Here is a 72,089-nt window from a genome sequence, read left to right on the forward strand (position 1 = left end):
TTGTGGTGATCAGTTAGTGAATGACCACAGAGCCTTTCATGATCTTGTAATAAAAGGCATAAATCAACATTATGATCCAGTCTTAAAGCTACAATATCTCATAAGACTATCTAATGGGCATATTTATTAGCTACCTAAAGGAGTTGACAGCATTCGTGAATGTTTTAGCCATGTTTCAGCACCCAGGCCTATATAATCATATCCCAACAACTCACCACAATTAAGCAAATGGATAGTCTCTCACTTTAAAAATTGGTCTATTAGTAGCTCCTAATATTTATTACACAAATATATGCATTACCAGATCCTACAACTAATAAAGATGGTTTTAATGTTTCCAACTACATTTTCAATATTCACCAAGGTAATCAATTTGTCCAATTTTAAGCAGCACAGCTCCATAAATGAGATACTTGGCATGGAACCTGATTTAAAATGCATTCTTTTCTCAAGTGATTGAACAGTTGTAATGAAAATTTATAATTTGTAATATAGAAGGAAGTGAATTGAATTTCTCTATCAAAATTACTCACAGATCAAAATCTTTTGTGCTCTAACACATAAAAACTGGCAGACAAATGCAATTACATTAGATATGCTGTCATCCAGAATGCCTGAAGAATGCTATTTATCCAATCTTATCAATTTAAACTTAGTCTACGGCCATAGCTGAGTACAAATACCAGGCCATGACCATCACATTAATACCAGCAGGCTATCCCAAATGCCATTTCTGGAAATCAATGAAGAGATTTTTATTGAGTCCAGGCTATTTCACTTGAAGATAATTGTCAGAATCAATCTGTGTCTAACTTAGATTTCTAACTTAATTTGTAACCTGATTTATACCTACAAGGCTTGCAGATTAGACAACTGATTAAGAAGCATTGATTTATCCTCAGAAAAACAGACTTTCCAAATAAATCACATTACTTTCCATAAAAATTAACACAAGCTATTTCCAAAACATAAAAATTATTCAGTAGAAGTAATAAAGGAGAGCTTTTGTGAAAAGCAATTTTGATGATGATATTCTTATGACAATTTTGTGACATTTACAAAATCTTCACCTTATCAGAATACACAGGTTGTAAATTTAAACTAAAAGACTTCGCTATTATATGTAGGGTTCAGATTATACAAAGAAAGACATTACTCATGGAATTACATGCAAGTTTATCTTTGAAATTCTCTCTAACGTAAATAAAGTTAATTGTCTTCTAAAAGACAAAATTTATGGCTCATTTCACCTACCAAGACTGTGTATAGTCATTATAAACTTGATTATAAGCTGATCTTTCTTGAACTAAAGACTCTCATGTGTTCTACCCCAGAATATGGGAACCAATTTCTATACTCAACTTAAAAACTAGGAGCCTGGACTTGGAAGCTATGGAATAAAAAAAATCTTGAAGACCTCAGATCATAGGTTTCTTATTAACTTTGATTTAGCACTGTACATTTGAAATTGAATATAATTTTGTAATTAGCCACAAGTTGATTTTATTTGCTTTTATCATATAAAGGTATCACTAGAATTAATACGATTTTTTAAAAAATTATAGTGAAAGTGGCATTCTACATTAGTACGAAATTATAAACACGGAATAGCTACAACTCTTTAAAAATACTATTTTGAAGTCTCAGTTCAGTGAGGTGACCTCTGTCCCTTCCCCACCACTAACACTCACAGCAGCAGATTAGTGGCAGGCATCCTTCCAGCCCTCTGCCTGCTAACTGCATGCTTTAGACTCACACTATTCATCATTTGTGATGTTTATCCCACCCCCTTGTTTAACGACACCTCTCCTATGGTTTCTGTTTCTTCCCTAGAACCAGCACGCAGAGTGCTTCATCTCACACATCTCCCCATTATCCTCACTGCCATGGTTCCTTTTCCTGTACTTATATTCTACATATTTATCAATCCAACCATCCAGCACTCCTAGAATAAATCAAACGCACTGTCTCTGAATGATGGGCCTAGACCCACTGCCGTCACGTGACATTGGTTACGTCACCACAGCAGACATTTCAAACATCTCTTCAAGACCCCATCTCTCTGTAACCCACCCTGCTCTCAAGATAAAACTTTGGCTGCCATTGCACAGAGACACTGAGGCTGCTGCTGCTACTGCTGCTAAGTCACTTCAGTTGTGTCTGACTCTGTGCTGACTCTGGCAGCCCACCAGGCTCCGCAGTCCCTGGGATTCTCCAGGCAAGAACACTGGAGTGGGTTGCCATTTCCTTCTCCAATGCATGAAAGTGAAAAGCAAAAGTGAAGTCACTCAGTCGTGTCTGACTCTAGCAACCCCATGGACTGCAGCCTACCAGGCTCCTCCATCCATGGGATTTTCCAGGCAAGAGTACTGGAGTGGGGTGCCATTGCCTTCTCTGGACACTGAGGCTAGCAAACATGAAACCCCTCAGGTGCTGGCCCACCTTCTCTCCTTTCTACAAATCTCTGAGAGAAAGCTGGCCTTGACACTGTTCAAGGTTAATTACACTGTACACACTCTTGAGCTGATCCCTTCCTATCTGCTCAACTCTGCTGCATAGGCTATTCTACCCCTTAGCGCCCTCCCTGCTTCTTGCTATGTCTCCACAAACACAATCAAGTAGAAACGTCCTGTTTAAACCCTTTCCCACCTACCATGAACCACCCACATCTCTTGACAACTATATTCTTTGAAAGGACACAGTTATGTACAGTCACCATTCGCTATACACCCACATCTTCACCTACAATTGTTTTCAATTCATTTAAGCCATTCTTTGCTTTGGAAAGGGTGAAAAATGACTATAATCTCTTCATCAAATACATGGAATCTTTCATTGTGCATCCTAATTGTCCTCTTTATGAATATTAACATTGTAGAAGACTCCTTTCCACTTGGGAGTATTTCTTGCACCTTGAAACATCACTATCTCCTGGTTCTTCATTTCCCTTTATGACAATTCTCTTCTCTAGGCTGCTGCTTTCTTCCTCAGTCCTAAGTTTTAGTGGGGCATCAGAGGTTTATCCCTGGTTCTCTTTTTGTCCTTTTTGGGTAATATTAATTTCTATGCCTTCATTTACCATATACATGGCTCCCAGATTTACTCTCTCATTTATTCACCAAATATTTACTGAGAATCTTCTACGCCCCAGGCTTTCTGCTGGAGGTTATGTGTTAGGTTATATTGCTGTCATCTGGTTCTCCCAAAGCATCTCAAAGCCAACATCTCAAAAATAATATTTTGTACTAACCAACACTTAGCTCGATATTTCTTTTCTTGGGTATTGATACTACCCAGTCATCCTGGCCAAAACCAGAATTATCCTGGTTCTTTCTTTCTCATGTCTGACAATCGATAACTAGTTGATTTAGTCCCCTTCATGTTTGTAATCTGTCATTTCTTCTTCACTCCTGCAGCCCCTTGTTATATTTTATATTGTTCCTGAAACTTGCTGTGTCTACTTTCACAATCTTCTAATCCATCCTCCACAATACTATTTTTTTTAAAAAGTTAACCTAATAGGTTGCTTACTGATCATATTACTTAATGAAGGCCTCAGAGAAACATTAACACCCTTGGCATAATACAGAACACATTTCATCGCTAAACCTAGGAAATGACAGCCGTGCCTTATTACTGCTTACTGTGTGCCTGACAGTGTGCTAAGCTCTAAAAGCATCTTATAGTATTTATTGCCAAAAATCTGCAGGGAAGAAGACAGAACTGCTGTGATGGTAAATTCTATGTGTCAACTTGACTGGGCTACAGGATGCCCACACACCTGGTTAGACATTTTTTCTGGGTTCTATCTGCAGAGGTGTTCTAGAAGAGAATAGCATCTGAATCTGTAGCCTGAGTAAAGCAGATTGCCTTCCCCACTGTGGGTACGAATTACCCAATCCAATGGGGACCTGAATAGTACAAAAAGGCTGTGTAGGAAAAATTCTTCCTCCCTCACTGATGGCCGAGACGCAGGTCTTCTCTTGCCCTCAGACCAGGACTCACATCATCACACTCAGTGCTGATGAGCACTCCTGGTTTTCAGGCCTTTGGACTGGGAGTCCCCATATACCACTGGCTGCCCCGGGTGTCCAGCTTTCAGATGGCAGAGGATGGGTCTTCTCAGCTTCCATAACTGCATGAGCCAATTCTTCATAATCAATCAATCCCCTATTGGTTCAGTATCTCAAGAACCCTGGTCAATACAATTGTCATCCCCATTTTAAAGATAATGAAACGTGAAACAGCCAGAGGAATCAAATAACTGCCTCAAGTTACAGCTACTAAGCGACAGGGATGGAGTCACTCAAATCTACTGTCTCCCAGGCCCATATTCTTCACTACAGTGCTCGACTACCTCCCTCCTGTTTCAGGGTCCATCCCTTTATAGTAGTTTCAACTCTGGCAGCGCCAACCCTTTTACAAGACCCCAACATGCTTGTCCAGGGCTCCACACGAAATGTCTTTTCTTACTTTGACATTAAGTCATCTTGAACATTTGGCACAAATATCATAGGCTTTGTGGTTTTAACGGAGAAGGCAATGGCACCCCACTCCAGTACTCTTGCCTGGAAAATCCCATGGACGGAGGAGCCTGGTGGGCTGCAGTCCATGGGGTTGCTAAGAGTCGGACACGACTGAGTGACTTCACTTTCACTTTTCACTTTCATGCATTGGAGAAGGAAATGGCAACCCACTCCAGTGTTCTTGCCTGGAGAATCCCAGGGACTGGGGAGCCTGGTGGGCTGCCGTCTATGGGGTCGCACAGAGTCGGACACGACTGAGGCGACTTAGCAGTGACTTAGCAGCACTTGTGGTTTTAAAATGTGCTCTGAAAGCAATTCCCAAAGAGAGATTGCTAAAAATGCCACTAACCAGGACAGGCATTGGTATAGTTTTAAACCTCCTGAGATACGTGATATTTGGGGACCACTCTTGTGTCATACAAATAGAGAAAGGACTATTGAATGAGCCTCAGTAATTTGTATTTACATCTCATAGAGTACGCAATAATTGTGGCAGGCAGTCTTGGAGTTGGTAAGATGACAGGTAAACAGCCTTCCGAATCAACACATATACATTTATACACTCACCAAGTAAGAAAGAAGTAACCTTGGGTGCAGGGTGTTCAAGTAAAAGAACAGTGACTTTGGCATTAGACCAATCAGGATTTGAAACTATTTCTACCACTTACTAGACGTGTATGTACCCTAGAATATGATATGTAACCCTCTGAGCCTTTCTACCACTTACTAGACATATATGTGCCCTAGAATATATTTAACCCTCTGAGCCTTAGCTTCCCTATTTTTAAAATAGAAGTAAAATAACTAGATGAAAGGGCTTTTGTCAGGATTAAATGAGAAAATGCTGATAAACATCAAAACATGGCTTCTCCGGGAGATAAACATTAGCTGCCTTCCAGTCCACATTTCTTCCCTTTCCTTCAGGGCTGCCACTCAAAAACATCAGACTCAGCTACATTATACACTCTAATGAGGTTTCACTTGGACCAACTGAAATATGTGGCACAGTCATTACTTACGAAAGCAAATAGTAGCTGACCAATCTAGACCGCTACTTCTAGGTACCAGAGACAGCAGGAAATTGAGGGGATCATTTGAATAAACAGGGTGGATCTTCTATGAAAAGCTGCCAGAATTAAATATCACAACTGATCTACTCATGACCAATTAACAACTGCGTTGATACAGAGGAAAGACCTCCTGCTTAACAGAAGCATTTACATTAACCCAGATACACTTTTAGCAAGAAACAACAGAGGGGACTAGAAAGACATTTGTGAGTGATATTTAAGCCATTCATAAAGTATTCTGCACAGAGCCCTGTGGAGGCTGCCTACAAGCAAAGAGCTGTCCTCCATGAAGGTACAGCATGTAAATAAATAAGAAAAACCCAGAGAAGTCCTTGGTGGTCCAGTGGTTAGGACTTCATACTTTCACTGCTGAGGGCCTGGATTCAAACCCTGGTGGGGCAACTAAGACCCCACAAGCCATGTGGCTCAGCTGAATAAATAAATAAGAAAACAGCCAGTGCCTGATCTAGAGCACAAGACAGAGACAGAGAAGGACAGAGAAGAAGACAGAGAGAGACTGACGTCACAGCTCTGCCTCCGAACTGGATAGCAATCAGTGTGGTAACAACTGGGAGGACTTCTGGCAGAAGCGGTGGAATCTTCAGGAGCTGGGAAACACTGAATTGAGACCAGTATGACTGTGGCAGCTGCGAGCCCCACACAATTAGAATGTTGGCAAGCCGAACGCAAAACAGAGCCAGGAATAATACCAAGTGGCAGCGGGGCTTCCAAATCTGACCGTTCCTCCACATGCTTTAAACATGTGTTTAGTCCAGCAGGGGTCATGGTGACAGCTGAAAAGCCCTTCAGAAACTATCAGAGGCAGCGTCTGTGAAAACCTTTTGGCACCTGCATGTGCCAATAAGGGTATTTTCCTCTCGTATGAGCACAAAATGTGCCTGAGAACGCAGCATATAAAACCAGAGGCCGAGAGTCGTGACCAAGAGTACGAATATCTCCCTTGGGCCGGGCCACCATTCTGATTCCCATGGTCTCTGGAAACCATCACCTTATCACTGCACTATCCCACTTCACCACAGGCCTCCTAGGAGTGCCCTAACTGCCACAGAACATCTCAGCTTTCAGGTCTCCAAACAAAACACCATGCCATTTGTCTCACACAGAGAATGGACAATAAGTAATTTTTTAATTTCTGAACCATGTGATCAAAAAAACCCTCAATTCTTAAAAACACCATTTGCCACAACATGGATGGACCTAGAAATAGTCACGCTGAGTGAAGTAAGTCAGACAGAGAAGGAGAAATATTGTATGACATCCCTTATATTCAGAATCTCAAAAAGAAATGATACAAATGATCTTATCTACAAAAGGGACTCACAGACTTAGAGAACAAACTTACGGTTGCCAGGGGAAGGATAGGGACAAGCGATAGCTGGGGAGTTTGAGATCAACATGTACACACTGCTCTATTTTAAATGGATAGCCAACAAAATCCTACTGTATGGCACAGGGAACTCTGCTCAAAGTTATGTGGCAACCTGGATGGGAAGGGAGTTTGAGAGAGAATCGATACATGTAAATGTACAGCTGAGTCCCTTTGCTGTCCACCTGAAACCATCACAACATGGTTAATCAGCTATACCCCAATGCAAAAAGTTTTTAAAATTGGGTAGTAATAACAAGCTCAATGTATCGCTGCAAGGATTTTAAACAGTTAAAAGATGCACTCACAACATATTAGCCATTATTATTTATGAATGTTAACCTTTTTTAGTTGGTCTTAAATGGGTGGCATTTTCTGAGGAATCAATCCCTTATACTTACTCAGTTTCACTTGTTATTACCATGGTTTAAACTGGATAGATCTTAAAAACTTTAGATCCAACCAATCATTTGGAGGCCAAATGAAACACAGAGCCAAGTCCAATGTGTAGAACTTGCTCCATCCAGACAGCAGACAGGCAGTGGGAGGAAGAACATGTAACAGAGACAGCTGATTGGTTAAAGGAAGTGCCACACAAGTCTGAAGAGAAATATCAGTGGGCAAGAAATCCTCACTTCCTGAGAGTTTTCCAAATAAACAATGGAAGCTTTTATTTTCCTTTTAAGGATCTAAGAATGGCTTAGAAAAATGTCACATTTCATCCTATTACAGAATTAGTTACTAAGCAAAACATTTTCTAATGATTGACAATATAACTCTAGAAGTTACCAAGCAAGGTCGCTCCTACATTTTTGAACATGTACATGCTACAACATTTTTCAGTCTTCTCCCTATCTTATGATTCATGAATGTTTGAATTATATTGAAGAGAAGTTGTTTTTTTTTTAACTCTTGGGTTTAATCTCCCATGGAAAGCATTTTCTCCATCTCTTTTAAGGATAGTGGGGACAGCAGTCACTGGAAATTCTGCCCACAAAAATTCCTAAACATAGCACCTTTCAGATACACACCACGCAGAGTTGTCAAAGCACTTTCACTTATATTATCTCACTATCTTCACAACAACCAAACAGAAAGAAAGCCTATATTCCCAGTGAATGAAGAAACTGAAACCCAGACAGATGGTTTTTCTGTTTTCTGATGCAAGTGTGTCTTCTGGGTCTTACTTGTAGGCTTCGTCCATGACCACTCCACACATGGCAGAGCTGTTAATGTTGCCCACGCATGTTCTATCTCCATATCTCATCTTGATGACAAAATTGTCTGGCCTAGGGTTCATTAAATTGTAGCCCAAAGCCAGAGTTCCCAAACAAGATTGTCAGGGATTATTTTACTTCAGTCTTTCTATCAGCGCATGGCTATGTTCATGAGCTTCCTCAACCAGTTAGATTAAAAACCAAAATAACAATAATAATAATGGCAACTGCAAGACAACACTGTGATAGAACTTTTATTTACTATTTACTTTATCCTCACAACACTGCTGTAAGTTATCAATATTTTTACTTTACAGAAGAGTTAACACTCTCAGGTAAGCTAAGAACTCCACAGGGCCACAGAGATGATGATGGCAATGATGTCAAATTTGAAAGCCAACTGTGGCTAGCTTCAAAATCCATCCTCTTCATGATGACACACTGTTTTAAATCTCTGAATTCCCAGCATCCAGCACGACATCTACCACATGGTTGTAAGTCATTGCATGCGTCTAAGTCACTTCATTCCTGTCCGTCTCTTTGCAACCCTTTGGACTGTAGCCCACCAGGCTCCAGTGTCCATGGGATTCTCCAGGCAAGAATACTGGAGTGGGTTACCATGCCCTCCTCCAAGGGATCTTCCAAACCCAGGGATCAAACCCATGGCTCTTTTGTCTCCTGCATTGGTTGGCGGGTTCTCTACCACCAGCACCACCTGGAAAGTCCTATAACTCATTAAGAGTTGTTAATAGTTAAAGCCAAAGCCAAAAAGAAATGCACTTTCTCCTAATCTGATAGGAAATCTCTGTTCCTGTCTGATGCTCTCAAACAGATGCTACTCTCCTCTGCTCCTGTGAATTCAGTGGGCTGGAGGAGCTGGCATCCCATAATCTCCACTGCAGCTTCCCAATAATTGCCCATCACCCGCTCTCAGTGCACTTTTGGAGGTACACTTGAGCATTTGTATACTTTGCTACATCTTTATCACTATCATCTGGTAACTAGTGTGATTCTCAAGTTATTTAAAAACTGAAGCATCCAAGAGAAAATCTTCTACAGCCCACCATCATTTCATGACCTCCTCAATGTCAGACAACTACAACTGTGATCCACTTCAGCCACCCTGCAGCCTATCATCCCTTAGAACCACCTCTTCAAGGTTATGATCTTTGTGTTTCCTTTCCTGGGCTATGTTACCCTTGTTTCCACTGCCAATCTCTCCATTACTGAACCTGATCTTTCTCCTTCCACTCTTTTGTTACCGGTCATCATAAACGATCTCCTGTCTCTCTCATACCTTCACTCCTTCCTTCCCTCTCCTCTCGCTTCCCTCTAATACATATACACTCAGCTTCCACAACCTGCAAAATCTTTCCCACAAGCCTACTTAAATGCAAATTATTCCTCTATTTCTGCATTTATTATTTGTCCATTTATTTGAAGTTTATAATTTGAGTAAATCCACAGATTGTAATTAGCCTTTAGGAGTAACAGAGCAATGTATAGAAGAAGACTTATGCATAAGAATGCAATTACAAGTATGAGTTCCACATGCTTCTGTGATAATGCTTCAAGTGCCAGGAATAAAATGATGATATAACAGAAAATATCCTTGCTTTAGCAACTGGTTATAGAAATACAAAGAAATCACATTCAAATTCACTCTATTCTGCCTTCTGAACTATCATGAAAAACATTTGCTTTTGATGCTTCCCAGGGGGCAATCCCATGATTTCATCATTTTTGATAAAAGAAGGTAGATCGTCTCCCTTAGATACAACTTATCATAAAAACAAAATACATACATTTATGCCAATAAAAATTTCTACTGCTATTTTCCTACTAATAATTAGGCAAGAATTCTTTTCAAAAGCAGACAATTGTGATGTTAGTTCACTTTCTAAAGCTTGTACTTCTAAAGATGAGAAAAAATATTCAAAATTTTTAAATTTTATGGTAAAATATGGCTTTGGTTAACTACATAAAGAAAACAAAGATTTTGATGTGAGATACAAAATTTTTAAATTCTGACTTGACTAATCTACATTTATGTGGGTTTATTTATACTTATTTTATTTGCTTATATTATGAGGTAAACACAGAGCTAAGAATGCCATAAATAGGGAACACTTCATTAGTCAAGTTATGATGAAATACAAGTTTATTTAGGATAACGCCAAACTCACAGATGTCATTTATATCAGTAAACATAAAACTCTCTTGCCTGGCTTGTCTACCTTCAAATAAATGCCCTCCATCCTAGGTGAACATCTGAGAACAGAGAATATTTGGATCCATTTCCTCGTCTCTCTGATTCACCTGCAGGGGGCAGTACAGTTCTGATGAAGTTGGATTGCCCTGAATCTGAAATCCCTGCTCTGTCAGTTTCAGTTACATAAACTAGGTCAAGTTAGTTAACCTGACCCTTGGTCTCCCATATGTAAAATAAATAAAAGAATAGAACCTATTTTATAGGATGGTCATAAGAATGAAATGAGAAAATGGTAAGTATATTACAAGTGCTCTTTCAATACTTGTCTGCTATTATTATTTCATATGTTTTCATTGTATTAGCTTTCCCTGTGATTTAACTAAACATAATTTGATTAATATGTTTGAAGCACCCAATATTTGTTAGGTCCTATAGGTGATGAGGCTAAAAACATAACTCCAATCCTTCTCCATAAATTCAGTCTAGTAGGGGAAAATAGATGTGTTGATTATAAACACAACAATGCAGTAAAGACAATATACAAAGTACTGCAAGAATACAAGGTGGATATCTTCACCTCCAACCAGGTAAGTGAGGGAAGGAGGCTTCCTTCTTGTCACTGCTGGGAGAGGAACAGATAGATAAATTGAGTTGAAAATGAAAAAGTCCCCCTCCTAATCTCATGCTCACCCCACCCCCTCACCACACCCCCTCATCAGGCACCAACCCCAGATATTTGGACAAACACACTTGACCTGGACTCAGCCAATGAGGTGCTCTTGACTGGCCCTTTGATTCTTGAGAAAGATATCAAGTTGCTCAAGTAGCCAGAAAACATTCTGACCCCCATAGCAGAAGGCAGTGATCAGTGGTGCAGTGGTAAATGCTCAGGGGCATCGTTGTCAGGGGCAACAAGAATAGTGACCAGTTCTGAGTAGTGGAGGGAGCTCAACTATGTTCTCAGCTGCTCATCCTCCCTTGGTCCCCAGGCTCTTTCTGAGTTCAATCTCTAGCTCTCTAGATAATTTGTAAGAAACCTAATGTCCTTCCAACAAATTATTTCTCTGCCTGTGTTAGCCAGAGGTTCTCTATTCTTTGAAACCAAGAACCCCAACTGGTACCTTTCGTCACCAAGTAAACTTTCCAGCCTCATTGCGACTGTGGCTCTGGCTTTCCAACTGGCCTCTCATTATCACTTTCTTCTGTGTTAACTAAGATACTATTCTGTTGCCCTTTTCAGTATAAACAGAGCTTATCGTGAAACTTTATCTTGGCAAAACGCATATTAAGGAAAGTATTATATGAGTTTTCATTTAGCAAAAGAACAATTGTTTCTATGTGCCACAAAGAAAAAAATCTTCCATGATTCATCTCTTCCAAACAAGATCCTCTTATTCTTTTCATTTTATGATAAACAATGAAGAAGAAAGCAAAAGGGAAGGACAATGTAAGGCAACAAAGACATAAGAAATCATTTAACTGGTTTCCTGTAGGAGTCAACAACCCACTCCTATCTTTATTTTCTTCTTAACATTAGGTTGATCAAATTGGCAGGGCTTTTTAAATCAAATATCAGCAATTATTGAAGTAGAAGCTTCAGTCACAGGAACATCTTAGCCTGTGGACCACTGTCATTGTCCAAGGATAAAAGGTGAAAAAGACTGTGTTGAAAATGCCCACCCCACCAGAAGGCCCTTGAGGATGACCAGATCAGTAACTATACTTTGAGAATCACTTCTGTGAACACTGCAAAAAGAAATATCTTGGTAACCTGAACTACTGAAAAAAAAAAAGAAAGAAAGATAAGCTTTGATTCACCATTTGGAGTGGAAGGTATACAGGCAACCAAACCTAAGGAGAATACTTAATAAGACCTTTTCACTTTCATATTCCCACATTTCTTCTCCCCCGCCCCCAACACCCCACCCCTTATCACTTCCCAGCTGTCTCCAGATTTTAGCTATAAGGTCAGAGTTAAGCCTTTAGGAATGTGTCTCTCTATAGGCAGAAACCTGATTCCATCTGAAAAAAACTCTTGGTAGACCTTGGGAAAACTGCAGTTGCTATCCCATGTACAGAGAGAGCTTTTGCAGTCATTGGACTTTAAATGCCTGTTTGTTGGCCTGCCAAAAGGTTACAGCTCCCTGGAGAACTGAGCCAGTTCCTCTAAACCCCTCCCACTGACTCATATGTTTGTCTGGCTGCAGCTGCTAAAAAAGATGAGAATTTAAAAGCTGCTACACAAGTGCAAAAGCAATAACCAGAACAGTGGCAATATCCTCAGGTCTTGAAAAGAAAATATTTACTGAGAAAGGCAAAAGGTGAGGGAAGGGACATTAGCAAGAAAACAGTGGAATATAGAACAGATAAAGATGAGAAGAACAGGAAGGAAATCACGGGTTCTCAGGGCTGGAATTTATTCTGCTCTGTGACCTTGCTAAAGGCAGTCTCATGGATTTATTTTCTTTCCCCTGTGGTTAAATTTTCTTTGACCCAGATTTACATGGAAGTTGATATTTGATAACTTGTCCACTATCACAACATTATAATCATTTTCTTCAGCAATGCTCAGAGAACTTTAAAAGTTGTTTGTTATTTCTATCCTAGCAATATTGCAGTGAGATAGGACAGAAGGTCATTTCCTACATAAAGTAAAGATTCCTTAACTCTCAAGTCATTGTAACAAATCCATGTTTCATTCAGTAGAGTCCAGGGAAATATTGGTAAACCAGCACTGCTGTCTTCTAGGACTCTGACTCCATTCTGCAGTCTCGGCTCTCCCTACCCCCTTCCATATTCACCTCCTTTCATTCTCAAGTTTTCCCATCTCTCTGATCAAACAGGAAAGTGATCTAACAAGCATTGATCTAAAGAGTGGAGAAACGAAAGTGCTGCCATTCTCAGCAATTCTTCCACCTTCAAAAAGAGACAAAAGGAAAGGATGATGTTCATCACTGAGTAATTGCTAATAATGGAACTTTTTAGTCCTAAGTGTGAGAGTTAATTGGAGATAGGAAGACTTTGCTGAAAGCCCTTAAATCACACTGTTGAGACATATTAAAGATATAGTCCTTTTAAAAAAATCTAAACCTTTTTCCCGATGCCTATTATGTCACAAATCCTGCACAACACATTTGATCCAATAGTAGTAACACTGCAAATAAACCCCATGCCCATAGGTTAGAAATGTCATCTTTACTGTGCTTGGTACAGAAATCTCTTCCTTACCAGAATGTGTCTCCTCCATAGTCTTTCTTCATCTGTTATCAAAAGTGGGGTTTTTCTTTCTCAAGGCAGAATCAGCCTAAGAGAGTACTTGAGAATTTCACTAACTGTATCTCACTTTCTAGTTGTGGTTGTATTCCTGTCACCACCTAACCTAAAGTTTTGCATGAATGTCTCTGATAATAGGTACATAATCCATGAACAACTTCTTTGATTTTATTTTAGATCTTGCTAAGGAGGGTCTTGCTGAGGTGTCAAATCCCCATGGATTCATTTTCTATCAGTATTTCAGTATATTTCCACAAAGATCTGAAGCTATTTATAAACTGCTTCACTTCCTGGAAAGTTTTTGCTACTCCAAAGAAACTTTTAAAGTTTAAGAACATCACTTTGGAACTGAACACTCTGGCACTGATCCTATTTTTTTTTTTTTTTTTTTCCTATTTTGGGGGAAAACATTTTAAAAACTCATATTTAAATAATCCTAACTAAATTGTTTATTTTATGAAATTGTGCCTCCCCAGCAAAACTGTTAACTCGTAGAGGGCAAGAAATGCGCCTACCACTTTGTTTCCTAGTTAGTACGTCGACTTACTGTCATACTCCTCCCAGAGCCTAACGGCTCCCATGCACACAGGTGGGTATACAACCGCATTTTGGTAACTGAACTGAAACTAGGCAATTCAATATTTAAGGCTGTGTTTTCAGCAGCCAACTTTTTAAAATTTTTATTTATTATTTTAATTGGAGGATAATTACTTTTCAACATTGAGATGGTTTTTTGCCATGTATCAGTATGAATCGGCCATAGGCATACATGTGCCCACTCTCTCCTGAACCTCCCTCCCACCTTCATCTCAACTCTATCCCTCCAAGTTGTCACAAAGCAATGGCTTGGGTCTCCTGCATCATACATCAAACTCACACTGGCAATCTATTTTGCATATGGTAATGTACATATTGCAAAGCTATTCACTTAAATCATTCCACCCTCTCCTTCTTCCACTGAGTCCAAAAGCCTGTTCTTCATGTCTGTGTCTCCTCTGCTTCGGCAGCCAACTTTTTTGTCTATACAGACAAATGAATATGGGCACAGTTTAAATAGCTTCGGCTATGACACACACATTGACACTTGTCTCTTAGCTAAGAAATGCATAAATGTAGAGCTGAGGGGAGGAATTATATTATTCAATGTCCTGAACACAGGATAATAACACTGATTTATTGAATAGTTACACATCTCAAGGAGCTGGGCCCCCTTGCCCTTAAAATCATCAGTGAACATGTATAACAGGCCTTTGAGCTTTCAGGGTGTTTTTTTTTCAGATACATTATGACATCAGGCTATTTTGCATGCACTTATTTTTTCTTTAGGCCATTACTTCCCACAGTAGTTTTTTTAAATATATGCATACTAAATAAATTTTCCCTGGTAGCTCAGATGGCAAAGAGCATGCCTGCAAAGAGGGAGACCTGGGTTCAATCCTTGGGTTGCGAAGATCCCCTGGACAAGGAAATGGCAACCCACTCCAGTATTCTTGACTGGAGAATTCCATGGACAGAGTAGCTTGGCAGGCTACAGTCCATGGGGTCACAAAGAGTTGGACATGATGGAGCGATTAACAAATAGCAGGTATATATGTATCACTTATTAGTCATCATTTATGGTATACATTTAAGAATTTTGACTTTAAATACTTCTTTTAAATTTACAAGTATCCTTGTGAGAATAACTTATGCATTGGCATTCAGTAAAGTATTGACAGTAAAAGTGTAGCTTTTTTTACTATTAAAATACAAATATATAATTAAACTTAGTGGATACTGAACAAGTCAAATCACTGCATTACAATAATTTCAACAGTTAAATAAGACTCTGTGGCCTAAGTTGGATCCTAATTTTCAGTAGTAACATTTAGGAAATGCTTTGATTTTCTTGGGCAACATTAATGGAAAATATATATTTAAATATGTATATGTATGTATTTATATATATTGGGTTGGTCAAAAATTCTAATGGGTTTTTCCACAAGATGTTATTGAAAAATCTGAACAAACTTTTTGGCCAACCCAATATAAATACATCTATATATATATATTTAAGTATAAATACATACATATTCATGTGCATACACATATGTATTCACAATTTTTTAAGGATAAGCTCCTTAAAAAGCATCTTTGTCAGATGCTTTTTTTTTTTTTTTTTTGTCCTAATTTAGATCCAGTTTCCATTCATTCAAAAACACTAGAAAGCAAAAACTGTTTAGGATAACAAAGCAAACATCTGTTGAGCATTTACTACTTACTAAAAAACTGTGAAGCTCCTAACAATCTTGCTGGGTAGCTATTATTATTCATATATAAAAAATGAAGAAACTACATCACAAAGGAGTTTTTATCAGCTCTCATGGACAGTAAACAAAAGAGTAAAAATTGCCTGGCTGCAAATCCAGTGCTGTTTGCATGCACCAGGCCCTTAGAGTAACCAACTGAGAATTACAACCAAGGCAGCTGCTTGCAGAAAACTTTGACTCTACAAAGTGTTTGCAGACCCTTATTTGTGAGGTATTTTCTTAGAACAATAAAATCCATTTTCCCATAAATATAATTAAAACCCATTTTGCCATAAAGTGAAAGTGAAGTCGCTCAGTTGTGTCTGACTCTTTGCGGCCCATGAACTGTAGCCTACCAGGCTCCTCTGTCCACGGGATTTTCCAGGCAAGAGTACTGGAGTGGGTTGCCATTTCCTTCTCCAGGAGATCTTCCCGACCCAGGGATTGAACCCGGGTCTCCCACATTGTAGGCAGACACTTTACCATCTGAGCCACCAGGGAAGTCCCATTTTTTCCCCCGCCCATAAACAGTAGCATTATTAATGTATATACAGTACTTTAATCTAACCATCTTATCACACAGTCATATCATAAACCTTGCCAAATATTCTTTCTCAATATACAATCTGTTAAAAACAAGACAACAGGCCAATATGGAGTCACCTATGTTAAACCCCAAGTCATCAAACCAGGACTTAACTACAGGTTTGGCTCTCCCAGAAATGGGGTGTAAACCAATCAATCAGGAATCACATGATCAGCACTGTTAGGTCATCTGTCTGAGAGACCCCTGGCATCACTGAAAGCAAAGTATCCCTGTGATGACCAATCTGCTTTATCGCCTAATAAAACTTCCTTGATCCTGCTCTCCTCTGTCTATAAAAGTCTGTCATTTTGTACAGCTCCTTAGAGCTCCTTACTGTCTGCTAGATGGGATACTGCCCAATTCATGAATCTCTGAATAAAACCAATGAGATCTTTAAAATTTACTCAATTGAATTTCATTAACAAATCAGAGAATATGAAAATTAGAAGGAACCCTATAAGTAGACTGACCGACTGTTTCCCCAAGACTATAAGTGAATCTCAGTTTTAAAACTGGTACTAAGGAGTTCCTGGGACCTGGGACTTGCAGTGCTGAAATTTGTACTCTTCTGTTATTTATACAGAGTCATTGAGTCTCAGTTATATTATAATTTCTCAGGCTTAATCAATTCATGTATTTGTTCATCATTTATGCTCCTTATTAGGATATGTGTGTCAGGAACAAAATCTCTGGTCCCTTTGTATTTTCAGCACTATATTTCCTGACTTGGTCTACACAATTTGATATATATTTGTTGACTGTTATTGATGAGCAATATTATGTTGCTTGGGGGAACTGAGGTCTTTATTCAAGTCATATTGGACCAGAAGAACAATGATATATTAAAGATAGAAAGCTGACAGCTTCATGAGAACATCTTCACCAATTTTTCCTTTACTTCCTATATTTTATGTACTCAGTGTATACAAATTCATAATGAAAAATAAAAAGCATTTGTAAAAGACTAATTATCAGTGCCTTGTGTTCCCTGATTAACCAAAGGGCTGCTGATTCAGGAGGTGAAGATCGTGTCATAGGATAAATTACTATCTCAGCTGTCCTGATTGCCAGGCTTCCTGCCAGTCGAGCAACAACAAACACCTTATCATCCCCCTTCACTGCCCCTCGCCTGTTGCCCTCACAAATTATTTGCAAAGACAGAGGAGGGCAACAGGTGAACAGACTCTGATGCTTCCTTGACTATATCAATAAACATCCCCCAGTTCCTGTTCATATTAAAATCCAAATTGGCAGTGGAACGAGCTTAAAAACTGATGTAGCACTTGAGATATGCGATTTCAAAGAAGAGGATTTTTCTCCAGCTGTGCTGCATCTCCATATCTGCCAAAACGCTCATGGTTTGACTGTGCATTCCGAGTTCCATTCCTCCCTCTTAAAACGATGAGAACCATGAGCCAGAACTCATTAAGAAATTACCCAGTAAACACTCTGACTCCCAAGTTGCTTTCTGACACCAAGCAACTTTCTTTGATCAGTAGAAACAGCACATTATATTCACTATAGACCTTTAAGTGGGAGTCACTGCCAAGAAATTCCAACAGAGATGAAAATACCAGAATTTTGAAGTTGAACCACAACTGCTCCTTGATACCACAGTACACTGTGTTTAAAGAGTTTAATTCATTACTATTTAAATTTGCAAATATTTCTACATCCACTTAAAAATATCTTTTTTCATTTGGCTCCCCTCCTTGAAACTCAGAGTATTATTGTCCTATAACTTGAAACTATACCCTGGGATTGTTTGATTATAGTGCAGAAGTAGATTTCCAGAGCTCCATAGACTGCCACTTGTTATGTAATGGCGCACAACACACAAGCCATGTGGCGGGTGTGGCTTCCCCTCTCCCATCCCGCTCTCATTCTCATAGGTTAAAATAAGTAGTGAGCATAGACTGGAAGAGAAAAATGTCCATCAGTAAAGGACAATCTGGACTGAATATCTGATGGGAGCAAGGCTAAATCTCTTGAAGACAGGCTACAAGGAGTTAATGCAATTTCTCTCCGTAGAGAGATATTTTCAGCATCAGTGTATAGGGTCACTTTCTTCTGCTCTCCTGGCTACTTTCCTTAGAGTTCCTGAGCAGAACAAACCCCAAAACCATGATGCTGGTTAGGACAGTCCTGATGGCTCAGTACCGAAAACAACTTGCACAGCAGCATTCAAACTTTTGGGTAGAAAACACAGAAACAAACTCTGGTACTGTGGTGCTCACATGAGAATAACATGGAGAGTTTGGTTAGAATACTCAAGCTCAAACTCACCCCTGGGATGCTTCGAAATGCCCTCCTCCTCACCCACTTGCACCCCATTAAGACCATTGCTCACAGCTATTGCCAACCTGTGATACCATGAATAGGATGTGGTCAGCATGGCACTAGGCACCCTGCCATCTGACATGTGCATAGCTCATAAGTCAGTGAGTCCACTCAGAACTTTACTCAACTGACACGGAAAAAGAAAGTCAAAATATGCAAGTCACATGACATTTACCCATGCTTATAATAATAAAATGAACTGATTAAATTAAGCATGATATCAAAGCACTGCTGCTGCTGCTGCTAAGTCACTTCAGTTGTGTCTGACTCTGTGCAACCACATAGACGGCAGCCCACCAGGCTCCCCCGTCCCTGGGATTCTCCAGGCAAGAACACTGGAGTGGGTTGCCACTTCCTTCTCCAATGCACGAAAGGAAAAGTGAAAGTGAAGTTGCTCAGTCGTGTCCAACTCCTAGTTGCCATTGCCTTCTCCGATCAAAGCACTAAAATTTTGTTAAAAAGGTAACTCTGTATCTGACATGATAAAGAAAAATAATTTCTCACTGATTTTGACTGTCTATTAATTGGCTATGAATCATCATTATTACATAGGAACAGGGAAAGGAATGAGGCTTAGAAATGATATCTTGGGGCTGGGTCCACATAGCACATCCATAAGAATACTTGGAAGTTTTTGTTACATCAAAGCTGCTAGACCTGCAGGAGAACTTCTTGACCCACCTGGTGTAGCACACTGGGACGGTCTACATTTGATACAACTATGACAAGATTCTGTTCCCCTCAACGTGGCCAGGCAAGGACCTGCTGCCACCAGCAGAGAGCAGCTTCTTCCGTTCACTCCAGAGTGCTGCTCAAATAGCCACTGTTCCATGTGTGCACAGAAGTTTGGGAAATTATGAATTTGGGGAACTGCAGAAGTTACCTGGTACTTGTATCATTGCATGTCTCCAAGACTAATTCCCAAAGAAAAGGAAAGAAAATATTGACTGCAACTAGAGCATCTTATGGAAAAGAATGAAGATTCCTGGGGCTATTTGAACCCTTCCTTCATCTTTTACCTTAAAGTCACTTTGAAATGCTAAGTGAAAGAAGTCAGACACAAAAGATCATATAATATATGATTCCATTTATGTGAAATGTCCAGAAAAGACAAATCTATACAAACAGAAAGTAGATTAGTGGTTGCCTAGGGCCGGGGGTAGGAACAGACCAACTGCAAATGGGCATCAGGAATCTTTGGGGGATGATGAAATGTTCTAAAATTGGACTGTGCTGATGGCTGAGGGCTGAACAACTCTGCAAATAATTGAATGGTACACTTAAAATGACTGAAGTTCACAATATTTAAACCATATATCAATAAAGCTCTTAAGAAACACTCTGAAGTAATATTAAACAATTTATAATTTTATCCATATTACTTAGATTTCTCAACAGAAATATATATGTTATAAAAAAGAGGTTGCAACATTGATATCCTTTTTTTCATTAAAAAAAGAAGTTGTATTTTAAAGGAGAAAAAAAGTATTTAATCTTGAATATGCACAGAAAATGACTCAGAGGAAATACAAGGAATGTGGGTTTTAGTGGATGAGATTAAAGTTTCTTCGCAGGGAAATTTTTACTTCTAACTTCATGTATTTTTGTATCATTGTATATTTTTATAGGAAAATATTCCCTTTGTTTAAAAAAATACAAATTACCCTTAATGTCTATGTCTTTCTTTGAGTCTAAAACACATTTGTCACCAAGGTTCTCAGAACATGAGTTATCTATAATTAAATGCATCAGTTCCAGAATAAAATGGTAAAGTATTTGCTGGTTCTGGAAAAAATGTGATTAAAGATTTAATGCATATTTTTTCAGCAAAACTGCCCTGTAATAATGTTTACAGAGTGTGCTATGTGTTGTATTGATGATATGCAGACAATTTTAGGTCAGAGTTTGGCAAGTTTTTCTAAAAGAGTCAAATAATGAATATGCTAGTCATTTTGGGCCAGTCTGTCTTGGTCTCAACTGCTCTGCTGTTACAGGTAAAAGCAGCCATAGACAATTCATAAATGAATAGACTTGACTATGTCTGTTGATTCCTGTATTAGGTGGCAGATTGGATCATTTTTAACACTTCTCTGAATATGTATTAGAAAATTATAACTAGCTTCAAGTCCATGAATTCATAAGTATTATTGCTTAGAATGAGGCTAAATTCATGTAGGTTTTTTTAAAGGTTGGAAATTTTAAAAAAATATTGAATAAATAACAGCACAGAAGATATCCGAGTATGACAAAAATCCATGAAAGATGTTTGCAAATGACAAACATTTGGGAAAACTACATTTGAGTATAAACATCAATTTTAACAATAAATGGTAGAATGAATAAAATCTCTCCAGATGAAGTAACTCTTATCAGAACCCAACCCAATAATTGAGGCAAAGCTCCCTGAAAGAAATAGCAAATGTAGACCAAAAATCCTCAAAAGCAGTGATCCTTACCCAGAAAAAAAAAAAAAAAAAAATCAAAAACGCATAGGTCAAAGTAGCTCCCTGTAATACATTCAAATTCAGAGACTTCAAAATGGTAAAAGCAATAAGAATACACACAACAGTGTCGTCCCAAGTTTTTTCCAAGCGCCCCAGTGCACATGACCTGTGCTCAGCGATGAACAGCAAATCAAACAGACAGACCAAGAATACAGTGCTCTTTGGCAACTAGCGCCCTGCTCGCATACCAATTGTGATGACACAGGAAACTGCAGTGTCAGAATAACGTATTGTTGCTGCCAGCGACTGTCCCCATTCAATTCGACAGGCTGCAATCCAGGTCAGAAAAAGAACAGAGTTCTCAACCCCTTGACTCTTCCTCCACTTTCCTAAACATAGCCATAATTTCCAAACTGATCACCATCATTAGGGCTTTTTTTCCACTTAGGAAAATCAGAAGTGTGAAAAGGCGGGAGAGGCTATATGGTGGAGGAAGAAAAGAGAGAAGAGTTTTTAACATCTACATGCTATGTTCTCTACACATCCTATTTTACTGAGTACTTACAATAAATCCACATCATAGATATAATTATTTTCATTTTGGAGAAAAGGAAATGGAAACATTAATCTAGACTTACCTCCTTTTTCTCTTCAAAATTACACTTTCATATCAGTAATACTGAACAGTAAATACTGATCTGTAGATATGTCTTATTATTGTAGTTCATGTTTGCTCAGGCCACTGGAATGTTCTTTCTATATCTATATTCAACTAAATTGCACATGGCTTTAAGACAGCTTAAGCAAGACTTTCCCTAAGACACCTTCCTGAACACCCTCCTCCACTCCCAGTTCACACCTGCCTTGGGTTTAATTCCACACGGCACTATCATTCTGCATAGCTCCACGGTATACTCATGAAATCGCTGATTTACCTGCCAACCTCTCCCAGTAGCTAAAGTCTCTGAAGATACAGAGATTATTTCTATATGACTTCTCAAGTTTTTCTCAGAGCTTTAATACTATGTCTGGTACAAAGCAAGAACTCCAGTATTTGCTGAATAAATAAATGGAGGAGGGAATTGCATTGCCCAATGTCCTACAGTATATACCTTGTAGAACCAGAATTTGAAACTAATGTCTCTTTCCATTATACCACAATGTGAGTACAAAAAAAAATTAATTATTTACTACTTCAGCCTTAGGATGTTAAAGAAGAATTCATCAATGACTCAATTGCTCTAAATTACCTTGGGAAACCTTCAGGAAGTACTGTAAACTTCTAAGGGGAAAAAAGCTTATAAGGGGGAAAAGAATTTAATACCTGAAATCCAGTGAAAATTAAAATTCTGTTATGTAGAAAAGCTGAGATTTTCTCAGAATTATAGTGCCAAAAGTGGGAAATGGCAGTGTGGTACTCAAATATCCATCAAAGTCAGATGACTCTATCTTTGTTGTGAGGTCCCTCTAAACTCACATCAGGACAAAAGTATTTCTGTCATTTTTAATAAAAAAAAAAAAAACCCTCAGTAAGGTCCCAAGGTGGAAGCTGTTTCATATCAAACTGCCTCTTTGAGATGTCCCAAGAGTAGTTCACAATACCTGAGCACCCAGGAATCTATATATACCCACTATCTGACTAGGAAACAAGCTGAGCTCACACTGAATACCAAGTTGTTATTCCTACTTCTCTTCAGTATTTTTCAGACAGTTCTGTGGTATGGAATGTGGTTGGGGGCTGGAGGCCTTTACTAAAGTGAATCTGCATCCTTTAGGGGCACAAGAACCCAGATTCTGCTGATATTACCACCACACTGAGCCCCGAGTCCCAAACAAGTTTAGGGACTGACACTGGGGAACAAGAAGCTATTGCAGGGTTATAAACAAAGCAGTGATCAGACTGATGTTTGAAGTATTCTAGTTGTATCACCATCATTACTGTTATTGTTACTATAACCTCTACATGATTGCATTCTCATACACACTCCATAAGCTTCAGGAGAAAGTGCAGATGCAGCCAGTATACATGAAACTACTTTCAATAGACAGGGAGAGATGCATTAGAAGGTAGAAGCAACATCAATCATGTATGTTTGATTGATTGAAGGGAAAGTGATAGACAAATGTTTCTCTAGACTAATGTATTCTACTGAACTGCAGGTCTGCTGTGTGCAAAGCATTGTACCAGGTGCTGCTGTATTATCTGTGGAGTGAGATGAAGAGCTCTGACGGCTTCTCAGACAAGAACTCTGGGGAAATTTTTTTTTAGTAACAGCACCATTGTCTAAGTCAGGTCCTATGCTTTTCCACTTCAATTTTTTAAAGACACAGTTAGCTGACTCATAAATAATTAAATATAAAGAATCATCTGCTATTTTGTGGACAATATCTTTTTTCCAGTGACCAAAATATTAACGTCTACTCTCATTGGTTTTTGAGTATCACAGTATTTGAGAAATTCAATTATTAATCAGAAGGTTGTGTGTACAGCACACATCCAGAAATAGAATAGAACTTGCTAATTTTAAAGAACATTTTATGAAACACTGAACCATGTCTGCTCCCAAATTACCTAGGAACCAAAACTACACCCATGCCTTTAAAACTCAGGATCATTCTTCTTTGAATAAAGATGTTAACTCCTTACAATCAAACAGCCTTTGTTAAAAGTAAGCATAAATACCACTATACCATGTAATGAAAGTTACAGTACAATTAAATAAATAAAAGTTTTAATTTATATTCCCATTACACTTCCTTGAGGATATACCCTTTTCAACTTTATTGGACTTAGGTATTATTCAACTCTGTAACAGCAACACATTTAGAAACCAACTCTTCAGATGGATACTAGCCACATATGCAGTTAATTCATTTAATAAGCATTTACTGTGCATATGTGCTGGATATTGTTCTAGATACTAGGAATTCAAGCAAAGATGTTGTAGAGGAGACAAGCAGGTAACAGTTAAGTACAGTCAGTGTGGCACGTGCTCTATTGAAGTTCCTCAGGAGGGTACCTGATCAGACGTGAGCAGTCAGGAAGCCTTCCTAGTCTTGAAGAAACAGCAGAAACTAAACGGTTTGAAAAATCATGCTAAGCTAATCCATAGTGAGCTAATTATAAAGAAAAAAAATTCCATTCAACAAGCAGTCTTTTTTTTGACTTTGACCCCCACAGGCAGTCCCTATGGAAGATACCATTAACAGCAAATACCCTATTCATCTATAGGCCTATAATCTAATTAAGCTGGTAAACACACATTTTAGATGATGCTTTATCAGCAGAAAACTTGTGATCAAGCCCTCGATTACCACTTGCTAACTGCATGATTTGGGACATTAGTGTCTCATCATCTGTATAATGTACATTAATAGCATATATGTCACATGTTACAGCAAAGATGAAATAATGCTACTAAAGCACTTAGGCCAACCTGGAGAACTCAGAAAAAATGAGCTATTACAAAAGCCTCATTAGCATGGTTAATCTTACAGTTGAGTGTGCAAATATTCAAAACAGCAAGCAACCATTTTCAAAATTGGTTATTTTTTTTAAAGATTTAGCAGAGACAGTGAGGTTTGAGCTCACACTTGAAGGCAAAATGAAAAAGGTTTTACATGGTAGAATGAATAGCAAAAGTCAAAATAACAGTGATTTGTCCAGAGGATAATGAGAAGACTCAATTTTGACTCTGAGTAAAGTTTGTTTAAGGAAATAGAAGTAGGACTTGAAAGGTAAGCTGGTGCCAGGTTACAAAACTCCTTCAAATAAGCTTGAGCTTTGTCCTATACATGATGGGGACTGAAAGTTTTTGTTCAGTAAAGTCTGATGACCAAAAGCAGTCGTTTATAAGAAAAACTGGAAAGGGGGAGACAAGTTAGACAAACTAGTTGTGACTACAGTACTGCTGCATGGCAATGAGTCAATTAAAACACACATTGGAGCAGTGACAAGCAGAAAGATGGAGACAAGAAGCATTCTGAAGAATAAATCAACAAAGCATAGTCACTGAACGCAAATACTGGCCATAGTCTTAACCTAAAAAAATGTTGTCAGGCCACATTTTCCTAAGAGTACTTAATTCTCTGAATTCAACCCGTGAAATTTCAGAGACATGTTGATTCTTCCAGATAGTTTAACAGCTGATAAGGGTATTTTGCTCACCATAAGCATTAAATCAGTGTTGGTGATCATAACACTGTGATCTGTACTTGTACACCCATGCTCATGCCAGCATTATTCACACTAGCCGAAAGGTGGAAGCTACCCAGATGTTTACCAATGGATGAATGGATAAACAAATGTGATATATACATAAATTATGATACTATTCAATCCTAAAAAGAAATAGAATTCTGATTCATGCTACAATATGGATGAAACTTAAAGATATCATGGTAAGTGAAGTAAGCTAAGCACAAATGAACAAATAACACTATGATTCCACTTACAAGAGGTCCTTGCGTGTGTGCGTGGTAAGCTGCTTTAGTCGTGTTTGACTTTTTGCAATGCTATTGACTGTAGCCCACCAGCATCCTCTGTCCACGGGCTTCTCCAGGCAAGAATACTGGGTTGCCATGCCCTCCTCCATGGGATCTTCCCGATCCAGGGATCAAACCCACATCTCCTGTGGCTCCAACACTGCAGGCAGATTCTTTACTGCTGAGCCAAGAGGTCCCTGCTGCTGCTGCTGCTGCTGCTACGTCACTTTAGTCGTGTCCGACTCTGTGCGACCCCATAGACGGCAGCCCACCAGGCTCCCCCATCCCTGGGATTCTCCAGGCAAGAACACTGGAGTGGCTTGCCATTTCCTTCTCCAATGCAAGAGGTCCCTAGAGTTATCAAATTCATAGAGACAGAAAGTATAATAGTAGTTGCTAGGGGCTTAGGGAAAGGAAAATGGGGAGTTATTGTTCAATGGGTTACAGAGTTTCAATTTTACATCTGACCTAGAGACAGATATTAGTGATAGTTGCACAACAGTGTGAATACACTTAATACCACTTAACCGTATATTTAAGAATGTTTAAAATGAGTATTACTCAGTCATGAAAAACAATGTAACAATGCCATTTGCAGCAATGTGGATGGACCTAGAAATAATCATACTAAGTGAAGTAAGCTAAAATGAGAAAGACACATACCATATGATATCAATTATATGTGGAATCTAAAACATGATATAAATGAATTTGTTTACAAAATAGAGGTAGACACACAGAAAACAAATTTATGTTTACCAAAGGGGAAGACTGCTACTGCTACTGCTAAGTCTCTTCAGTCGTGTCTGACCCTGTGCAACCCCATAGATGGCCGCCCACCAGGCTCCCCCGTCCCTGGGATTCTCAAGGCAAGAGTACTGGAGTGGGTTGCCATTTCCTTCTCCAATGCATGAAAGTGAAAAATCAAAGTGAAGTTGCTCAGTCATGTCCGACTCTTAGGGACCCCATGGACCGCATGCAGCCTACCAGGCTCCTCCGTCCATGGGATTTTCCAGGCAAGAATACTGGAGTGGGGTGCTATTGCCTTCTCCAAAGGGGAAGAGGGGAGGGATAAATAAGGAATTTGGATTAAAATATACACACTACTACATATAAAATAGATAATCAACCATGACCAACCTTATAGCACAGGAAACTATAATTGTAATAACCTATAATGGAAAAGAATATCTCTCTCGCTCTTTGTCTCTCTTTCTCTATCTCTCTCTCTCTCTCTCTCTATATATATATATATATATACACACACACATACATACATGCATATATAGACAGTGATTCGTGATTCATATATATATGAAAGTGAAAGTAAAAGTGTTCGTCATCCAGTCGTGTCCAACTCTTTGTGACCCCACAGACTGTAGCCTGCCAGACTCCTCTGTCCATGGATTTCTCCAGGCAAGAATCCTGGAGTGGGTTGCCATTCCCTTCTCCAGGGGATCTTCCTGGCCCAGGAATCAAACTCAAGTCTCCTGGATTGCAGGCAGATTCTTTACTATCTGAGTCACCAGGGAAGCCTACATAAATAATAAACATATATGGCAGAAAGTGAAGAAGAACTAAAGAGCCTCTTGATGAAAGTGAAAGAGGAGAGTGAAAAAGTTGGCTTAAAGCTCAACATTCAGAAAACTAAGATCATGGCATCCGGTCCCATCACTTCCTGGCAAATAGATGGGGCAACAGTGGAAACAGTGGCTGACTTTATTTTTCTGGGCTCCAAAATCACTGAAGATGGTGACTGCAGCCATGAAATTAAAAGACGCTTACTCCTTGGAAAGAAAGGTATGACCAAACTAGACAGCATATTAAAAAGCAGAGACATTACTTTGTCAACAAAGGTCCATCTAGTCAAGGCTATGGTTTTTCCAGTGGTCACGTATGGATGTGAGAGTTGGAGTATACAGAAAGCTGAGTGCCAAAGAATTGATGCTTTTGAACTGTGGTGTTGGAGAAGACTCTTGAGAGTCCCTTGGACTGCAAGGAGATCCAACCAGTCCATCCTAAAGGAGACCAGCCTGGGTGCTCATTGGAAGGACTGATGTTGAAGCTGAAACTCCAATACTTTGGCCACCTGATGTGAAGAGCTGACTCATTGGAAAAGACCCTGATGCTGGGAAAGATTGAGGGCAGGAGGAGAAGGGGACGACAGAGGATGAGATGGCTAGATGGCATCACTGACTCAATGGACTTGGGTTTTGGTGGACTCTGAGAATTGGTGATGGACAGGGAAGCCTGGCGTGCTGTGGTTCATGGGGTAGCAAAGAGTCAGACATGACTGAGCGACTGAACTGAACTGAATATATATATATGTGTGTGTATATATATATATATATATATATATATATAAACTGAATCACTTTGTTATACACCTGAAACAAATGCAACATTGTAAATCAATTATATTTGGATTTAAAAAATTTTTAAAGAATGATTAAAATGGGAATATTTGCATTATCTACATTTTACTACAATAAAAAATAATAATGTAAATCTAATGCCCTGAGAAAAAGCATGCTCACTCAAAACAAGAGAAAAGTAAAGCCTGCCAACGCACTTAGCCTAACCACTCAGCCAAAAGAGATACCCATCCTTCTCCAGACACCATTAGTTGGCTTGTCCAACTGAAGAAATGCAGGGGACAAAATGTCAACCATCATCTGTATCAAAATGGTAATGGTAGTACAACGGCACATGCCTCTCTGCTTCTCAATTGCCCTGGTCTGACACTAAAGGAAAAAAGAAGAAGTGACTTCATCAGTCAAAGCAATCCTTCACCTTGGAACTTCCACTTAGTGACAAATTCCCTGGGGAAAGGAAAAGTAACTTGCCTATCTCTGTGCCCTTAATTCCAGAGCTATAACAAATGCTCCATAGACACATTCATGAATTCTGAGGGACTGCTGCTGCTGCTAAGTCGCTTCAGTCATGTCTGACTCTGTGCAACCCCATAGATGGCAGCCCACCAGGCTCCCCCATCCCTGGGATTCTCCAGGCAGGAACAATGGAGTGGCTTGCCATTTCCTTCTCCGATGCATGAAAGGGAAAAGTGAAAGTGAAGTCGCTCAGTCGTGTCTGACTCTTAGCGACCCCGTGGACTGCAGCCCACCAGGCTCCTCTATTCATGGGGATTTTCCAGGCAAGAGTACTGGAGTGGGGTCCCATTGCCTTCTCCGTCTGAGGGACTAGAATTACTTAATATACGTCTATCAATTAAAACTTTCCCAAGTGAATACCATGCCCAGCACTATACTAAATTGAATGCAAACACAGAAGTATAAGATACGGTCCCTGCCTTTTAAGATCATGTAATCTACTTGTGGGAACAAGAATCATACAATGATATAATAATGAACAATACAAGACAGTATATAATTAGGTGCTAAATTGTGTAGTCCAATTATAAGTACTCCAGGAGGTCATCAGAGAAGGCAATGGCAATCCACTCCAGTACTCTTGCCTGGAAAATCCAATGGACGGAGGAGCCTGGTGGGCTGCGGTCTATGGGGTTGCAGAGTCGGACACGACTAAAGCAACTTAGCAGCAGCAGCAGCAGCAGAGGAGGTCATAAACATGTCTAACACCCTGTTGAAATGAACAGTGGGTCAGGAAATCTTTACTCACTGCCCACTTGTAGGAGTAGCAGAGACATATATAAAATGAACTGAAGGCTTATAAAAATATCATATTTAATTTTGTATGCAATACACCTCCTCTACCAAATAATTCCTTTCTTGACTTTTTTCTTCCACATTTTCCTTTTTCTCAGCCTTGTTTACCAGTAATTATAAAGTACTCAAAGGAAAATAAATAAATATGCCAACAACCATTTGAAAGAATGTGTAAATTACTGTGAAACACAGGTACTCAATAAAAAATTAGTAGATTAGTAAATTCAGCCTTTGTAAAAATAAACTTTTCATTCAAAGCTTAATTTGTTCAGACAAAGCCAAGAAGAAATAAGTATACAGACTTCCCCCCATCTCATATGAGGGTTAATGAGATCCAAGGACAATTGTACTTATTTAGCATCATAATTCAGACCATCTGCTTAAAGAAATAAGAATTTCACAACATCTTACATGTCATAGATCAAAACAGACTTTGTTTCTATAAAGACTCAAACTGTGAATGTATATATCTTTTTTTCTGGCCAACTTCAAACATTAAAAGTTGCATGGCTATGTAGTTTAAGCAGTGAGCTGAAGAAGCAAGGCTTTAAATTCTGTTTCCTAGGCTGACAGTGACTATAATCTCTCTCCATCTCTTTCTTTATCCCTTCTCCCTAAGTAGCAATCAGACATATTCTGCTCCATCAGAATTGCATAAATACAAAGCTACCTGGTATTTCTCAGTCAACTATCAACCCTACATAAATCTGGCAAGACTTGAGAGTACTTTGGGTAATATACTGCTGTATAACAAACTCACTCATGATTTTGTGGGTCAGGAATTAACAAGTACTCAACTTCATGGTTGGAGAAGGCAATGGCACCCCACTCCAGTACTCTTGCCTGGAAAATCCCATGGACGGAGGAGCCTGGTAGGCTGCAGTCCATGGGGTCGATAAGAGTCGGACACAACTGAGCGACTTCACTTTCACTTTTCACTTTCATGCATTGGAGAAGGAAATGGCAACCCACTCACTCCAGTGTTCTTGCCTGGAGAATCCCAGGGACGGGGAAGCCTGGTGGGCTGACGTCTATGGGGTCGCACAGAGTCGGACACGACTGAAGCGACTTAGCAGCAGCAGCAGCAACTTAGTGGTTCATCTCATCCACCTGGTGCAAACTAGTAACTGAGGCCAGAGGATCAATATTCAAGACGGTTTCCTCACTTAAATGTATTGCACCTCTCTGGTACTTCATTCTCTCTCTTTCATCTGCTCAATCTCACTACCCGCTCTTTCTCTCCTCCCTCCTGCCCTTCTCCCTCTCTGTCTTTCTCTCCACTTGGTATGTCATCTTCCAGGAAGGGCAAGGACTAGGGTAAGGCAACAAGAGGTGCCTGGGGCACAAAATTTAAGGAGGCACAAATTCCCAAGTGCTGCCACCCTACTTACTGAACCTTGAGAATGAGTGCCTTCTTAAGAGTGACTCTCCCAGTGTGCAAAATTTAAGGAGGCGCTCACTCTCAGTATTGTGCAAGTACACCTGAGAGACAGCATCTCCTTAAATTTTGCACCCGAGAAAACTCACTTGCCTCAACTCACGGTCTTCCTCTAGGGCCTCTCCATATGGATCAGAAATACCAAATTGAGACACACCAAGCATGGTGATCTCAGGGAAGACCACCTATGTCACAACTATGGGAGTTAAAGCTGCTGGGCCAAGGAAAGTCTTTGCATATAACTGGGTGGTATCACTTTCACCCTATTCTATTGGTCAATCAGTCAGTGACTCTGCCCGTGTTCATGGGTAAAGAAACAGACACCAACTACTGATAAGGTTTAAGGCGGTCTCGTTACAGAAGAGCAAGTGGTATGAGGACAATTTTGGAGCTACCTTTGGAAAATACACTCTTCTCCATCTTCCTTGATAAACTTCCCTTCATGTTATTCCTGGAACATTGCAACTAATTAATATCCTAGCCGCTAAACTTCATTTTCAATTCAGTATACTGAAGCATACTGCTTGCTACCAGACCTTCCTTTACCAACTATACTCTTGCTTAAAATTTACAGCAATTTCACTGGCTTGTAAATAAAACCTAAGTCTTCTATCTATCATTTAAGTGTTCCCTGATTTAGTGCTGTCTCACCTGTTGTGGGTTAAACTGTGTTCCCAAAAAGATACATTCAAATACTAACCCCTAGTACCAGTAAATATGACTTTATTTGGGGAAAAAAAATGTCTTAACATGTAATCGAGTTAAAATGAGATTATGCTGGATTAGTTCGGTTCAGTCACTCAGTCGTGTCTGACTCTTTGTGACCCCATGGATTACAGCATGCCAGACCTCCCTGTCCATCACCAGCTCCCAGAGTTTACTCAAACTCATGTCCATTGAGTCGGTGACACCTTCCAACCATCTCATCCTCTGTTGTCCCCTTCTCATCCCTTTCTCCTCCTGCATTAAATCTTTCCCAGCATCAGGGTCTCTTCCAATGAGTCAGTTCTTTGCATCAGGTGGCCAAAGTATTGGAGTTTCAGCTTCAGCATCAGTCCTTCCAATGAACACCCAGGGATGATTTCCTTTAGGATGGACTGGTTGGATCTCCTAGTGTCCAAGGGACTCTCAAGAGTCTTCTCCAACACCACAGTTCAAAAGCATCAATTCTTCGGCACTTAGCTTTCTTTATAGTCCAACTCTCACATCCATACATGACCACTGGAAAAACCATAGCCTTGACTAGATGGACCTTTGTTGGCAAAGTAATGTCTCTGCTTTTTAATATCCTATCTAGGTTGGTCATAGCTTTTCTTCCAAAGAGCAAGCGTCTTTTAATTTCACGGCTGTAGTCACCATCTGCAGTGATTTTGGAGCCTAAAAAATAAAGTATATCACTGTTTCCATTGTTTCCTCATCTATTTGCCATGAAGTGATGAGACCAGATGCCATGATCTTAGTTTTCTGAATGTTGAGTTTTAAGCCAATTTTTTCACTCTCCTCTTTCACTTTCATCAAGAGGCTCTTTACTTCTTCTTAGATTGGGTCCTAATCCAATGACTGGTGCCTTTATAAGAAAAGGAGAGAGAGATCTGGACAGACACAAGGAGACACAGGAAAGAAAGCCACATGAAAACAGACAGACAGGAACAATGCACCTACAAGCCAAAGAATGCCTGCCGCTAAGTAGATTCAGTTGTGTCCGACTCTGTGTGACCCCATGGACTCCAGGCCACCAGGATCCTCCATCCATGGGATTTTCCAGGCAAGAGTACTGGAGTGGGGTGCCATTGCCTTCTCCGAATGGAATGCCTGCTGCTGCTGCTGCTGCTAAGTCGCTTCAGTCATGTCCGACTCTGTGCGACCCCATAGACGGCAGCCCACCAGGCTCCCCCATCCCTGGGATTCTCCAGGCAAGAACACTGGAGTGGGTTGCCATTTCCTTCTCCAATGCATGAAAGTGAAAAGTGAAAGTGAAGTTGCTCAGTCGTGTCTGACTCTTCGAGACCCCATGGACTGCAGCCTACCAGGCTCTTCCATCCATGGGATTTCCAGGCAAAAGTACTGGAGTGCAGTGCCATTGCCTTCTCCGGAATGCCTAGGAACCTTCAAAGCTGGAAGAAAGCAAGGAAGGATTCTTCCATGGAGCCTCCAGAGGGAGCATGGCCTTACCAACACCTTGATTTTGGACTTCTGGCCTCCTGGCTAGGAGAGAACAAATCTCTGTTGTTTTAAGCCACAAAGTTTGTGGTAATTTGTTATGGCAGTCCTAGGAAACTAACACACTGCCCCTCCAATTCTAATCCACACTGCTTCCAAACACTCCCCCCTTATTTAAGTAGAGTTTTCTTCCCTCTCCCCACCTTCCAAAAAATTATTGCATCTCTCTTTCTCCTTTCCTTTTACTAAAAGGACTTCCCTGTAGCTCAAACAGTACAGAATCTGCCTGCAATGCGGGAGACCTGGGTTTGATCCCAGGGTTGGGAAGATCCTCTGGAAAAGGGAATGGCAACCCACTCCAGTATTCTTGCCTGGAGAATCCCATGGACAGACAAGCCTGGCAGGCTACAGCTCGTGGGGTCACAAAGAGTTGGACATGACTGAGCAATTAACATTTCACTTCCACCAAAATGACTAAAGCAGTGTACACACCTATCAATTGTCACTGAGTTGTAATTGGTATCTTCTGGTGTTCTGCTAGGCAAGGCTACTTGTCCCAAACACTGAGTCAGAGTACACCTGGTATAAAGAGAGTTTCGTCAATAAAAATGCTGAGAAGATACCAAGGCTTTTTAGTAAAGTGCTTAGAGTTATAAGTAGAACAATTTTTCCCTGTCATGTTCTTTGTTCACAAAAATTAAATAAAATAAAAAGTTTCAGTGAGAGAGTAATTTATAGAAATAGATCATGCAAAACTATAGAAATCCTTCCTCCACTGGTCAGAAATCTCTAAGCTGTCAGAAAATGCATGAACAACAGTGACTTTAATCAACTGGACCAAAAATGCCTTCCAAATAATAATTCAATAACCCAGAATTCAGGTTCAGATCAGATCAGATCAGATCAGTCCCTCAGTCATGTCCGACTCTTTGCGACACCATGAATCGCAGCACGCCAGGCCTCTCTGTCCATCACCAACTCCCGGAGTTCACTCAGACTCATGTCCATCGAGTCAATGATGCCATCCAGCCATCTCATCCTCTGTCGTCCCGTTCTCCTCCTGCCCCCAATCCCTCTCAGCATCAGAGTCTTTTCCAATGAGTCAACTCTTCACATGAGGTGGTCAAAGTACTGGAGTTTCAGCTTCAGCATCATTCCTTCCAAAGAAATCCCAGGGCTGATCTCCTTCAGAATGGACTGGTTGGACCTCCTTGCAGTCCAAGGGACTCTCAAGAGTCTTCTCCAACACCACAGTTCAAAAGCATCAATTCTTCGGCGCTCAGCCTTCTTCACAGTCTAACTCTCACATCCATACATGACCACAGGAAAAACCATAGCCTTGACTAGACGAAACTTTGTTGGCAAAGTAATGTCTCTGCTTTTGAATATGCTGTCTAGGTTGGTCGTAACTTTCCTTCCAAGGAGTAAGCGTCTTTTAATTTCATGGCTGCAGTCACCATCTGCAGTGATTTTGGAGCCCCCAAAAATAAAGTTTGACACTGTTTCCCCATCTATTTCCCATGAAGTGATGGGACCGGATGCCATGATCTTCATTTTCTGAATGTTGAGCTTTAAGCCAACTTTTTCACTCTCCATTTTCACCTTCATCAAGAGGTTTTTTAGTTCCTCTTCACTTTCTGCCATAAGGGTGGTGTCATCTGCATATCTGAGGTTATTGATATTTCTCCTGGCAATCTTGATTCCAGCTTGTGCTTCTTCCAGTCCATCGTTTCTCATGATGTACTCTGCATATAAGTTAAATAAGCAGGGTGACAATATACAGCCTTGACGTACTCCTTTTCCTATTTGGAACCAGTCTGTTGTTCCATGTCCAGTTCTAACTGTTGCTTCCTGACCCACATACAAATTTCTCAAGAGGCAGGTCAGGTGGTCTGGTATTCCCATCTCTTTCAGAATTTTCCACAGTCTATTGTGATCCACACAGTCAAAGGCTTTGCATAGTCAATAAAGAAGAAATAGATGTTTTTCTGGAACTCTCTTGCTTTTTCCATGATCCAGCAGATGTTGGGAGTTTGATCTCTGGTTCCTCTGCCTTTTCTAAAACCAGCTTGAACATCTGGAAGTTCACAGTTCACATATTGCTGAAGCCTGGCTTGGAGAATTTTGAGCATTATTTCACTAGCATGCGAGATGAGTGCAATTGTGCGGTAGTTTGAGCATTCTTTGGCATTGCCTTTCTTTGGGATTGGAATGAAAACGGACCTTTTCCAGTCCTGTGGCCACTGCTGAGTTTTCCAAATTTGCTGGCATATTGAGTGCAGCACTTTCACAGCATCATCTTTCAGGATTTGGAATAGCTCAACTGGAATTCTATCACCTCCACTAGCTTTGTTCGTAGTGATGCTTTCTAAGGCCCACTTCACTTCACATTCCAGGATGTCTGGCTCTAGGTGAGTGATCACACCATCGTGATTATCTGGGTCATGAAGATCTTTTTTGTACAGTTCTTCTGTGTATTCTTGCCACCTCTTCTTAATATCTTCTGCTTCTGTTAGGTCCATACCATTTCTGTCCTTTATTGAGCTAATCTTTGCATGAATGTTCCTCTGGTATCTCTGATTTTCTTGAAGAGATCTCTAGTCTTTCCCATTCTGTTGTTTTCCTCTATTTCTTTGCATTGATTGCTGAGGAAGACTTTCTTATCTCTTCTTGCTATTCTTTGTAACTCTGCATTCAGATGCTTATATCTTTCCTTTTCTCTTTTGCTTTTCGCTTCTCTTCTTTTCACAGCTATTTGTAAGGCCTCCCCAGACAGCCATTTTGCTTTTTTGCATTTCTTTTCCATGGGAATGGTCTTGATCCCTGTCTCCTGTACAATGTCATGAACCTCATTCCATAGTTCATCAGGCACTCTATCTATCAGATCTATGCCCTTAAATCTATTTCTCACTTCCACTGTATAATCATAAGGGATTTGATTTAGGTCATACCTGAATGGTCTAGTGGTTTTCCCTACTTTCTTCAATTTCAGTCTGAATTTGGCAATAAGGAGTTCATGGTCTGAGCCACAGTCAGCTCCTGGTCTTGTTTTTGCTGACTGTATAGAGCTTCTCCATCTTTGGCTGCAAAGAATATAATCAATCTGATTTCGGTGTTGACCATCTGGTGATGTCCATGTGTAGAGTCTTCTCTTGTGTTGTTGGAATTCAGGTTGCCTCATTATAATTCCCATTTGGAATGTCACATAGAGTATATGAGAAGTGCTTCAAGAAATTAAGAAGGTCATTTGTCCTTTTCCCCCAAATACCTTACATGGCAACTTGTGCAAAATAAACACAGTACTTTTGAGTAGATCCCTCAGGGAGATTCAGGGACAGAATCTGGAAAGCAGGAAGTATACGGCTGCATCCTGCAATGGTCGCACTACATCTGGAGCCCTGAATACCCCGTGGCTCCCACAGCTTTGGGCTTCCCAGGTGGTGCTAGTGGTAAAGAACCTGCCTGCCAATGCAAGAGACATAAGAAACACAGGTGTAGTCCCTGGGTTGGAAGGATCCCCTGGAGAAGGAAACGACAACCCACTCCAGTATTCTTGCCTGGAGAACTCTATGGACAGAGGAGCCTGGCAGGCTACAGGCCATAGGGCCCCAAAGACTTGGACGTGACTGAAGCAACTTAGCACATACTACACCTTTAGAGGTAAGTAGATGACCTGAAAGGCACTCATGGGAGTGAGAAAGATGATGAAGAAGAGGCTTGAGAAACAGCAGGATACAGTGATGTTTAATTTGAAGAACAGAAGCTCCTTGAGAAAAAAAAAAAGTTAATTATCTTAATAAGAAAGATATTTATATCACAGAATCTGACATTTTTTGTGACCCAAAGAGTAAAGCTAACACCAATAAATGAAAGTTACAGGAAGACAAATTTTGAATGGTCATAAGAGAGATTCCTAAAAATTAAGCTAGTAATTGTGAATTGTCCTTGGAAATGTTCGTGCAAAGAACTGTAACTACTTGACAATAGTAACTTATTTATCTTTAGAGTACTAGTGCACAGAATATATACTTTCATGTAACAACTAATATATACTTGATAAAGGGAAATTCAAACAGTCCCTTCTTAAACCTAGGATTCCAGGATTTTAGGATTCCAAAAGAAACATAACTGTGAGACACTATTTTCCTTTCAGTAGGTCATATTATCATAATTTTCTTTATGCTGGATGTGTACAACTCAAGAAAATAAAAAAGGACACCAAGCATGTCAGTAAGGACATCCTAGGTAATACCACAGAGTAGTAAGTATAAAGTGTGAAACACTTAACAAGCTCAAAGATTCAAATATACGTATTTACACATACATTTAAACCCTCTAAAATTCCTCTTAATCAAAGCAAAAGTGAGCTGCAACTTATCAAAGCTTTATCACATACATTAAACTAAGTACTTTTGTATTCATTCAAAAACATTTATTGAATGCTGATGATATGCCAGACATGTCTAGTACTATCAACCAATTTAGTGAGGTAGGTATTAATATCTTCACTTAAAGGCCAAAGGAGTTACGTAACTTGTCCAAGTTCAGGCCACCACTACCCTATACAGAGGATTTGCACACACACAAAAAAGTACCTTTTCCTCAAGACACTTCACTTCCATTTGTCAGAAAATGTACCATAATATACTAATTCTATTAGAACAAGAAAACATATTACCTTCTGCCATAAAATTGTCTTAATAAATATTCAAATTGATAAGTCTATGACCTGATGGCTCAGCAATAAAGAATCTGCCTGCAATGCAGGAGATGTAGGTTCAATCCCTGGGTTAGGAAGAGCCCCTGGAGAAGGAAACAGCAACCCACTATGGTATTCTTGCCTGGGAAAACCCATGGACAAACGAGCCTGGCAGGCTACAGGCCATAGGGTCACAAAGAGTCGAACACGATTTTAAGCTACTTAGCAGCATGATATAAAGTTTGCACCTTTCATGGGTTTCTTTGTGCAGTGAACAATTTACTTAATGGTCAATCCCATACGATATCTAATAAATGCAGCACCAGGGATTTTACTCCAGGGTACTACTATTAACTCCCACCCTAAATGGGAATCATCAAGAATCTCATGTGAATTACATAATCCTCTGGCTGCATATGATCGTTGCCTCCTTTCAGCATTGTTTCATACTCAAAGCACTTATAAATATGTATTTATGGACATAAACCCCTGAATACATAGAAAGCTACAAATGCTGGATGAATAAGAAGGGTTTCTCAGAAAGACCATCATTAGCATCTCCCAAACAAGAACTGTTTCTCCAAACTCTGGTTTTACCCACCAGGCAAATTGGAAAATATTAAGATGAATATAAAATATTTGTTCTCATAAATATCAAGCAAATACTCAGCTGGGACCTGAAGATCTTAATTATCACAAAAATGATTTTAATCAGATTCCACTAAGAAGGAATCTTAGTTCTTCAGATCAAAGTCAAGTCAAAGTGCTTCAGATCAATATTCTGTCAAATTCTGAAAGATTTTTCGGAAACAAGGGATTTAACAAAAAGATTTTGCTTTTTCTTAATATCCAATAAAAATAAACACGTCTTTAAAAAGAACAATGTATGTTTATGTGGTGCTTTAATTCATCCAAATCTCCCTTGTTGGGTCTCTATCAGGTTTCAAGTTTTGTGTCAGATGCTGAGAACATGCTGATGATCAACTCCAGACCATGCACTACTCTCATTCCAGCAGGCAAAATTTCGCTAAGTGCTACAATAGAGATCTAGACAAAATGTAATAGACCCACTTGCTCTTGCCTTGATTTGTTCTCCATACACAATTTCTTGGAATTTAGGTAAATGAACCTCACAAAATTTTAAGTATGCTCTAAAATGAATGTGAAGGACAATCACTGTCATCGTATCTGGCAAACAGTAAATATACAATAGATGTGGAATGAATAAGTAAATCAACTTTCCAGATTACAAATTAGAGTTGGGCCACAAGCAAACATTCCCACCAATTATAAAATAAGTGTTCATGAATACAAAATATTTTTAAATAACCAAAGCCTAAAGCAATTTGAATTGAGAGAAGAGACCATTTAAATATAAACCTCATATTACCCAGCCTAAAACATAAGATAAATTATTTCCTATGTCTCTTAGTCTATTTAACAATATATTTTCAACATCTCAGCAGCACATTCATTTTTATTTTCCAAGTTATATCGGCTATTTTTTTTCCCTAAATCCCAACCATATCTGTCAATCTGGCCTTGGTAAGAGTGATTAATTATGAGGAGGTCTAATAATTTCCATTGTTTTCAGTCATCCAGACAGAGAAGATCTGGGATTAAAGGCAAAAGAGAGAGAGAGAGAGATACACGGGCAGATTCCTTGCTGTATAGAAGGGATCTATATTCACGAATTCCAACTTCAAGTGGATAATTTGAGGTTTGTATCTTCAACGGTTTAACCACTCCATCCGGTACTAACCAAACGTCCCCAAAGACATTTCATTGAATTACAAACAAAACGCTATCCACCTTACTCACTTTTTCTTCTAATTCTTTGCTTTCGGACTTCTTTTTATTCGTCTCACATTCTGTTAAAAATAACTTGAGGATGGGAACACAGTCTATGCTATCTCCTTCATCAGCACCTAGCCCGGCACCTTATGCAAATGAAGCACTTACAAAATGCCTTGGGATAATATTACTCGACACGAAGCCACCGCACGTATGAAACTCCGAGGTTAGCACTTTCTAACAGGCTTTCAGGCAATGCCTGATGTGAAGAAGAATCACGAAATACTAAATTAAAAGAGGCCTTTACGCTGTTTAAAATACAGTTCTTACCACCACCACGAGAAAATAGTTCCAAACTTTCCACGCATAGTTAATGCTCCTCCGCTCACACGCTCCAGCCGAGGACTCTGCGCCTGCGCTCTAGAGGGTGGTACCTTTGCACCTGGCTGCTGCTGCCCCTGCTGATGCTAAGTCGCTTCAGTCGTGTCCGACTCTGTGCGATCCCATAGACGGCAGCCCACCAGGCTCCGCAGTCCCTGGGATTCTCCAGGCAAGAAAACTGGAGCGGGTTGCCATTTCCTTCTCCAATGCATGAAAGTGAAAAGTGAAATTGAAGTTGTTCAGTCGTGTCTGACTCTTCGCCACCCCGTGGACTGTACCTACCAGACTCCTCCATCCATGGGATTTTCCAGGCAAGAGTACTGGAGTGGGTTGCCATTGCCTTCTCCATTGCACCTGGCCTTATCCTCAATTTCTCTTTCCCCGCCACCTGCAGCTTCCTGATCCGCCCTTGCGCAGGGGTCTCAGGTGGCCAAGCTGTCAAGAGAAGGGCCCGAGTGAGCTCTTGAAGGGCCCAAGATTGTCCCTAGCCACAGAGGGGAAAAAATTGTGGAAAATTCACCCCTGCCATTTGCAGAAAGAGCGTTCTTTGGTTTTCTCCGTTAAGCTCCCAATTTTGGTGCACACTCTGTCTCAGATGGGCTTTTATTCCTGAATCTTGGCTAAGCGCCTTAGGCTTAATCTATTGGTCTCGAAATTATTCGGCAGTTCCATTATTTGTCTACCTCCTTGTTACCATAGTAATCCATTATATACTCTTATTTGGAATAAACAAAACGAGTCAACTCCATTCATGTAATCACAGATAACATTGCTAAAAATCAACAGCAGAAGAAATGCCAAGAGGCCATCCAGTATTAGAAGATATACCTATTAGTGAAGTAAACTAAATATTCCTTCTTGTAACCAAAGAACTTTACACCAAAAACTGAATTGTAGGTAGACTAACACCAAGCATTTATTATTTTTGACATAGTAATCCCTTATGATTATACAGTGGAAGTGAGAAATAGATTTGAGGGACTAGATCTGATAGAGTGCCTGATGAACTGTGGACTGAGGTTCGTGACATTGTACAGGAGACAGGGATCAAAACCATCCCCATGGAAAAGAAATGCAAAAAAGCAAAATGGCTGTCTGGGGAGGCCTTACAAATAGCTGTGAAAAGAAGAGAAGTGAAAAGCAAAGGAGAAAAGAAAAGATATAAGCATCTGAATGCAGAGTTCCAAAGAATAGCAAGAAGAGATAAGAAAGCCTTCCTCAGCGATCAATGCAAAGAAATAGAGGAAAACAACAGAATGGGAAAGACTAGAGATCTCTTCAAGAAAATCAGAGATACCAAGGGAACATTTCATGCAAAGATGGGCTCGATAAAGGACAGAAATGGTATGGACCTAACAGAAGCAGAAGACATTAAGAAGAGGTGGCAAGAATACACAGAAGAACTGTACAAAAAAGATCTTCTTGACCCAGATAATCATGATGGTGTGATCACTGACCTAGAGCCAGACATTCTGGAATGTGAAGTCAAGTGGGCCTTAGAAAGCATCACTGCAAACAAAGTTAGTGGAGGTGATGGAATTCCAGTTGAGCTATTTCAAATCCTGAAAGATGATGCTGTGAAAGTGCTGCACTCAATATGCCAGCAAATTTGGAAAACTCAGCAGTGGCCACAGGACTGGAAAAGGTCAGGTTTCATTCCAATCCCAAAGAAAGGCAATGCCAAAGAATGTTCAAACTACCGCACAATTGCACTCATCTCACATGCTAGTAAAGTAATGCTCAAAATTCTCCAAGCCAGGCTTCAGCAATACATGAACTGTGAACTTCATGATGTTCAAGCTGGTTTTAGAAAAAGCAGAGGAACCAGAGATCAAATTGCCAACATCCGCTGGATCATCGAAAAAGCAAGAGAGTTCCAGAAAAACATCTATATCTTCTTTATTGACTATGCAAAGCCTTTGACTGTGTGGATCACAATAGACTGTGGAAAATTCTGAAAGAGATGGGAATACCAGACCACCTGACCTGCCTCTTGAGAAATCTGTATGCAGGTGAGGAAGCAACAGTTAGAATTGGACATGGAACAACAGACTGGTTCCAAATAGGAAAAGGAGTACATGAAGTCTGTATATTGTCACCCTGCTTATTTAACTTATATGCAGAGTACGTCATGAGAAACACTGGACTGGAAGAAACACAAGCTGGAATTAAGATTGCCAGGAGAAATATCAATAACCTCAGATATGCAGATGACACCACCCTTATGGCAGAAAGTGAAGAGGAACTCAAAAGCCTCTTGATGAAAGTGAAAGTGGAGAGTGAAAAAGTTGGCTTAAAGCTCAACATTCAGAAAATGAAGATCATGGCATCTGGTCCCATCACTTCATGGCAAATAGATGGGGAAACAGTGGAAACAGTGTCAGACTTTATTTTGGGGGGCTCCAAAATCACTGCAGATGGTGACTGCAGCCATGAAATTAAAAGACGCTTACTCCTTGGAAGGAAAGTTATGACCAACCTAGATAGCATTTTCAAAAGCAGAGACATTACTTTGCCAACAAAGGTCCGTCTAGTCAAGACTATGGTTTTTCCTGTGGTGTTGTATGGATGTGAGAGTTGGACTGTGAAGAAAGTTGAGCACCGAAGAATTGATGCTTTTGAACTATGGTGTTGGAGAAGACTCTTGAGAGCCCCTTGGACTGCAAGGAGATCCAACCAGTCCATTCTGAAGGAGATCAGCCCTGGGATTTCTTTGGAAGGAATGATGCTAAAGCTGAAACTCCAGTACTTTGGCCACCTCATGCGAAGAGTTGACTCATTGGAAAAGACCCTGATGCTGGGAGGGATTGGGGGCAGGAGGAGAAGGGGATGACAGAGGATGAGATGGCTGGATGGCATCACTGACTTGATGGATGTGAGTCTGAGTGAACTCTGGGAGTTGGTGATGGACAGGGAGGCCTGGCATGCTGCGGTTCATGGGGTTGCAAAGAGTCGGACACGACTGAGCAACTGAACAGAACTGAACTGAATAATAGTGATCATAATTTTGACTATCTCTTGTATTAACAGCTAATATTAAAATATAAAAGGGCTTCCCAGGTGACTCAGTGGTAAAGAAGCCACCTATTAGTGCAGGTGACCCAGGAGACTTGGGTTCCATCCCTGAGTTGGGAAGATCCCCTGGAGGAGGAACTAGCAACCTGCTTCACTCTTCTTGCCTGGGAAATCCCATGGATGGAGGAGCCTGGCAGGCTACAGTCCATGGGGTTGCAAAGAGTTGGAAATGGCTAAGCTACTCAAAGCATACACACACACACACACACACACACACACACAGAGTGAAATGTAAAAAGAAAACAATGTTAAGTTGAATTTTTCTTAGATTGAGCATGTGTGTGCCAAGTCACGTCTGACTCTTTGTGATGCTATGGACTGTAGCCCGCCAGGTTCCTCTGTCCATGGCGTCCTCAGGCAAGAGTTCTGGAGTTGATTGCCATGCCCTCCTCCATGGGTCAGGGTATTATCCTGACCCAGGGATGGAACCCGCAACTCTTATGTCTCCTGCATTGGCATGTGGGTTCTTTACCACAAGCGCCACACTTAGATTAAGTTAGAAGCCCCTCTCTTAGACTAAGTTCCATTAATAATGTGAAAGTGAAAGTATTAGTCATTGAGTTCTGTCCAACTCTTTGCGATTCCATAGACTACAGCCCACCAAACTTCTCTGTCCGTGGGTATTTCCAGGCAAGAATACTGGAGTGGATTGCCATTTCCTTCTCCAGGGGATCTTCCTGACCCAGGGATCGAACCCACGTTTCCTGCATTGCAGGCAGAGTCTTTACCATCTCAGCCACCAGCAAAGCCCTTATTAATACTGCAAATGTTCTCAAATAGCAGACATTAATAGAATAAACTGTTACATTACTCTATATAGATATCTTTATATCAGTAGTTACAGAAACTATATATGCAAAACTAAATATACAGTACATGTGTATTAGTTGCTCAGTCATGTCCGACTCTTGGCAACCCCATGGACTGTAGCCCGCCAGGCTCCTCTGACTATGGAATTCTCCAGGCAAGAATACTGGAGTGGGTTGCCCCCTTCTCCAGGGTATCTTCCCGATGCAGGAATTGAACCTGCGTCCTTCACATTGTAGGCAGATTCTTTACCATTTGAGCTACCCGGGAAGCCTCATATACTCTATAGTATAACAGTATATTTGCAGAGAAGATCCATTTCTCAGTAATCCAAAGAAATTCAGAAACCATTTATGCTTACAGTTTTCTTAGATACTGGCATTCAATACAATTTAAGTAGAACAATTTAATAACAGCAGATAATTTGGGTTATGCCATTAAGGTGGCAAAAAGCATGTTTCAATATACTATGAATTTTTTACAATGAAACACTGATAAATTAATTCTTGACCAAAAAGAAAATGTTTCAGCTTCCTTTTGAAACACAAGCATCATCATTCATTGCTCTCTACCTATCTTTGTGTTTCTACCAGGTAGGCTGCATATACCCAGATCTGATAAGAACTTCACAGACAGAAATATTGAAAATTCATATGCAATTTATGAAAATCATTAAAAAGAGATTCAAGTACTGACATGGTGGAATTTTAATGTCTTAGTTTTTCTCATTTAAAAAGTTTCTAAATATACTTTAGCATTTGAATAGAAACAAATATTTCTAATACTTCCTTCCAGGTTTATATAAATTCCTCCTAATTTCACTCTTCTCCTCTGTAGAAATCAAATGTGTATCTAGTTTACATAGGCACAGCATAGTACAAAGGCTCCTAGTAAGTAAGTGCTCATATTTCATTTAGCGGATATTTACTACAAATGTGTGCAAACTTATATAAAGCACTTGTATAAAGTACTAGAGTACTAGGGATCGTGTAAAGATACATAAAAAGGATAGTCAGCTTTCCTGATTTGTAATTTTAAAAAATAAAATGAATACAAATAAAATAAAATAGTAAAGAGAAGAAATGAAATAAAATGATAAAATGAAAAAGGATGGGGAGATTATTTTTCTACCTCTTGGGCTCCTTCTTATATGATTATCATATTGTTGTTCTACATTTTGCTAAATTACTATAAAAAGCTTAAATGCAGAGTCTATCATATTTTTCACCCTATCTTTAACATCTGCCCTAATGAAGAAGAGGCTTTCCTCATGGCTCAGGCAGTAAAGAATTCACCTGCAATGCAGAAGACCTGGGTTCAATCCCCAGGTTGGAAGATCCCCTGGAGGAGGGCATAGCAACCCACTCCAGTATTCTTGCCTGAAGAATCCCTGTGGACAGAGGAGCCTGGCAGGCTACAGCCCATGGGGTCACAGAGTTGGACACAACTGAGCGACTAAGCACAGCACATAATGAAGAATATAAATTTAAGAGAGTAAATAAACACTAAAATGTCACATAAGAGAGAGAAACAAAATACTATAAGCACTAAAATCAACACTGTGAATGCAACTACCTCAAGTATTAAGGAAACAGCTTATTGTTACCTGAAATAAATGATTTAAATGTTTTCTCAAAATCCACCATTTGTGATTTGAGGTAGGGACTTCAGAAGTTAGAAACAGCATTCTTAGCAATATCTAGAGCCAAAGCTAAATCTTTGAGGAGTAGTTCAGGCTGGATTTCTAGGTTTATCCTAACAGGATGTAATTTTGTATATAAATATGCATGTGATTTTCTAAATATTAAAAGATTCTTCTCTAGTCATGTTCCTCATGGAGAAAGAGTCTGAGCAAAAATCAAATGCTGAAACAAGGCCCTTACTTTTTAAATTGCTTTTACTGAATGTGAGGGGATCCTGGCAGCACCTTATTACCTAATCCCATGGAAGAGCTGGAATACAGATTATTCTAGCAGCCCACAGTTGCTACAGTTCTGAAACAAATAACATGATCTCCCATGCTCAAACACACACATCTGCACATGGACCGACTTCCATCCAGGAGATAGACCTGACCCCTTTAGAAATGACAGAGTAAATCAGGAAATCGGCTCCAAGGATTCTGTCCTTCTGCTCTGCTTCAGGGACCCAAATTCATACCCTAATGGTTTTAAGTTTCCATGACCAAACCCAAGAACAAGGGGCAGAAGACCTGAAGGCTCACAAATAGCCCATCCATGCTCTTCTGTGGAGACAAAACAGTTTTATCCAACATCCTTGGAAAAATGTGAATGATCTGTTCAGGACTGAACTGCTTCACCCCTGTTGTATGTAAATTATTCATGACCCTCTCCTTTGGCACATTTTGCACTCCATTTTCTCTGCTCACTTCATCAGCTTTTTTCCAAGCTATCTCAATTGCCTTGTGCTCTGCTCTCTTCAGAAACTTAAAGAGGAAACTGCATGATTCATTCAATTAACTGAATCATACATTTCTTTTCGATATATTGGGAAGTAGGGAAGGTGCTTTGGGATTTCTTTAATAGCTTTTTAGAAAACAACTCCTTAAATTATTCTATTTGAAATGTTTGAAATGCTTTGTCTAACTTTCTCTGATAGCATGATATTGCACTAAAACCCTGGAGTGTTAGGAAAACCTATTTCTGTTGTCAGTACTTCACTGTGAACAGCAGGGGGCAATAGCATATCAAAAATTGTGAAACTGTCTCAGGCTCTGAGAAACACTGTTGAATTGCTGCACTGGGTCTGTGTTTCCCAGCCCGATGATCTCAGCTCTTAGATGAAGTCTTTTGTTTTGTGTCCTATTTTACAATGCACTGTTCAGTTTTTTGTGAGTTGTGACTTATTCAGACAGCATTTCACTGCCAGTTTAGCTTAAGAAAAAAAAAGGTGAGAAAAAAAAAAGAGGAAGAAGAAAATTAAAGTGCAGCTAAATGAAATACAAAAAGACAAGTAATCCTGCCTGTATTTAAAGTTTGTCCCTTCTCTGTTCCCATCCATTGCAATCTTGAAAATAGTTTTTCTGGATTACAGGCTTAATATACCCTTAAGCCTTCCCACATAGATGCACGCATTTCATTTTACCTTCTCTGTCATACAGTTAACAGATATCTGTATAAAAAGGAAAAACTGTTTTAAGCTGAATACTTTTTAAAATAATTCAAAAAAACTTCTATGTTGTGTGCTAGCCTTTGGTCAAGCATCTCTGATTAGAATTTTTATATTTTTCTGCCTTTTAAACATTTATTAGTCAAGATACATTTCACTGTTATGTTTCAATAAAGTTATTCCCCTGTGAATTCACACCTTCAGCTAAAAGGCAAAAAAGCTGAAGTTGTGAAGCTACAGCTGATGAATTTGGGGGTAGAATATAATGTAGAAACTAAAACATCAAAGATTTGAGAATATATTCAAGGATCATTTCCACCACATTGGAAGGTGTTTCATAATCCAACCTTCAAAATCAGCAGAAATTAAACTATTTCACGCATAATTTGAGTTCTGCCTTAAAACATAAAACCGCTAAGACTGGCTTCTCCCACTTAGGCTGAAATTCCCAGAGTTATTAATTTATTACTGTGGGATGGCAGAAGTAATATTATTTCAACATCTGGCAACAAAATTACTGTTTAAGGGATATTCCTTCCCTCCTTGAGACTGAGGGCCCTATCTGATACTCTGATACTCTTGGGGCCTGTCTCCTAGTATTCAGCTGCACACAGCACTCCAGTCACACCAGCCTCGTTGCTGGTCTTTGAAAACACACCCAGTAATCATGTGTCTCTAGGCCTTGCTGTTCTCTCAGTCAGGATAAATCTTACTCCACTTATCTAAATGACTCATTCCTTCACCTACTTCAAGAGTATGTCCAGGGACTTCCCTGGTGGTCCAGTGGCTAACACTCTGTGCTCCCAATGTAGAGGCCCTGGGTTCAATCCCTGACCAGGGAACTAGATCTCATATGCCTCAACTAAGAGTCTGCATGCCACAACTGAGACCCAGAGTAGCATGCCACAACTGAGACCCAGAGTAGCCAAATAAATCATTTTTTTTTTAAGAGTGTGTCCAAAAGTCAGTTTCTCCATGAGGCTTTCCCTGACCACCTACTTAAAATAGAAAATTTCCCCCAGCATTTCCTATACTCCTTGTCCTCCTTTATCTTCCTCATTAGTACTTATCACCAAATATGTCACATATTACATGTAAATATAATAAAGATGAGTTATCTGAGACCAAACATAACAACTAATAGGGACTTAACCCCTCCATAAACAAGGACAAACAAAGCGGCTGATTGTAAAGCAAAATCCAACTTTTTGCTGCACATAAAAGACAAACACATACCGAAAACAAAATAATTCATAAATGTTAATAATGAAAGGAGGCAAAACGGTATACCAAGAAAATACAAAGAAAGAACTAATACTTTGAAATCCAATTAAACAAAATTTAGACCGAAGCCTATTACCAGGTCAAAGAGCACTTTACAACTTTAAAGGCTACAATCACAGTGAAAATAAAATATTTATGAAAGATATGCAGCAAATAACACAGTAGCTTCTTTCACTTAGCAGAAACTACAAGAGAGTCAAAGAGACTAGAAATACTTAATAATAGCAGACTTTAGTATACTTCTTTCGGTCCGAGACCAAAAATGGTACCAAAAACACTTATAATAGTTGAGTCTATAGTTACATACAGAGACATCTATACCTCAATAAATTACAGTAAGAAAAATACAAATAATATTCTCCATCAATGACACGATAAAAGTATGAATCCATAACAAGCAAAGCACAAGAAAATCTTCCCACCTTGAAATTTTAAGCTTTCTATTAAACTTAGCTTGGCTCAAGGAAAAACAACAACTGATAATGAAATTTTTTAGAAAAAAAATAATGAAAACATGATATCAGGGTTTACAAGATATTGCTAAAAAGTGTCCAGAATAAGATTCATGAATTTAAAAATTTATATCAATAAAAATGAGAGAAGATGAGTTGGATATTATACTCAAAAAGTTATAAATATTTAAGGCTTGCTTTTTTTTTTACATTTTGGACTTAATTTTCTTTTTAATTAAGCAATCTATACTTGAAAACAACCTGGAGCAAATCTAGCTGTATCAAACTGCATTTAGCACTTTTATAATTCATTATCACATTGGTACTGTTATTTTGAAACTACTATATATGTTAAGGGAAAAAGTAAATACGCAATTATTTAACATTCGGAATCATGCTTTTCAGCAGAAAAGAGATGCAACATGAAATCAAATAAGTAGAAAATTATGTAATCTTTCATTAAAATTGGAACATCACAAATTTATGATTTATTTTTCTTTGAAAAACCACATAATTCCTACATTTTGTATTTATAACTTTGAGAAGTAACAATAAGCCTTTCAGTCATGAAGATCCTATATACGCAGAGTGTGGTCACCAAATACCATTTTCAGTGAATGCAATGAAGACTCTTTTGAGAAATGTCTCGTTCTAGGTGTGGAACAGTAAATGAGACTGTTCCAATATGAGACTGGGACTCAGGGTCTTCATATATTTAAGCAATAAGCAATTATAGAGGAAAATAGAGGAGATGACTCTATTTACATTACCAATAAACAGAAAAATTATCCTAGGAGTAAATGTCATAAGAACTGTGCAAAATCTATATGAGAAAAACTTTGAAGCTTTTCTGAAAGATAGAAAACTGTGACTTGAATAAAAGGAAAAATAAACCTTGCTCCTCAATTGAATAATAAAAAATTATAAATTAATGCCACTTTTCAAAGTATGTTTCAAAGTATGTTTAGGTTAATGAGGCAGTACAGAGGAAGGCAATCCTGTGAACTCCTAGTTCCTGTAGTGTACATGGAAGAAATAAATAAGCAACATTATTTCCCCCAAAACCGGGAAATCAAAATAAGAAAACAGCAATAAGCTATTTTGTCAATAACTAGCTCTACCAGATATTGAAATATACAGTTTCTATAGTTTGAAGAGTATATTATTAGCACTTGAGTAGACAATCAGATCAATGGAAAAAATAGAAAATAGAAATGTAGAGCCAAGAATGATGTGAAAATTTATGTATGTGATAAAAGTGATATCTCAAATCACTGGGAGATAAGTGGACTTTTGAAAATTAAACGCTGTTAGAACAGCTAAGTAGGTCTTTGAACTAGGAAAAAAGTGGATATAACATTACCCAAGTGGAGTTTCAGCCAATAAAAGCCAAAAAATTTAACATGAATCTTACAGTGAAGACCAATTTGATTATCCAAATAGACATTCTGGAAAAGCACTGGTCTGAACTTGCCAAAAAGGCCAATGCCAGAAAAAAACAATAAACAAAAAAGGCTGAGGAAGTAGTCTAAATTGAAGGAAGCTAGAGACTTGGTAACTAAAATCAATACGTGATCCTTGTTAAATCATGAATTTATATTTTACAAACAAGTACAGGGGAAGCAAGGATTGAAGGTGGGGGGACAATCAAGGAAATTCTAATACGGATTATATACTAAATTACAGAAATGTACCCATGTTTAGTGCATTCCGACTCCCTATGTTGGAAAAATCTAGTGATATATATCCTAATGACATACCACTGTGATACTATTGGACAGTAGTCCTCAATCGGGGCGATTTTGCCCTCCCCTCCCCTGTCACACAATGTCTGAAAACATTTTTGATGGTCACAAGTTGGGGAGGGCAGGGGAGGGGAGGGTTGCTACTGGTGTCTAGCAGCCTCTAAAGCCAGGAGTGCTACTAAACATTGCACAATGCACAAGACGGCGGCCCCACTCCCCTCACAACAAAGAAACATCATGCTAAAAATCAACAGCGCCACAGTTGACAAACCCTGATGTAGGAGAATCCCTTATTCTTAAGGGATAGTACTGAGATATTGGGCTTCCCTGGTGGCTCAGCCGGGAAAGAATCTGGTTGCAATGCAGGAAACCTAGGTTTGATCCTTGGGTCCAGAAGATCCTCTGGAGAAGGGAAGGGCTACCCACTCTAGTATTCTTGCCGGGAGAATTCCATGGACAGAGGAGCCTGGCGGGCTACAGTCTACTGGCTTGCAAACAATTTGTCACGTCTGAGCGACTACGCAACTAAGACACACACACACACCCGAGATATTAGGCTGAATTAAATGAAACTGTCTTCTGTTCAGTTCAAATATCCGTAATATTGAAGGGTGAAGGGATATAGTATTCACAACTGTCAAACTATGCAGCAAAAAAACACCGTACACATCGTTCCGCCCTGCTTCCTCCCCCATGGGCTACCGAAGCAGGGTCGCACTCCTCCAGGGCGTGTTGACCCGCCGAGCCTGCGCGATGGGAGGATCCTGCGAGCAGCCACTGCGCAGGCGCCGGGTGGCAGCCGCACCCACGCGGCGCTTGTCCAAAAGTTACAGATGTGCACCGGGACCTCGCAGTCCGCGCGGCTGCCTACTGCAGAGAGAGAAGAGAGAACGCCGCAGGGCGCGCCGTTGGCTTCTGCGTGAGTGACAACGCTGCTTTCCCAGTTCGACCCCGTCTCCTCTGCGCTCCGCGGAGGGCTGCAGTGAGCATCGTTTATCCTTTGGAGCATTTATCCTTCGCCAGGAAGAGCCAGTTGTGTTTGGTCCCTCGTGCCTGGCCATTCCCAGGCTGGATTCTTCGGAGGTGGGCTTTTACACTTTCCTTAGTGGATTCTGACTTCCTGTGTCTGACGAGCCTGGGCAGTACTACATCTCCTGACCAGGGACCGAAAGTGCCCTGGTAGGCTCATTCCACACCCAGCTTCTCGTCAGGAAGAGCTTACCCAGGTAACATTTTTAAATACCTTAAAGTTTTCAGCCTAGAGTTTCCTAAGGAGTCGGCAGACTTTTTCTGTAAAAAAGCCAGAGAGCAGACGTTTTAGGATTTGCAGGCCAGGAACAGTCGTTTTTGTCGCTTTTCTTTTAACAGTCTCATAAAAATGTAAATAAATAAAACGCTCTTAGCTTCGGACTTCACAGAAACATGAGGATTACAGTGTTTAGACTACAGTCTTTCAATTTACCCAGCACGGAGGCTAGAGCTTTAGCCCCCAGTTCAACCACGGTTTTGCAATAGGCTCAGAGGACTACGACCCACCCCCGAGTGTACTGGGCCCCGCCTACCGAGGCTGAGCTTGCCATCTTTGGGGTCCCTACACCTGCACTTCTGCTTTTCCTTCATGAGTGTGGCCAGTGGTGACTTCCTGGCAATCAGCAGAGCTGCTAGGAAATCCCCAGATCCACAGCCACACCATCCTTCACTCTAAAAGGGCAGTCTCTTCCTATCTAGGAGCAAAAACCAGTCCTTACACTGAGACTAGGTGAGGATAAACAATACAAGAAGATCTCACAATGCAGTATCAACTGTATTTGTCATTGTATAGAATTTTTTCTATTGATAAATGTAATATATTTATGCCCACTATGGTAATTTGGGAAATGCTGAAAAGTAGATAGAAGAAAATAAAAATTTAGCATACTCCCAAGCCACAAAAATGAACTATCAAAATTTGTTTAGTTGGTCTTTTAAGTGTATATGAATAGGATAACTTACTGAACTGGATTTCTAAAAAATGTTTCTTAATCAACTTTTGTTGAAGTGCAAAATCCAGCAAAGTGGTCAAATTGTAAATGAACAGTTCAATAAACTTTCGAAGGCTAACACAAACACATCCTTACATCCACCACCCAGATCAAGAGATAGGGCATACCTAGCTCCTCCAGCCCCATATTCAGTCAAGGGCAGCTTCTTCCCAAGTATAACCATTGTCTTATCCTCACATTCATAGATTAGTTTAATTTCTTTAAATTCACGTGAACTAAATTAATCAGTAAATTTTCTTTAATTTCATGTGAAATGAATTAATCAGTAAATATCCTCCTCTTGTAATATTTCTTTCTCTCCATATTACATTTGAGACTCATTCAATGTTGCATGTAATGTCTATGAATTTTGTCTTATGCTGTACAGCATTTAATTGTGTGAATATACTGCAATTTATCGTTTATACTATTGTTTCTTAAATTTAAGCTATATTGAGATATAGTTCCCATACCCTGCAATTTTCATCCATTTAAAACGTACAATTTAATATTTTTGTAGTATATTTACAGATAAGTGCAACCACTGGCAGGCACAGTCAATTTCAGAACATTTCATCACCTCAGAACAGCTCCATACTCTTTAGCTATCATTCCCCTACCCTACATCCTCTCCAGCCCGAAGCAACTACTTTTTGCCTCTATAGATATGCCTATTCTAGACAGTTCATAAAACTGGTCCCTTATACTGATACTAAATATTGTGATTGGTTCCTGATACTGATAGTGAATATTCATGTTATTTCCAGGTTTGGAGCTAGAAATACAAATAATACTTCTGTGAACATCATTATACTTAATCAGCATATTATATGTATCTAAAGCTATATATGTATCGAATAGATACATATTTCTATGGGATATATATCTAAAAGGAGAATAGCTCCAACATAGGGTATATACATGGTTAGCTATAGTTGATGGTGCCAAACAGTTTTCAAATTTACACTCCCACCAGCAGCAGATGAGACTTTTCACTGCTCCACACCCTCACCAACATTTGGTGATTGTGTGGTTTCAATTTACACTCCTCGGATGACTAATGGGAAAAGAGTGTCTTTGCATGTAATTATTAGTCATCTGAAGATCCTCTTTAGTAAAATGCCTTAAAGGTCTTCATTTCATTTTTGGAGGGGTTGTCTTTTTCTGTTTGATTTATATATTCTAGATGTGAGTCCATTTTCATTTATGAGTACTGCAATCAAACAGATACTATTTCTTATCTGACTTGCATTTTAACCATCTCGTTAAATTTTAATGACTGTAAATTTTAAACTTTTACTAAAGTCAGTCTTCTTCTATGGTTAGTACCTTTGCTATCCTAAGAAACCATCGCCTACAAGAACCTTCTACTATTTTACCATATAAAAACATGTTTTTCTTTGCATCTTTAAATCCACTAACCACGAATCGATTTTGGAGTATGGCGGGCAGTAAGTGTTAATGTTTTTTTTTTTTCATGTAGCTGTCCAGCTGATCCAGATGCTTTTCTTGAGACTTCTTTTCTCATTGCCCTGCAGTGTTACCTTTGTCATGAATCAATAGAAACATAAATCAGTACAGATATTGGAATTAATAGCCAAGGTCTTTAACCATGACAAATATATTAAGGAATCTTACAAAAATAAGATGTAATATATGAAGAAGTAGACAATTTCAAGAGAGCAACAGATCTTTTTTTGTGAGATGGAAGTCCTACAACTGAAAAATACAATATCTTGGACACAATCATGAAAGCATCATTAAACTTGAAGTCAGGTTGCTAGAAATCACCCAAATATAAGTGCACTGAGACAAAAATATTGTAAATAAACAAAGCAGCAGTGACTGATAAGAATAGTATCAAGTGGCCTAAAATATATGAAATTTAACTCCTAAAAAAGCAAAAGGAGAGAACCTGGGACAGAATTATGTTTGAAAAATATTGGCAGAAGCTTCCCAAAATTGATCAACTCTGTATTACCCAGGATATTTGCTTGTTTCCAAGGAAGAGAGTGGATCCCAATACCCTCGCTTGCCAAGAATGGAATTTGGAAGTGAGCATAAATAAACTTGTACATCTACATGAATGAGCAGTAGAACATTTTAAAGGCACACAAAATTGGGGGAAATATCTTGTTTGGTGGAACTGTCCCACACATTACTATACTTTTAACATAAATTTTGCTTACCCACTAAAGCCCAGAGTACCACCCAATCATAGTAATACCAAAATGTCCTCCCAGGTTTTCAGAATATCCCCCAGTGCATCGTATGGCCCTACATCCATCGAGAGCCCCTCTCTCATGTGATCTGCCACTGCTGTCTTTCCTACCTCATCTTCTAATCTTCACCTCTCTCAAACCACTCTGGCATCTTTCCATCTGAGGGCTTTGGGGATGCCTTTTCTTGCTTCCTGAATGGTCCCCTCCCAAACATCCATATGACTGACGCTTTTCTCCTCCTCAGGTCTTTGTTCAAACATCATTTTCTCAGTAAGACCTAGAAATTAAACAAAACAAAACAGAAAACTTGCATGTTCATTCCCGCATCCCCAGTTTATTTTTATCTGTAGCCTTTATTTGAAGTGCTATATATTTTAATTATTTAATTTCCTTACTGTCTCACCTTCCCCACTCATAAAATATAAGTTTCAGTGAGGAGGGAGAGGAATTTACCAATTTTGTTCTCTGTAGTGCCTTCAGTACCTTAAATGAGTAAAAAATTTTAACAATAACATTCTTCTCAGAGATGGCATGTGGGCAACCTTAGTGTATTCCTAATAACCCCTAAATCTTTCAAGATATTCTTTCAGTGTTTCATGAATAAGAAAGTTCTGACAGTACTCCAGTAATTTTTACATTTTTAAAGTATGTTTGAGTGTCTTAGAAAAAAGGATTACAGTGCTAACAGCTCCAGCTTTTTACCAAAGAGAATAAGAAATGTGATATGGTTGTTTCCAAAGCAACAAAAAGCTTTACCTCATTAAGTAGACTGAGGGCTTCTCCTTATTAGATTGAAAAATCCAATCAAATAGCTGAGGGCTGCCTCACAAAGAAAAAATACTTAGAGCTGTCATCACAAAGAAATTTGCCTATTCAATTATAAGCTAATTTGTACCAACTTTTTTTTTCTTCAGGCATCAGGATCAATGATGAACTTTCAAAAAGGAAAAAGATGGAAAATCATCGAAATTATCATAATCTGTGCTCCCAACTAAATAAGTGTTTCTTTGTAGCATGTGTAGAGTCAAGGGAAATTATATTCCTGTGTTATTTAGTCTACCAACAACCTATCTGCATACTGTCTTCATCTAGACTACTCTTGAAAGCAGAGCCCGAGACAAAGGTAGAGACATATTCTATTTGGAAATGTGGTCCCAGGGAACAAGGATGAGACAGGGGAGAAAACAGGTGGAAAAGGAAAGAATGTCCAGGCAAAAAAGGTAGTGTTAGTACCCACTAGTGTTCTTGGCTACTTAGTGCAGAACCCTCCCAGTATCCTAATTAAACTGTGTCTCAGAATTGTCTGCCTGAGGGATGAAAAGAAGAAGCATTTATCTGTCAGCTGATCTCACCTGTGTGCTGAGGGCTGCTCCCATGGGGCAGCAACACCCCCATGTGGAGAGCCTCACTGGGCTACAGCATCACACGTGCTGCAGCAGAGAAGCTTCAGGACAAGAAGCTAGATTCTTGATACACGCCTGAGATGAGGCACTGTCAGCACAGAGCAGGGTGAAACCTGCCCAGAGCTGTTCACCAAAGCCACAGCTGGAATTGGAGGTGGAAGACATGGGAGGCAGTGCACAGGAGGCATTTCTGAAGCCTAGAGAATGTGCCATTAGCCTTGTCTAAATCTATATTCTCTCTCCTTTCTATCATTGCAATTTCATTGTCCAGAACAGAGCTTGGCAGAGGGCTAAATAGGAAGGCTAAATGTATTTCCTAGAAGCTGTATGTTAATAACAGTTTTAACCTTGAGTAATGCTCATAAGAAATAGAAAGTGACATTAGAACTTGAAAAAACTTAAGTTACTCTATTGGATAGCAGGATTAGATATCCTCTAAATTCATGTAATCTGAGAAGTAATCATAAATTGGAGAAATAAAATCAACCATTTCTTATATTTCTATGAGCTTTATAAATGTCATTAGTTTTTCCTAAGATATTGTCTTCTATTGTTACATAGCACTAGCGATATAGAAATTACAACCAGTGAAGGGAACACTGGTAGGAACACAGGAATGAAAAAATGTTGGAATAATTTCCATCACATAAAGGGTTGGTATTAATATAGGTTGGAATCGGGGCAGGGGATGGGGGATAACTGCACATTTTGATTTGGGGTTCCTCTTTGAAGTTCCGTTTTACCAGAAATAATTTTCTTTCTGCCTACATCCATGTGATAGCATAATCATCCTCTTATCTGGTCTGGAATCACCATCAATAGGAATAAACTTCTGAGTTACTTAGAATGGCTTGAGTCCTACTGTTTGCTGATTGTTAGCACAGTGCACACATGTTAGACATGAAACGTTACATCCACACATTTCAGAATGCATGCTCTTTTAAGGTATGAAAGTGTTAGTTGCTCAGTCTCATCTGACTCTTTGCGACCCCATGGACTGGAGCCTGCCAGGCTACTCTGTCTTTGGGATTCTCCAGGCAAGAATACTGGAGTGGGTTGCCATTTCCTCTTCCAGGGTATCTTCCCAACTCAGAGATTGAGCTCAGGTCTCCCACATCGCAGGCAGACGCTTTACCATCTGAGCCACCAGGGAAGGTATACCCAGGACACTTACCAAAACTAACCATATGACTGGTCACAAATCATCTGAACAAATCTCAAAAGACTGACATCCTATAAGAGTATGAAATCAGAAATCAATTATATAAAGGTTAAAAAAATGTCCCAAATGATAGTAATGTAAGGAACATACCACTAATGATCACTGAGTCAAACTATAAATCAGAGTGGTATTTAGAAAATATTTTGAAATGAATTCTAATGAAAATACAACATATCAAAACTTGGTGGGATGCTGTGAAAGCATATGCTTATTGGAAATTTAGATCTCTAAATATCTAAGTATCTTAGAAACTTTACAAAATGGTTAGCTGTCAAAGTTTCAAGAAGCTAAAAAAATTGTGTGAAGCAGCTTTTTAGACACTGGACAATCGGAAGCAAAGGACTGGGCACTGAGCAGGTGAAACAAGGTGACCCTACACTGTCCTGCCTTTCTAGGGTTAAGCACTCTGGATCACATTGCAGGAGGAGGAGCTTGAGCAGAGCAGAGGAGTCTTGCTGAGTTGAGGAGACCAAGACTGGTATTGAATGGGACAGGTGTCTTGAGTTTTCAAGGCAGAGTATCAGCAAGAAAGAAGGTATGCAGAGAAAACATTCCCAGAAATTTGCTTACACATCCCACTGTACCCACTGCTAAATACTAAACAATTCCCCAAACTAGCACTCCATCGAGCCATAGTGGAGAGTCCTCACAGAGAACTCCAAACTTTTACTCGGATCTCAGGAAGTTATACATTACGTGGTATCTCTAAACTAGCCTGATGATAAAATCTACACTAGACTTGCTCAAAAAACAAGCCTCAGTATCATGAAGCTGATCATCGGGTAACTACCTGCGAGAACCTCCAAGAAGCACATGCAAATATGGGATTCAATGTATAAGAGATGTACTTGGGGAAATGCCTGTAAGGGTTGAAAAGAGAGGAAGCCAGAGGGGCAGAATCTTCAGACTACCTAACATGTCTACCCCTTTGAAAGAAAGGAAGGCTGAGATTGAGCAAGAGTCCCAGACTGCAGCACAATTTCAGGAGGAATCTCATCAGATGTCAGCCGAGAGGGCAATGTCAGTGGAGAAGCACCACTAAGCAGAAGGACAGCTTGAAAAATGAGTTAAGAACAGTAAAGAACAGGGAACCCCTTTTTCCACACACCTGACTGTGTGACTTGTAAGCCCATTCTTAGTATAACAACACCAAAGTTTTCAAGCAGGACCTATAGGCAGGGGAGGGTGGAGAACACCATCTATACTTAGTTCTTTTAACATAGCCTGCAAGGCACTGTAAGACTAGTGAGAAATTTATGATATTATGTTCTGTGATACATTAGTTCCATAGGATGTGAATTGATGGTAGGAAAAAAACAAAGCTGGAAGGTTTCTTCAGTGCCAGATTCTCAAAGCCACTCATATGTGGAAGTTTAGCACAACTCTTCCAAGGAGATTATCTGGCTCCCGTGGCAGCTTGTGATCTACAACTCAGATCCCCTGTCAAGGAAGCACTAGCTCCTTATTTGCTGGGAGTACTGTCAGCAGGCAGCCTATAGCTGTCTGCTTTCTTTGGGAACTGCCTCAGCTTCAGGGAACTGCTCAACTGAGGTCTCACCCTTTGTGGTGTTGCCCATATCCAATGACCTGCCAGTGCAAGATGATGAAGTTGTCCTTTTGCCCATCTCAGGACACCTCTGAAGGTCATTCTGACCCCAGAGCTCTTGGGTTGCTGGCCAAGGCTGCTGTTGGATTTGGATTACAACACAGTTTTTCCTTCTATCCATTCCTGCTGCTTTCCCTCTTTCCTACAAATACTGGTTTCTACAAGCACTCTGCTTAATAAACATCCTGGTTATGCTTCATCTCAAGAGTCTGCATCTTAGAGAACCCAGGCTGAGATGCCCCACTTCCCAATTCTGTTTGCCCACCAAAGCCTTTCTTCATAGAGTATCTAATGAGCTCAGGGATAGGAAACATTCTGATGCTGGTAAGTACGAGTGTGAGAACTAAGTGCTTGTGTGGGACGTGAGGGAGGGGTGCCTGAGCCTGAACACAAGCCCATGAGCCCTTTGCAATTTGAAATCAGGTCAATATTGAGAAGATGTTATTTAGTCACTAAGTCATGTCCAATTCTTTGTGACCACATTAACTTCAGCCTGCCAGGCTCCTCTGTCCATGGGATTTCTCAGGCAAAAGTACCAGAGTGTGTTGCCATTTCCTCCTCCAGGGGATCTTCTCAACCCAAGGAATGAACTAGTGTCTCCTGCATAGGCAGGCAGATTCTTTACCACCAATCCACCAGGGAAGACCCTTGTCTGATTCTGAAAGTGCTACAGAATCCATTAGCTATTGAGGCAGATGGAGAAGATCTAAATACTATATGACCTATGCAAATAAATTTTCATTTATCCCGTAAAAATGCTAAAGGTGATCAGTGAGGTTGGATGAAATGCAGTCATTTTTGTCTGACAAAGATTTTGTCTTCACTGCTGCCTTGGGATATTCAGTGGGAGAAGAAAAAGGAAAAGTATAATGAAAGCCTTTGAAGTATAATGAAAGCCTTTGAAAATCATTTTCCAAGAAATGAAAACTAGGCAGTAGATCTTCAGAACTGGGAAGTCTATCCTAAAAGAGTCCAGTGAATTATAAAACACTTATTTAAATATTTGTGTTTGGCAAGCCACTAATACTATCTCAACATGTATTACTAAAAAAAATAATAATAATAAATAAATATTTGTTACAAATCTTTGAAATAATCATTTTTGTATTTTAATACTGCTCTGAAACAAGGAGCTGGCTTGAAAGACTTGCACTTAAATGATCAGAGACAGTGAGCTATCAGATGGCATAACCAGCATAGAGCAATTTCCAAATAAGATGAGATGTAACAGCCTCTACAAACATGGCTTGGGGAGGAGTTTGCCTTAGCTCACTTGAATAAGCTACTGTCTATAGCTCACAAGGGTCCCGTTCTTAATGAGGTGGTGCATAGCAGCGCACACTGTGAGTCCAAATAGCAGATGGCAACACTGTTGAGTAGGCTGGCAGTCTGATGTCTAGCAACCAACTGGCAGCAGTCATTATTAAACTGATTCATGTGCCCGGGGAAAATCTTTATAAGACTCTCAGCAAATGTGAGCAGTGAGAAGCAAATGATCTATCTGCTATTCCTATCTTCTATGGATACCTATATTTTAAAAAATATTATTCCCCAAGGCAATCTCCAGAAAGAAGTGGCATGATGCGTGAACTGGAGGCCCTATTCCTTTCCTATATACTCTTGTACCTTTAAACATGATGGCTATGATTTCTGTCTTCAGTGAATCACTATTAACTCAAAGGAAATAGCTTCATTGTATTCACCCTGTGGACTTAACGGCAAATATTCAATGATTTGTAAGCACTTATAGATTTTCTAAATAAGCTTCCATGTAAATGGTATTGCAAATGTAATAACAACATATTCTGTCTCACATAATGAAGCAATGGCCTTTGTTCATGATCCATTTACCTGCAGCAGATAACACATCCCTGGGTGAAGAGCTTGTTATTATCACAATTGGTTAGGAATGCTGACTAAGAAAGCCACTGACTTTATTTTAATTTATTTAGTTTGGTCGCCCTAGCTTCACTCTCTTTGCACCAAGGTCAAAGCAGCTCCAGGCCTGAGGGCTGTTAGAGGCCAAAGTGCACTGTAGCTGGGGGTGGGGTGAAGAAATCCACTAGCTTTAGAAAACTGTTATCATCTAAGGATTTTACACACACACACATTAAAAAAAAATCTTGAAACTATTTGTTTTAAAAATTCTGTCTTTACAAATCAAAATGTTAAGTAAATATCATTTTTTCTTTTCAAATGTTAAAGGATCTGCTATTTCTTATCATAAAGCCAATTTCTATACCTCTATATAATAATATGCAGATGACACCACCCTTATGGCAGAAAGTCAAGAGGAACTAAAAAGCCCCTTGATGAAAGTGAAAGAAGAGAGTGAAAAAGTTGGCTTAAAGCTCAACATTCAGAAAACAAAGATCATGGCATCTGGTCCCATCACTTCATGGGAAATAGATGGGGAAAGAGTGAAAACAGTGTCAGACTTTATTTTTTTGGGCTCCAAAATCACTGCAGAAGGGGATCGCAGCCATGAAATTAAAAGACTCTTACTCCTTGGAAGAAAAGTTATGACCAACCTAGATAGCATTTTCAAAAGCAGAGACATTACTTTGCCAACAAAGTTCCGTCTAGTCAAGGCTATGGTTTTTCCAGTGGTCATGTGTGAATGTGAGAGTTGGACTGTGAAGAAAGCTGAGCACCGAAGAATTGATGCTTTTGAACTGTGGTGTTGGAGAAGACTCTTGAGAGTCCCTTGGACTGCAAGGAGATCCAACCAGTCCATTCTGAAGGAGATCAGCCCTGGGATTTCTTTGGAAGGAATGATGCTGAAGCTGAAACTCCAGTACTTTGGCCACCTCATGCGAAGAGTTGACTCATTGGAAAAGACTTTGATGCTGGGAGGGATTGGGGGCAGGAGGAGAAGGGGACGACAGAGGATGAGATGGCTAGATGGCATCACTGACTTGATGGATGTGAGTTTGAGTGAACTCTGGGAGTTGGTGATGGACAGGGAGGCCTAGCGTGCTGCGATTCATGGGGTCGCAAAGAGTCGGACACGACTGAGTGACTGAGCTGAACTGATATATTAATAATTAAGACTTAAAGGTGAATAGGTATGATGATATTAATAGCACTCAGTTGTGTCCGACTCTTCACAACCCCATGGACTGCAGCCTACCAGACTCCTCTGTCCATGGGATTCTCCAGGCAAGAATACTGGAGTGGGTTGCCATTTCCTTCTCCAGGGGATCTTCCCATATATTAATAAGACTTAAAGGTGAATAGGCATGATGATATTAATAGCAGCACTACAAAAGCTCAATCTGAATGTCAGCCACCTTACCAAAAGATAAATATGGTATTCTCTTTTAGAACAGAAGAGTTCTAGTGATCATGACCTAGATGGAAACGCATTGTGTAAATTTGTATGTACCAAGTAGTCGTCTTCTAATTTTCCAGGCAAGAATACTGGAGTGGATTGCCATTTCCTTCTCCATTCTAATCTCCCACCTTTCATTAAAGCTGCTCTTATCAAAGACATCAATGATATACATCTTGCCAAAAACAATTTCATTCTCACACTCGAACTTACTCTAACTTCCAGAGGCATTTAATGCAATTGATCACTACCACCATCTTGAAACACTTTCTTGGCTTGGTTTCTAGAATAGAAGTGCACCTGCCTGGTTTTCCTCTCTGTTGCTTCAATTCACTGTCAGTTTTCCTCATGAAAATCCTCATGAAAAACCGGACCTTGTGACATCTGAATAGCTTTAGATATTCTCTGCATGCATTCTGACATTTGAATGAACTCAGACATTCTGTTATGTACACTTTAATGAGGGCAGGCACTGTGTCTGACTTACAGCACACAATGAACACTCAAATACTTGTTGAGGGAATAAATGAACACAGGAACAACATACTGTTTGAATAGATGAGTGTTAAGAACAATGATGATGACCTGGAATTAAATGTTTCCTAATGTTATTGAGTTGGGCATAAATATCATAATCCTTATTTTTTATCTTTTTAGAACACAAAATTGAGGTTTAGATAGGTCAAAGAACTTGCTCAATAACATGCAGCTTCAAATTACTAGAGCTGAGACTTGTACTCCTTTGTCCTAGTCCAAAGGCTATGCGCTCAACTCAGTGCTCCATGTACTGATAAGTATAAGAGAAGACAAGGAAGAGGACCCCTAGTTCAGCTTGCTTATCTCCTCTGCTACAACAGTGTAGTCTTGAGGTTGGTGGTTCTGATGACATCAGAACTAAAAATGCTATTTTTTCTCACATTCAAAATTTAAAAAGACTTATCCCCTTATCTGTAAAAGAGAGATGAAAATACTATCAATCGACCTTCCATAGATTGTTACTTTTAGGGTGAAATAATATAATGGATATGCAAAATATAAATCACCATTCAAAAATATGGATGGTTTCCATTCAATAATTATTACTACTGGGAGATATTAAATGAAGTGCTGAAGTAGGGAGGCAGAAAATCTTACTCACAGGAACAGACTAAAGGAGCAGGAAGAAGACAATCAGGAAAGAGCTATATTTAGTCAATAATATTGCATTAACTTTGTAAAGTAACAGAAAAAAATTTATATTAAAAAAGAGCTAGAACATTCTTCACCTACTTAACACTTATCAGTTAGGGAAAAAAAGAGTTAATGTTCTCTAGTTCCCAAGTAAAAGATAATGAACACCCACTACAAAATTACAGAATTAAAGGTTCATTGAATTAGCCATACTATAATTTTTTTTAACAACTAAAAAAAGAAAATCGTAAGGATAAAAGCCTGATGCTGTGAAATAAAACTAGCATTTCTGTAGTTTATTCATTTTGTGCTTGTGTGGTTTCTACCTTCCATTGACTCCAGAGGCATTACAATTAGCATCTCCCAGGGATGACTGGAGATGGAGGAGGCAGGGGAAATTAGGTTAATGAGGCAGTACAGAGGAAGGCAATCCTGTGAACTTCTGGTCCTCAGAATATACAGGTCTTTGAACTGTAATCAGGTAGCCACAGTTAGAAGCACTCCCAAAATTTCCTTTCACTACTGGATTCCAGGTTGTAATATTAAGTTATTATAGAAAATGTTGACCAAGATAACTTAAATTCTGGTACTTTAGTTTACTATGAGGGCTTCCCTCATAGCTCAGTTGGTAAAAGATCCTCCTGCAATGGAGGAGATCCTGGTTCGATTCCTGGGTCAGGAAGATCTGCTGGAGAAGGTATAGGCTTCCCATTCCAGTATTCTTGGGCTTCCCTTGTGGTTCAGCTGATAAAGAATCCGCCTGCAATGTGGGAGACCTGGGTTCGATCCTTGAGTGGGCAAGATGCCCTGGAGAAGGGAAAGGCTACCCACTCCAGTATTCTGGCCTGGAGAATTCCATGGACTATACAGTTCATGGGGTCACAGAGAATCAGACATGACTGAGCAACTTTCACTTTCACTTTAGTTTACTAATGGTACCTCCGTCCTTTGTCAGCAATGTAGTCATCAGTTCTCTGTTAAGGAGACTAAGGATGTGTGTGTGTACGTCGCTCAGTCACGTCTGACTCTGTGACCCTATGGACTGTAGCCGAACAGGCTCCTCTGTCCATGGAATTCTCCAGGCAAGAATACTGGAGTGGGGTGCCATGCCCTTCTCCAGAGGATCCTCCCCAAATAGCCAGACCTCCTGGTCACATTTGTGTCTCCACTGTGGACATCACACAGGACATTTAACTTAGTTAACCAAAAGTATTTCTTAACCCACAAAGCACAGAAGTATGACCAAATGGGTAGAGCTTTGGAATCAGTCAGGTTAATATTTAAATCTTAGTTCACATACTTAGCAAATATAATGCTCAGCCTCAAAATGTTCATTATTTAAATGGATATAATCCCTCACAAGTTAGTTTTGAAGTCTCATGATGATAAATTTAAACTGATTAGATTACCTGGCACAGAGTCAGTTTTCAATAAAGCATGGCGGTTACAATTACCAAAGTTGTTAATTATTGGAATGGTGATACCAAAATTGTTGTGATTTTTTCACTGTTTTTTTTTTAAAGAGAGATCCATATGTGTGTTTACATAGAATTTATTCTAGAGATTTAGTCATTCGTGCAACAATCACCTCAGTTCTCTTCTAATTATTAACGGATTCAAAGAACAGTAACTAAGTGCCTACTATGTGCCAAGTACCATGACTCTAAGGTCTAGGGAAGATACAAAAATAAATGTAATATAGACTCCATTATAGAGAATACGTAAAAAATAATTTCAAAAAGAAAATAAGCAACATAAATGAGGCATAAACAAAATACTGTGGAATTCAGAAGTGCATGGTTCTTCTCTGTAAAGGATTCTACGAAACTATCATGGAAGAGGAGGTATTTAATCTAAGCCTTACAGTAAACATACAATTTAGATTCACAGAGATTGAGGAGGAGGAAGACAAATGAATGGATGATTCATGAATGAGTCATTCATTTCAAAATCTTCCCATTGCTCAAATTCCTGGAGATCAGCCTTTGTGGTGCCTACACTCTAGCGATGGCCAGCAAAGTCATATGAAAGTGAGGTGACATGAGAAAGACACATGTAGAGGTCTGGGATGGCCTAAGGGAAGAGTGACTGTTAATAAATCCGCTATAAAATCTTGGGAAGTTTCAGATGCCGAGGTTAAATATTTTAACTTTATTCAAGACTTTCAGAATGAAATTTCAAAACCATTAACCACATGTTGAAGTTAAAAACAAAAGCTAGAGGTCTGGTCCAAAGAACAAGCTGACTGAAAGAACATTGTTAAAAGATAAACTGAGGCATACTGAAAATTATAAGAGTTTATTTAAGCTAAAATCATTGTGCATTCGGTTCAGTTCAGTTCAGTTGCTCGGTCGTGTCTGACTTTTTGCGACCCCATGAATCGCAGCACGCCAGGCCTCCCTGTCCATCACCAACTCCCAGAGTTCACTCAGACTCACATCCATCAAGTCAGTGATGCCATCCAGCTATCTCATCCTCTGTCATCCCCTTCTCCTCCTGCCCCCAATCCCTCTGAGCATCAGAGTCTTTTCCAATGAGTCAACTCTTCACATGAGGTGGCCAAAGTAATGCAGTTTCAGCTTTAGCATCATTCCTTCCAAAGAAATCCCAGGGCTGATCTCCTTCAGAATGGACTGGTTGGATCTCCTTGCAGTCCAAGGGACTCTCAAGAGTCTTCTCCAACACCACAGTTCAAAAGCATCAATTCTTCGGTGCTCAGCTTTCTTCACAGTCCAACTCTCACATCCATACATGACTACTGGAAAAACCATAGCCTTGACTAGACTGACCTTTGTTGGCAAAGTAATGTCTCTGCTTTTCAATATGCTATCTAGGTTGGTCATAACTTTTCTTCCAAGGAGTGTCTTTTAATTTCATGGCTGCAGTCACCATCTGCAGCGATTTTGGAGCCCAAAAAAATAAAGTCTGACACTGTTTCCACTCTTTCCCCATCTATTTCCCATGAAGTGATGGGACCAGATGCCATGATCTTCGTTTTCTGAATGTTGAGTTTTAAGCCAACTTTTTCACTCTCCTCTTTCACTTTCATCAAGAGGCTTTTGAGTTCCTCTTCACTTTCTGCCATAAGGGTGGTGTCATCTGCATATCTGAGGTTACTGATATTTCTCCCTGCAATCTTGATTCCAGCTTGTGCTTCTTCCAGCCCAGCGTTTCTCATGATGTACTCTGCATAGAAGTTAAATAAGCAGGGTGACAATATACAGCCTTGACGTACTCCTTTTCCTATTTGGAACCAGTCTGTTTTTCCATGTCCAGTTCTAACTGTTGCTTCCTGACCTGCATACAGGTGTCTCAAGAGGCAGGTCAGGTGGTCTGGTATTCCCACCTCTTTCATAATTTTCCACAGTTTATTGTGATCCACACAGTCAAAGGCTTTGGCATAGTCAATAAAGCAGAAATAGGTGTTTTTCTCGAACTCTCTTGCTTTTTCCATGATCCAGTGGATGTTGGCAATTTGATCTCTGGTTCCTCTGCCTTTTTTAAAACCAGCTTGAACATCTGGAAGTTCAAGGTTCATGTGTTGCTGAAGCCTGGCTTGGAGAATTTTGAGCATTACTTTACTAGCATGTGAGATGAGTGCAATTGTGCGGTAGTTTGAGCATTCTTTGGCATTGCCATTCTTTGGGATTGGGATGAAAATGGACCTTTTCCAGTCCTGTGGCCACTGCTGAGTTTTCCAAATTTGCTGGCATATTGAGTGCAGCACTTTCACAGCATCATCTTTCAGGATTTGAAGTAGCTCAACTGGGATTCCACCACCTCCACTAGCTTTGCTCGTAGTGATGCTTTCTAAGGCCCACTTCACTTCACATTCCAGGCTGTCTGACTCTAGGTGAGTGGTCACACCATCGTGATTATCTGGGTCATGAAGATCTTTTTTGTACATTTTTTTGTACATTGTGCATTATACAACCCCAAATTGGAAGTGGTCAGGAGTGACCCACCAACAGAAGCCAGGAAAAAGATATATAGAGAAAGTGTGGAAGCAAAAAAAGGAAATCATTGATTGGTTAAAGTTTAACGCCTAGTTGGCTATTTGTGACTGGCGGAGGAGTCTGGTGGACTGCAGTCCACGGGGTCGCTGGGAGTCAGACATGACTGAGCGACTTCACTTTCACTTTCCACTTTCATGCATTGGAGAAGAAAATGACAACCCACTCCAGTGTTCCTGTCTGGGGAATCCCAGGGATGGGGGAGCCTGGTGGGCTGCCGTCCATGGGGTCGCACAGAGTTGGACACAACTGAAGCGACTTAGCAGCAGCAGCAGCAGTCCTCTGTTTTGATTTCCTAACCTTGATGCATTGACAGGCTTAGAGGCTGGTTTCCTTACAGGCTGCCAGGGCATTAGAGCCATAGTGTAATGGCCTCCTTACTTAATTAATTTAGTAGCATGCACATTGTTAAGACTTGTTGAATGGCATCTAAAATTCTTTCTAGAAGTTTCTGAAATGAATTAGAAGCAAGCAAGTTTGGAAGTAGGAACACAGCAGAGAGAAGCCTCTTTCAGTAGGTCAGGAGTGAGGTAATGAGAAGATAAACTGAGGCAGAAAGACAAATGGGAGACATTGTGATGGTGCTTCATGACTGTAACTCTGTCCTACCTCCTACCAAGATGGGAAATCTGGTCAAATTTTAAAAAATCAAATGGCCTCTCTCTCTCAATTTTTTCACTTACAGATATATAAACATTTCAACTTTTAAATCATACATGAAATAAATAACAAAGTTAATTTGGCAGATTCAAATGCAAGCCAAAAATGTATCAAAGAGATACCTCCCAAGCTATGCTTTCTTTTCCTTTTTTTATTGGGTTATAGTCACTTTACAATGTTATGTTAGTTTCTGCTATACAGTGAAGTCAATCAGTCAATCAGCTATGTGTACACATATATGCCCTCTGTCTTAGACCTCCCTCTCACTCCCATCCCCCATCTCATTCTTCTAGGACACCACAGAGCACTGTGCTGAGCTTTTTCTGTTTTACAGCAAGTTCCCACTAGCCATCTGTTTTACACATGGTAGGTACATATGTCAATCCTAATCTCCCAGTTAGTCCCATCCTGCTCTCCCCACACTGGATCTTCATGTCTGTTCTCTATGTCTGCATTTCCATTCCTTCACTGAAAATAGATATGTGCTGTGTTTAATTGTCCAGTCGTGTCTGACTCTTTGCGATCCCATGGACTGTAGCCCATCAGGCTCTCTGTCCATGGGGATTCTCCAGGCAAGAATACTGGAGTAGGTTTCCATTTCCTTGTCCAGGCGATCTTCCCAACCCAGGAATTGAACCCAGGTCTCCTGCACTGCAGGCGGATTCTTTACCATCTGAGCCACCAGGTAAGCCCCAAAATAGATTTATCTGTACCATTTTTCTAGATTCCACATATTTCTGTTAATAAACAATATTTTTTTTTCTCTTTCTGACTTACTTCACTGTATATGACAGACTCTATGTCCATCCACGTCTCTACGAAATGCATTCTTTTCCATTCCAACGCTGTCCTGTCTGTCTGCCTCAATGTCTTCTTCAAGAATGTTCAGTTAATTCCTCCCTTAAAGTTTAAATGAGTTGACAAGGGCTGAACCCCCTTCATGACTGCAACCAGCAAGGCATATCTAGCTAACTTTCAATCTGGCCCATTTTTGTATGATGACACTTTCCTGAAGTGACTAATATTATCTCTATGTGTGACAGAGCCCTATGTGTGACTTTTCATTATAAAAATATCCACTGAGTACATAACATTATTCATGAAAACATGAGAGCTTGCAGAAGAAGTCAACAGCTGAAAGGGCAGCAAGACAAGATAAATGTTTCCTAATAAAAAACATGAGAGTGTATTTCATTATCTGTGAGGAGCAGAGAGGTTAGCCTAAGAGATAAAGGTTAAAAAATATACCATGAGCGATATACTCACACACAACTATAGATAAATATATTAATAGAAATATAAAATTTATCATAGTCCTATTCACCCAATGACAGCTTATTCCCACCCATCCCCTCTCTATTATTATCCAATTATAAAATCAGGGACGTGGGAAGTCCACTTAATCTTTCCTTTTCCCTAATTATTAAAAATGTTCTGGGTATATTTTACTAACTAAATTTCTCCTGCTGATCTAATTTCAGCTAATGGCTATTTTCCCCTTCTTGTATAGGATAAAGTGCAAACCCTTTATGATGGAATAAAGGCCCATTGATTTAGCTACATTATAGCCTTATCTCCAATCCTACTTCCTTACGCACCCTTGCACAAGCTGTTCCTTCTATTTGGAATGGCTCCTTCCACTGTGGGTGAACTCCAACAAAAAGGCTCAAAGATCATCTCCTGGGTGAAACCTTTGCTGCTCCCTACGGCCAAGCATAAAGCACTTATCATTAATCTACATCCCTGATGCCCTAAATATTTTCTATAGCTTACCTGTCCCCATCACTCGTCTAAATGAAATTCTTGAAATCAGAGAGGTCTCATTAATCACAGTGAAAAATCAAAACCATGTACCACATACACACACACACACACACACACATACACAGTCTATAGAGTCAACATTAACAGAATTTAATATTAAACTCTTCATTAGCATAAATATTAAGACAATTTCAAGAGACTCCTACCCAAGAAAATAGTGTTGCAAGTTACTATACTGTTCCTTCCAGAAATTTCTCTAAAATCCATCAACTCAATAGAAAATATCAACCAACAGTTTATGCACTAAGACTCTTTAAATAATATATTTAGATGAAATAAATATCTTTAAATGTATTATAATAATAGTAACATAATAGTGAATGGAAGAGAGTTATTACTGAGTAAAATGTACAAATGAATTCCAGTCCTTCTACTCATTCCTTCTCCACAGTGTCCGGTGATCCCATTTCTCACCACTTTTCTAAGCTAACGAAAGGGAGGAAATATTTGCATTTTCTGAGCTCTGTCCAGAGGTATTTTCCAGATAAATTTTTTAATAAACAAAGGCATGGCCAACAGATTCCCTCAGTCAAGTATACATGTATGCTAAGCTGTTTCAGTCAAGTACGACTCTGTGCAACCGTATGGACTGCAGCCTTCCAGGCTTCCCCGTCCAGGGGATTCTCCTGGAATGGGTCACCATGCCCTCCTCCAGGGCATCTCCCCAACCCGGGATCAAAGCCTCGTCTCTCACCGTCTCCTGCATTGTCACGCGGGCTCTTCACCACTAGTGCCACCTGGGAAGCCCCGAAGTACAACAAAAACGTCTGCATCCATGAACTCATAATTACACTAAAAATGGTAACATTTGGTCAACATTGGAGGATGTGAGGGAATTATCTATTTTATATACTGATTAAAAAAAAAAACAAACAACCATTCATTTACATGAACTGTCCACTGGTGTCCTAAATACTACCTGAGGAGAAATTTCTGTTTATAAAAACATTCTAAAGGACTTCCAGTCTCAGTCATGCATGATAAAGTGGCTGGTATTGAACAAAGCCTTCTGCCAAGAACAACTATAAAAGCTGATGACATACATAAATCAACTGTTTGAAGGGGCTGGCACAAAACCAGGATAGGAAGGACTCTCTCAGGCTCTGAGAGAAGGGAAGCACATACAGCGAGGTCTATGTTCATGCTATGGCTTTTCTCTGAGGGCATTTTTCTAATTGTAATGTATGGAATATAACTCAAACAAAGTGACAGTCTTATTGGATTGAGGGGAAAGAGGTCTGAGTTCAGAACTGCCAGTGTGTCTTGGAATTGAGCATCACACCCCAGATGGGAAAAGAATTGAGAGAAGGATCCAAAAATTTGCATTCAAATTCCCTTCTACTCATGTTAATGACTCAGTGCCAGCAATACTAGCACAAATGATGGCAGGTGAGTAGATGGAATTAAACTGTTGACGTGTTCTCATATTGGTCAGTAACTGGTAAAGTTACTAATTTAAGGTAGATCACAATAAAATATGGATGCATATTGTAGTTACATGGAAAATATCCAAAAGAATAATTTTTATAGTACATAATAAAAAAAATCCTATAGAGGGAAAATAGAGTAACAAACAATATGTGATTAGTCTAAATACAAGAAAGGATAAATAAAGGATCAAAGAACAGATGAGATAAATATAAAATAAATAATAGGTTAGTAGACATAAACCAAACTATTTTAGTCAGTTTGAGCTGCTATAAGAAAACACCATGGGCTCCCAGGTGGCACAGTGGTAAAGGATCCACCTGCCAAGCAGGAGATGCAGGTTTAATCCCTGGGCCAGGAAGATCCCCTGAAGGAGGAAATAGCAACCCCCTTCAGTAATTTTGCCTACGAAATCCCATGGACAGAGGAGCCTGGCAGGCTACAGTCCATGGGGTCCCAAAGAGTCGGACACAACTGAGCACACACACACACACACACACACAAGAAAATGCCATAGGCTGAATGGCTTATAAACAACAGAAACTTATTCTTCACAGTTCTAAAGCCTGGGCGTCCAAGATTAGGCAGCTAGCATGGTTGAGTGCTGGTGAAAGCCTTCTTCCAGGCTGAAGATTTCTTGTATCCTCACACAGCAGAGAGAAGAAAGGAGAAGCAAGTCCCCTTTCCCCATCTAAAGGCACTAATCCC

The 72,089-nt window shown here is 39.7% G+C and overlaps 1 long non-coding RNA gene and 1 pseudogene across 1 annotated transcript; both read left to right on the forward strand.

Annotated features, from left to right (window-relative positions):
• Positions 1 to 6,230: 6,230 nt before the first annotated feature.
• LOC113897677 lies at positions 6,231 to 40,910 on the forward strand (annotated as a pseudogene).
• A 9,994-nt stretch (positions 40,911 to 50,904) lies between these two features.
• Positions 50,905 to 56,971, forward strand: LOC113906914. The gene is made up of 2 exons (XR_003515041.1): positions 50,905 to 51,704; positions 55,636 to 56,971. It is a non-coding gene; the product is annotated as an uncharacterized LOC113906914 (long non-coding RNA).
• Positions 56,972 to 72,089: the final 15,118 nt, after the last annotated feature.

Source organism: Bos indicus x Bos taurus, chromosome 1, assembly GCF_003369695.1.
Source record: "Bos indicus x Bos taurus breed Angus x Brahman F1 hybrid chromosome 1, Bos_hybrid_MaternalHap_v2.0, whole genome shotgun sequence".
Classification (NCBI taxonomy): Eukaryota; Metazoa; Chordata; class Mammalia; order Artiodactyla; family Bovidae; genus Bos; species Bos indicus x Bos taurus.